Here is a 72,089-nt window from a genome sequence, read left to right as displayed (position 1 = left end):
AAGTCAATCTTTGGGAGATCTTCAAAAGGCTGCAGGGAGCTATTGGGAAATACCTGCTCCTAAGCAGAAGCCAAAGAACAAAGGCTATGAAGTTTAGAAAAGCCATCACAAATGTCAGGCCACCTTCCCCTAGGTCCGTACACAACTGCCAGCTCCATCCTTCCCCTCACAGCATTCATGAGGACTTCCCCAAAATGGTAATGGAGGCTTATCACCCTTCTCAGAGTTCAGTGGGTAGGACATAGAGGTGACCTGTCCGCCACCTTCTGAAGCTCCAGAGTACCCAGTACATGCAGTTACAGGGCAAGACATCAATGGTTGGAATTTATGATCTTAGAGTTCTTTTCCAACCTAGTTGGTTCTATGATTCTATGATTTTATGATCATTATTGGTCTCAACATTTGTTCATGGTCTGAGCACAAATCAGGACTTGGCTCCCTGCACCACAGCTCTCTGGAGGATACATTGAATGATTGCATCCCTTTAATGCAGATGCAGCATTTCACATGAAGACAGTAATAAGGCTTTTCCAATTGAAGGAATAAGATTTGGACACACACAGCTTCTCTTTGGCAGTGGGCAAACAATTGTTGAATGGGGCAAATGTCAAGAGCCATAAAGCAATACATTGTCTTACAAAAAAGAGTAGCAAAATGCCACAAACTTTAGACTATTCTCAATAATATTTTGCAGAATCTATGCAAGTATTATAAGCAGGTTACCAATCTCAAAAATTTAAAGAAATTCTAGAGAAAGTGCTTGTTGACTGCTCTTACTAAATTTGAGTGGTCAGTAGTGTAAGGGGTTTAATGTGGGGGATGTTTCTTTGCCAGGGCCTCTTGCAGTCCTGAGGAAGGACTGACCGAGGCAAGGCACATGCAGTAATAAAGTTCAGAATCAATTACTTCAAAGTGGCATTGTTTGAAGGCTAGCTTAGGTTAATAATTTTCTTGCATGCTTGTTTGTTCTGGATTGTGGAGGCAGTGGAGCTTTACTTTGGTGTCACTAAATCACAGAATCTGCCAGTTCAGCCTTTGGCAACTGTTCATGGCTAGTTTCAAAATATTAAAACACATGCTCTCCTTTTTGCCACATCTTCTGCATGCACACACTTCCCATCTTAATGACATTTTTACGTGAATTGTTTTCTTTTTTTTTTTTTTTTTTTTTGTTGGAGTCCAAAGATGACACGTGGTTGAGGGTGACAGGGGATAAACACATGAGACAGGAATCACACAGAAAATACACACAACACAGCACAGAATTACTGAGGAGCTGAGCTACATTTTTGGAGAAAACCCTAAACCAAATTTCCAGCTGAATTTCTGGAAGACAACAAAGAACAAACATACCACTCAGCTGTTGCCCTCTTAATTCTCCTGCTCAGCTAAAGGGAACTGAAGGAGACAGAAGTGCCAACAAGAATGGCCAGCAAGGACCAGAACCCTTGTGCTGCATTCACACAAACAGCTGTCCTAGCAAATACTGCATCTCTCCCCAATCCCAGATGCAGAGGAACAAAGAAAATAGGTATTTCTTTTTTAACTGCATCAACTAGCCAGAAAAGGAATGTATGAAAGAGGTTATCTCTCATGGTAGTTAGTAAAGTAGTTTGGTGTAAGAGAGAGGACTTGATGGACCATTTTGATTTAACAGACAGAAAGGTGGCAGCCCTGATGGGAACCAATCAGGGAGAGGCGGGAGCTGGTTGCCAGCACCATGTTGTCCCAGTTGCATTACAGTAGGCCTGCTGCACAAAAGCGTAGCTGGCTCCAGGGTTGCTGGCAATTAATTAAAGGAGCTCATGAAGTGGTGATCAAGCTCTACCTCCCTTGCCTGACACCCTTTCATCCAAGCCAATTCCCAAGGTATTAAAACTAGCTCTCAGATTACTATTTAAGGCTTTGTTCTTACTGAACCATCAGTAGTTTTCCAATGCCAAAGTACAATTTGGGGGATACTAACACCATTTCTACACTGTTTGTGTAATTGGCTTGGACAAAAGGGTGTCAGGCAAGGGAGGTAAGGGTCCTGACGCAAGAGGACACTTTATCTTTTTATAATGCAGCAGTATTTGCTGAAGTGAATTAAGAGTTGGTCTACACTGTTTGCTGAAAAGTGGCAGACTGGGGCTCATGGAACAGGTTTATCTCCAGCGCCTTGACCCATGGGCCCACAGGGGCTATGGCAGCATTGGCCACAAAGAGCCTCTGATGTGGATTTGCATCTCTGAGTGCTACTGTAATGAATGGACACCGAATCCTCTTTGGGCAAAGGATCTGTTGAAGTGAGAGAGAAAGTTCTGCAGTTATGAACGCAAAGCATATGCACTTCATTTCTTTCTGCCAGTGACTGAGAGCGCATGGAAGATATGGGTCATTTTTTGAGCATGATTTAACTGACTGCAGCTGTACATTTTCATTCAGATCCTTGCTCTTGCTTCAGTTGCAAACCAGCGACAAAACCCCATCTATAAATCTGCTGCAAACATATCTGACAGTAACAGCTCACAGGCATTTTGCACATAGCAAGGGTTTCAGCTGCATTGAGTCACGTCTCATGCAGCTCAATATCCAAAACAAATACATTTGAAATATACAGTCACCCATGTCCAGTCACAAAGGGGAAAGAAGAAAGAAGAAGGAAAGAAGACAAGGCAAGCCAAGGCAAGGCAAGAAAAAAAAAAAGGAACATTTGAATTACTACAATAGATGGCTGAAGTGGAGAGTTTTAAAGATTTTTTTCAAAGGAAAGCATAATCTTACTAAGCCTGTGTCATCCACATTAAAGCCAGCCATCACTGGGATCATACCTCGTATGGTCCGTGGCCAGGGGCACATTTGGGAAGGAGCAAATTATGCTTGTGCTGGGCCATCCAGGATGGCTGCATCATGCACTGTGCTGCGGGTAAGGGCTGGAGTCCTTGTGCCCATACAAAAATGTCAAAGAAAAAAGTTAACAGCCTCGAAATTTTGGCTGTTCAGGGGATGATTATTGGGAATCAAGAATGAAGGCTTCCTTTCAGAGTGGCACTCATCCACCCAGCAGCAGCTGAGGAACAGGGGCTGCTGTTTCATAGAAACATAGAATCACATAATAGTTTGGGTTGGAAGGAGCCTTAAGGATCAACCAGTTCCAACCCCTTGCCATGGGCAGGGACACCTTCCACTAGACCAGGTTGCTCCAAGCCCCATCCAACTGGCCTTCAACACTGACAGGGATGGGGCAGCCACAGCTTCTCTGGGAAACCTGTGCCAGGGCCTCAGCACCCTCACAGGGAAGAACTTCTGCCTAAGATCTCATCTCAATCTCCCCTCTGTCAGGTTAAAGCCATTCTCCCTTGTCCTGTCCCTACAGGCCCTTGTCCAAAGCCCCTCTCCAGGTTTCCTGTAGCCCCTTTAGGCACTGGAGCTGCTCTAAGGTCTCCCTGGATCCTTCTCTTCTCCAGGCTGAACCAGCCCAGCTCTCTCAGCCTGTCTCCAGAGCAGAGCTGCTTCAGCCCTCACCTCATCTCCATGGACTCCTCTAGACTCACTCCAACAGCTCCACGTCCCTCGCGTGTTGTTGCCCCGGAGCTGGACACAGGACTGCAGGGGGTTCTCCCCAGAGCACAGCAGAGGGGCAGAATCCCTTCCCTCAACCTGCTGCTCACACTCAGACAATGCAACCCAGCACTCAGAGGGGTTCTTGGCTCAAACTCACACTGAAGCTTGAGGTCATGGGGAGCATCTCATCACCCAACACTCCCAAGTCCTTCTCCTCAGGGCTGCTCCTAATCCAGTCTCCCTCAAACTGTAGCTGTGCTTGGACCCTGCACAGACCTGTTTGCATGGACTGTGTGTGACAAGTTGGCCATAGCTCTGCAGAGCTGGTATCTCCTGTTAGACAGTGCAAAGGGGACCAGCAGGGCACAAGTGACAATGGTTTATCTCAGACGAAGCCACTGTGGCAGAATGCTCTGGGCTTGGTGAGGAATCTCCATCTGGGACTGCTCAGGCTGTCAGTCCTTTGGGGAGGAAACTGGGCAACATCAAAGCTTCTCCCATTACTCTGTACATGGCTAGAAAGGATTTTTTGTCTTGCATTGCACATGTAAAAAGACTCAACCACACCACTGGGCTCATGTAAGTAGCAAGCCTGTACAGCTGTGTGCTACCCCTGGTGTTTTTTACCTCTTTTATTTTTTTTCCATTTCTCCCTCTTGTAGTTAATATTTGGTGATGCCACAGCTCCTCCTACACCTCCTGACTGGGGCTAGCCCAGGAATAAACTGCAGCTGCAAGGTCACAGTATGAAACTCTGCCAGTAAAAAAGTCTCTTCTGCTGCAGCAGCAAAGGTAGCACAGTGGGACTGCATTCCTGTGCAGGACTTTTGAATCCATGCTAGTGTAAGTTAGCACATATTACATTTTTAACTGTGGTTTCATTTCCTTAAACAAGAGTAGCTTTCACATACCCTGCTTTTTAGGATTTTTTCTTAAGAAAATCATTGTTATCCTGCCTGAGAGTGTTTGTTATTGATAGCTCAAGCAGGCATCATGTGTTCCCGGCATCCTTGGAAGCCCCACAGTTCTTCAGACTTTCAGCTTCCTTTTCCACCTATTTTTAAACTGGCTGGCTTACATTCAGAGGAAGAACTCAGCAGGAATTTCAACAAACATTTATCAACACAAAATATCTTCCCATCTGCCTGCACGCTGCTGTTGGGCTGTGCATGCCATGGTTGGTAGCATAGACACACCAAGGAGGGTCTGGTTTTCTCCCCTTCTGTGCTTTCTGGGGATACTTTGATCAGGACAAAGCAAGAGTGAAGTCTGACACTTTTCTCATGGAGATGCTATCTCCTTATTTAGCCATTGTTTTGGTCATACAAGCAGCTGATTTAGGATAAAAATACCTAGTTTTACCAGAGGACAGGGCTAATTACTTGACCTTTTCCAACCTGCAGCCCATAAACTGTACTAGCAAAACTAAACCACTGATATGGGGCAGAAACTACCAAAAGGAGTTCCTTTTGAAGAAGGAGACACTCTTTAATTCCATCTTGCTGCAGAAGGAAGTGTTCATCCACAGATGGGCAGAACACAGCAGCTGACTGATGTAGTCCTGCCTGCCCTCCCCGTGGACAGGTATGAATGATGTTACTGCTCCCATGCGTGCATCACAATTTGCATGGCAATGGATGGCCAGATATGTTGTGAATCATTTTCTGGCGAGAGTGGATCTACAACTGCAGAAGGTTCCAGTGCCACAATCACTGGGGTTACAAGGACAGCATGGGTTATTCTCAGGTGAACTGGGGATGGATGCTCTGCACCAAAACTGTGCTGCTGCAGCTTCCCTTGCAGATGCCCTTGCATTGCAGCACATGGTTGCACAGTCCCTCCCTGAAAAGAGGTATAAGCTACCTTGTAAATAATGACAGGCAGGAGAATGCTGTAAGCAATTTTTGGAGCAGCTTATTTGCTAGAACCCGCGACTTTCGTAATAGCAACCCACCACTGTGCCAGTATTCTCACTGAGCAGCAGGCAGCACAGCCTGCAGACATCTCTACACATGAAAGCTGCCTCAGGATACAGCAATGTTTAGAAATAAAGCTGAATAGCTGCATAAAATTGATGCCCAATTCCCTTCTCAGTCCCTTCTAAACAGCAACTGATGCTGCTTCCTGAAAAATGCATTCAGGCAGGCCATTTTATTTCACAAATCAGGAGCCTAGAAAACTCAGATGTTCTGAATTGCCATGCAAAACTCTTTTTGTGTGTGTGAAATAACTGAAGCTTCAGGCAGTGTCATGGTAAACTGGCAAGAACACTGCAATATAACAGTTCAGAAGATGGCCAGCAGACAGATGAACGGGATCTGCCTGCTAGCTGTTCAGGATTACATGAGGAGAAGGAAAATGAGAACTGGCCTCATAAAGCTGTGCTCTTCCCTGATGTCACACCAGCTGATTGAATGAGGCAGAGAAAAACTTAATTCACTGCTGAGAGCTGAGGCAGACATAAGCTGTAAACATGTGGATGCAACAGTGATTAGACTTGAAATTCAAGACAGTTTTGCTTTTGTCTGTCTGAGACCACAGCTCTCATCTCAACTTTATTTAAGCAGATTGCTAAACAATCTCCCCCTTTTAGCTACTTAAAATCTACAGCTTAATTGCAGTTCAGCTGTATCTGCCAACTCCACTGAGAAGCAGTGCAAAGTTTTGTCCACAAGAACTTCTTACATCGCTTCGCAGTAGCAAGTAGAAAAGACGTTTTTAATATCTAGACTGTGTGCTGATTGAGAGCAATCAGTCATCAAGAAGCCAGTATTTAAACACATGCCTCACAATGACATAATCACAGATAAGAAATCTGCCATTATAGAAAGACAGCATTCTTAGCACAGCTTCTCCCTGGTAAGAACACCATGTCCTGTGCTGCTGCACTTTCAGTTTAAAAGATGATGGGAATAGAGCTCACTGCAATTACTTCATGGACATAGCAAGCACAAATACAGGCTGAGAGAACAATAATAGCAGTTCTTTCAAGTTAGTATTTAATCATCTATCTATAATATCATTGATATTTCTATATCATATATCAATCTCTTAATCATATATCTATAATATCTATTGGGCTAAAGAGGAGCTCTTTCCACAGCCTCCCATAGTGACTGCTGGAGATGTGGCACACATTCGATGTATTAATAGATCCAAACAGCCTGAAAGCAGAAAACTAAAGTAAGGTGGGAGCAAACAGTCATAAGTAACAAGACTCCTCTGATCAGATAATCTTTGTTTGCGTAGGGACTCACTTTCACCAGAAAAAAATACCTCCTTTAGGAGCTACGAATTAATGCACTTTTGATTGTGAACCTGTCATTCAGAGGAGAAATGGACAAGTCATTTCAGCACTGCTTAGCAGATCTTGGCTAAACTCTGTAGAAATTTATTCACAGCCTGTTAACTAGTAAAGTCTGTGATTGCTACCTTCTGCTGTGACCTCACCTGGGGATTTAACTCAGTCTGAGTCATGACTTTGGACATTAACTAGCACCAAGTTCAAACTGCATCACATCTTACAGATTGGTTTTGTATAAATTTGGCAAACACCCACTGGAGTCTAAGGCACAGCAGCTCACACTCCCCGTCACCACCATCCTCATATGGCATGTTCAAAGCAGAAGGTGCACCTCTACCATTTCAAAGATTTAATAGATTAAGAAATGTATTTTCTAATTGAACTTAAAAGAAACACCCTGTTTTAAGTTGCTGTCAGATTTAGCATTGGTACCCACAGACCCACAGCAGTGCCAAGTGGGTTTGGGTAAATGCTAGGTCACATCCATGCACTCAACTCAGGTGCAGATGCCTAGAAAGAGAGGGAAGGGCAGACCACTGTGGCAGCAGTCACTAAAAATACAGTCCTGGTGAATGCCAGCATGTGGATGTGAGCAGGTATGCACTGTGCTCCTCCACAAGTGTGGGCACTTCCAGAGGAGCCATGAGGCAGGTATCTTTCTTCCACCTCTGCACCTCATCACTCCAGTTTTTTATTTGCTGCATTTACATTGCATCCTTGCAGTTGTGGCTAAATGACAGCAACCAGACAGCTCTTTGCAAGCCCTCGAAGCCTGTACTTTCTTGCCATAGCCTCGTGCTTTTTATCCTGTGATCAGACATGGTCAGCCCAGCCACAGACAGGTAACAAAACCCATCCTGCACCCTCAGTGGAGGCAGGCAGGGCTCAGAGCTGCTCAAAGCAGCAGAGCAGCTCTTGTGCCACAGGGTCTGGCTGCAGAAGAGGCACAAGGAGCCCAACACTGGAAAACAGAGGCTGCACAGTCAGTATTTGATGCTATGCCTGCTCCTCTGACAGTATTAGCTATGATCATTTAAGCTTAGGATAATAGGTTATGAATTCTACACTGAAGAAAAACCATGGCTCACTACTCTAACTGAAATTTAGTCTCTTTTCCTAATTTAACTGATTTTTACAAGGCTCTCAATAGGTTAGCCATGGTCACCTGACACATTTTTGATCACTCAGAGGCGGTAAATGGTCATAAAAATCTCCAAGTTAAAACACACTTTGAAATACGGTTTAGATATACTGTATCTAAGATAGATACACTGCAGACTGCCTACTTAAGTTGTAAGCAAATTCTTTGCTTCTGAATCCTTCTATTTGTGCATCTGTACATAAATGCAACTTCTGATTACATCTCCTTACTTTCACAACACAATAGTGTCTGCCATGTAGTGAAAAACCTGAAAAGGCATCATGGTCACAATTCCAGTTTACTGCTGCAAAGCATATTTATCTTGTCACAACAGCAACTGATTTCTACCATGCATCTACTTCTGTCCTTGTGTCATGAAATACAATTCTGGAGGCAGCAAAAAAATCAAAACCTGTGGCATTCCATAAATTGTTTCTGAAGGTCTTGTCACAAATCACTTAGCATTGACTGGGCTGGCTCTGAGAGTTATCTTGAACCAAATGACAAAAATAAGCACAAGACTCACAGGGGCATGATTAAGAAGCTTTTGGCTCTAGAAACAACTTTTTACTGGCCAAAACTCTCTGTAATCAAAGCAATTAATTGCAAAGATTTGTCCTTAGCCACAACTAAAATTATCTTTTAGTTTCTGGGCAGCCTTGGCTGATAATACTCAGTAACTACAGAGATGGGGAACATCATTGTGGTGTCATCGAGTTCAATGCAGATCAGAGAAAGAAAAGGAGCAGCTTAAGGCTGGAATTTGCAAAAAACCCTCAGAGTGCATGAGGAACAACTCATGTCCACATTTGTACAAACACAATTATTTAGGAAAACAGAATGATTTGTTTTTTAAGCTGCAGCATTTTACATAAGTACAGCATCTTGTTTGGCATATACAAATACTTGTATTCAAACCAGTGTTTATCTGTACTCAAGGGAAAAAGGCATCAGCACAGAAAAAATGTACAGTTCCCACTTGCAAAAACCAAACCAGTTTAAAATTACAGATTAATTTAGGTTGGAAGAGACCCTTGGAGGTCTTATGGTCCAACTTCCTGCTCCCAAGGCAAGCCCAGCTAAATCAGGGGTTTGTCCAGGCAATTTGCCCCACATGGGCAAAATCCCAGCATATTCTCCTGAACCTCTAAGGCCAGTCAACACAGCCTGCTACTGCTGCTGGCTTTGAACGCTGGGCTCACTGACAAGACATGCAGCTAGAATCAATGGATGTGGCTGCTACAGCCCCACTGCCAAAGCTCCTTGGGGAACCCAGACCAAAACATGCAAGAGCTCCTCAGAGAGACTTTTTTATATTCACTTTTACTTAAGCCAAGGTATGTTTCATAACTTTTACTTGGTTTTAGCAGACCATTTTAGGCTTAGACCAGGAACTGAACTCCACTCCTGCAATTATTTGAGCTACTTCAGGGAACAATAAGAGCAATAAGAATACAGCATGATGCATCTACAGCTGAGCCCGGTTTATTTTTTAGTATCTGAGGTCATCAGAAAAGTTTTTTCTGCATGTTTATGGTCCAAGCTGACCCCAAAGAAGACACAAATTGGTTTTTCCACTCTCTCAACATTTCCAAGTGAAATGTATCAAACTAATTGAAAGTCATTTGTTCATTTGTTAAAAATACCTATTTGCACTTCTTCCTGATGAATTTACAGGTCAAGATCCCCTCACACTGTGCTCAGCTATGCAAGCCCTTGCTTTCATTAGGCTATTACTTTGCTTCAAGGAAATAACTACCATTCTAAACCAAACCTTTCCATGCACCTGTCCTGACATGACATTTTTATCCTTTCACTATGGGCAACTAGTTTTGTTCAGGGCACTTTCCTGTTCCTATTGCTCCATTCACTTCACCTGCATGATATTTATAGCATTGCTCTCCAAAATTGTAATGGCTTCCAATTTACAGTATCATTATCACCAGATTTCATTATTTCACTCCTTTTTTTTTCTCTTTTTTTTTTCTTTGTTTTGTTTTGGGGTTTTTTTCTTGGGTTTTTTTTTTTTGGTGCCAAGATCATTTTGTGGCAAGATCATAGAATCATAGAATCATAGAATAGTTAGGGTTGGAAAGGACATTAAGATCATCTAGTTCCAAGCCCCCTGCCATGGGCAGGGACACCTCACACTAAATCATCTCACCCAAGGCCTTGTCCAACCTGGTCTTGAACACCGCCAGGGATGGAGCATTCACAACCTCCCTGGGCAACCCATTCCAGTGCCTCACCATCCTAATAGGAAAGAATTTCCTCCTTATATCCAATCTAAATTTCCCCTGCTTAAGATTTAACCTGTTACCCCTTGTCCTATCACTACAGTCTCTAATGAAGAGTCCCTCTCCAGCATCCCTATAGGCCCCCTTCAGATACTGGAAGGCTGCTATGAGGTCTCCACGCAGCCTTCTCTTCTCCAGGCTGAACAGCCCCAACTTCCTCAGCCTGTCTTCATACGGGAGGTGCTCCAGTCCCCTGATCATCCTCGTGGCCCTTCTCTGGACTTGTTCCAACAGTTCCATGTCCTCTTTATGTTGAGGACACCAGAACTGCACACAATACTCCAGGTGAGGCCTCACAAGAGCAGAGTAGAGGGGCAGGATCACCTCCTTCGACCTGCTGGTCACGCTCCTTTTGATGGAGCCCAGGATATGGCTGGCTTTCCAGGCTGCAAGCACACGCTGCCTGCGCATGTTCATTTTCTCATCAACCAACGCCCCCAAGTCCTCGTCCACAGGGCTGCTCTGAATCTCTTCTCTGCCCAGCCTGTAGCTGTGCCTGGGATTGCTCCCACCCAGGTGTAGGACCTTGCACTTGGCATGGTTAAACTTCATGAGGTTGGCATCAGCCCACCTCACGAGCGTGTCGAGATCATTAATGAAAGTATTACATAACAGCGCTTGCAAAACCAGTGTCAGTGGTAAGTCTTCAACTCGGTAGTTTCTTCCACACAAAGCATTGTCTTCTCTTTTGTGCCCTCTTCCTTTCCATTTTACAAGTTTACAGTTTGTTGTATATTTATTATGTCTGATTTTCAATGTATTATGATAGCCAGCATTTTATTCAAGCCAGAACAGGTTAAATCAACTGCACATCTTTTACTTAGAACAAAGCTGTCAAGATTGACACAGTCTGTCTTAGGGAACAAACATGCTGCTTGCGTAATTTTTCATTGAATTCCATGTCCTGCTACTTTATTTCCTAGGGTCTGGCACACTACCAGAACAGTGTGCCTGCAGTTGCTTGGAAAGAGGGACAGGCAGAAGTTTTTTTCCAGCCAAAAAGCATCACTTTTCGTTTCACATCTGTCTCAGCACTGTGGACTACTGGTCCTGCAGTTTCAAGCGCTGAAAGTCCTTCACAGTCCTGGAAGGCAGAGCAGCATGACTCCAGGGTTTTCTGATTCTGTAATCTTTGAGTTTAACTTTCAGCTTCAGTATGAAGATCTTTATATACCTTCTGGGTATGTGCAAGGTCACAAGCCTTACAATTCTAGAAACACCATTAGAAAGTGGCAGTTTCTGGGAATTTCAGCTTTTGTGGTTGAGATTTTCTTCTTTAGCACAAGTCCAAACTGTTTGATGGTCCTTTCCCTTCCTCATAAGCAGAAATACTATTTGATTCTTTTTTTATTATCTATCTATCTGTCTACCTATTTATTTAACCAGGCTTTACTAGCACTGCAAGACCAAGATCAGCTTGGTCTGCAGAAGACCCACATGAAATCACATTCTCACCTTTCCATCACCTTCACTCCCAGAGGAAGACAAAGAGGCATCAGCTTCAAAGCTTTTACCAGCATCACAAATAATTCATTCATGATAATACACTTTGGGCTCTAAAAATCTACAGAATGCAAAATAATTTCCTATCAAGTCAGCTAGGCCTGACATTAAAACAGTAAGAAATAAAACAGAGGGGTGGGAGACAGCAGGAATTTCTTCAGAAAGCTGAAAAAAACCCATGAGAGTATCCTGGCTGACAGGTCCCTGGGTTTATTAGACTATTGAAACATATGACAGAACAATTAATTAAAGAGCATGTTCAAGCTTGATGTAACTTTCCACATCTGTACTAGGTGTCCTTTTTTGGGAAACTAGACTCAGCTGAGAGTTTCATAAATTGTATTAAAATTAATATAGCTCTGTCATATGAAGAACCAACAAATACTGTAAAAGCATAATGAAATTCTTAGTTTGTGCACAGCCTGTAACTCAGCTGTAACAGACGTACAAAGCAGCTAATATTGGAATCCAGCTGTATGTGACTACTTGCTTGTCAGATCAATTTTCCCCCTGCAGACTGTATAAGCAAGGCAGACAATGGCAGATAAGAGTTTCTGTTACTAAAAAACCTTACTAATTCCTGCTGCAGTCTTGCCACCTGATACATAAACATGTTGTTCTACACACCCTACTTGCACAGGAAGGACATACAACTCTTTGAAACCTGCCAGATGTTACGGGTGGGAAGTTCTGCCACAAATAAGGGCACTCGAAGTCAAAGACGCTTGGGTTTCTGACAGGTGAGCATTTGCCTCATTTTGAATAATGAATTTGAGAAAGGCAGAAGGCACCTCATGCATTAAAGGAAATTACGTATTTTGAGCCCCCCTTTGCATGTTAAGCCTTAGAAATAAAAGGCTGGCTGACAGTGCCAAGTATGCAGGCACACACTGGCTCTGATGCCATGGTGATCAATTAATTTTTTCAGGTATATAAGACCAAAGGATGTGCTTATCATAGCCCAGACTCTTCAGCATCCTTGGTAACCAGTGGAAACCAGATGCTCTGTAAAGCAACATTTCAGTTTTACACAGCAAAAGGGCAAGCTGGGAAGAAGGAGAAGAAAAAGAAAAATCTTCAAAAGATAACCAGCTTTTTCATAATGCTTAGAAACTCTGCTCACCAACTGCAGACCTGTCAGTTGTCTTAGAAACAACAGGACAAGAGTTGAATCTGCAGAACACCCCCAGAGATGGTTGATAAAAGTTTGTTAGTTCAAAGGAAGACTTTCAGTTGCTGTTTTCATCTCAACCTTTCTTTCTAGCACATATTAAACCCTGATGCCTACTGGATTATTTGGACAAAACCAAGGAGAAAAAGCCAGATAGTTATTTTACCTTTGAAGACCTCCCATTCTCTGCAGTCCTCCAGGCAGATCTCTGACATTCCTCTCCCCTCCACCTCCAGGTACTTCAGCAATGGCAAACAGAACTAACACCAGCAACCTTCCTTCAGAGATTTTAGATGAAAAATAAACCTACAAGAAGTCTTAAAAAAAAAAAAAAAGTATACAACACAAAAAGAGGAGCACAAATCCACATGTTTTCAACATGTTCTTTCATAAGTGGCCTCAGGAGGACAAAACTAGGAGGACAGCAGCAACATGCCTGGAAAAAGAAATTTTGGCAGATTGGTAATCTGTATCTTGTCCACGCTGGGAGAAAGCTGCACCACAACAGAAAACATTGCCAGAAGCTGTCTCATGTCTCCCAGTGGAAACGGAGGCAGTGCTGGCGACCCTCCATAGTGCCAGGTTTTACCGCTGATATTATGAAGCTTCACCCCTTGCTCTTGCATGCCCCAGGGGTAAAGAATCTTGAGGTGCTTTTAAGCAGAACCACTCTCAGTCAGGCTGCAACATCACAAAGATACCACAGTTAGGGCTGCTGCCCATCCCAGGATGCCCTGTACTAAGCTTGCAAACCCTACATCTCTCATCCCATGTACACAGGGTTGCAAACCATACATTTCTCATTCTATGTACAACTGGGATTTACCATCTCAGCTGAGGGAACTGGGGGATTTAGTCTGGAGAAGAGAAGGCTCAGGGAGGACCTTATCTCTCCCTACAAATATAGGAAAGGTGGATGGAGCCAGGAGGTGGCTGGTCTCTTCTCCCAAGTAACAAGTGATAGGACAAGAGGCAATGGCCCCAAACCGCCCCAGGGAAGGTTTAGATTGGAAATTAGGCACAATTTCTTCCCTAAAAGGGTGACCAGGCATTGGATAGGCTGCCCGGGGCAGTGGTGTTGTCACTGTCCCTGAAAGTGTTCACAAACCATATAGACAAGACCCTTAGTGACCTGGTTTAGTGGTGGCCTTGACAGTGCTGTAATAAAGGTTGAATGTGATGATCTTGGAGTTCTGTTCCAACCTGATTGATTCTATGATTCTTTGACTGTCATCGTCTCCTCTATGATGATGCCCACAGCTTCCTTGGTTGTCCAAAATCGCATCTCCCCTGGCAGAAGAGAGCAATGAGGCCCCACAGAGGAGGGCAATGGTGACCGCAGCAAGAGACTCAGTCTCACTGCCTGCCTGGTCTATAGCCCAGGAAGAAGCAGAGCTAATGTTCTGGGAAAAGCTTAATTCCCCTGCTATCCCCCAAAGATAGTACCATATTGGTGGGACAGTGATGAGCTTCTGGTGTAACCTCAGCCCTTCTTCAGCCAACACAGGCAGTCTAATTCCAAAATCAACACCATAATAAGCAGAAAGTTTCAAATGCAAATTTTGGTAATGCAGGACAAACCTTCCCATGCAGCCAGCAATTTATGCTCCATTCTCATTTTCAATCCTTTCTTCGTGATGGATGACAACATATAAATCTGCTATCAAAAATACTTTGATATCAGAAACGTTGCAAAAACATTTGTTATGTTGTTTGCTATGTTTTTGTGGTCATGAGGCTGTAATCTCATGGGATGCTTACCAGACTCTGGACCATAAAACACACATAAAATGAATAAGCAAGCTTTAAAATTTAGCACTAGTCTTTATATTTGGGTTCTGCTAAGAAGCCAATGGATGCAAAAGATTAACAAACATTTTACCTTAAAACCTTCCAGGGTAATTCATGGACCTGCCTCACTTTGCCCACCTCTCCCCTCTGGCTCTGGGTGCATGGGAAGAGTGGACAGACTCCCCTGGCTTTGCTCTTACAGTCCACACGTTGCCATGCCTCTTCACAACATCTCTGTGTCTCTGCTTCGCTGTGGGGTTGAGCCACCTGCAGCTACTGAAGTGATGTAAATTACAGCCTATCATAAAGTCAATTAACATATTAGCCTGAAAAATACAGCAGTTCAACTGTTACTCTCTGCTGCTGTCAAACCAACCCTCCAGCAACCCAGTGGAAACTACTGAAGTTATCTTAAAGGAAGGTACCCCTGCCCCTGAATCAGAATCTTAAGAGTGTCAGGAAAAAAAAAAAACAACCCTAAAAAAGGTACTTGTATTTTGAAGTATTGGGGGAAAAAAAAAAAAAAAAGATAAAAGAAGCACCTTTATTTAGTTTCTTGTCTGAATACAGGAAATTTTGAAGATAAAAACACCACAGCACAGTTCTCCATGTAAGCTGCTCCAAGACAAATGACCACATGACAATGAATTGGATGAATTAAATATGAACCAAAAGAATGACTTTTCAATTAACCAAATGAGAATGTGTGAAGTTGAGTACTACGCACCGCCATGCTTTCCTATCTACTTCTAGCATACACACTGCCTCAAAGCCTTCACTTACAGTGCGCTGTAAAGTGCTGGTGTCATGGTTTAAGCTGGACCCAGGATAGATGCTAATTCACTGAGGTTTCTGGGGAGTTCCACCTCCACCACTGCATGGGTGCTGCAGTTCCACAGATAGGTCAGCAGGCTGAGTGCTGCATGGGACTCGTTAATCCTGGATCCTGGATGCTGTAAAATCTCAGGCTGGTATTTAGCAGTGATCAAATAGCATCCGTCTGCTATATTTTTTCAGCCACCAAGCCAGCACAATGAACTGACACCAGCTCAAGATTAGTCCCACTTTCCACTTGACACGATCAGCAGGAAGCCTGGCTTTGGTCTTTATGGTATGCTGTTCTGTTGGGTGATGGGATATATCCTAATAGCATAATTTGTCTGAAAAAAATCAAAAATTCACTTTTAATAGCTTATGTTGTATTTGGAAAGTGAACTAAATTCCTCTAACAACTTCTCCAAGTTTCAGCAGTACTGTGAAAAAATAAAATGGGGTGTAAATGAGTATAAACAAAAGGTTTGTTCATTTGCATAAAGTGTGAATTGTGGAATCATAGAATGGTTTGGGTTGGAAAGGACTTTAAGATCATCCAGTTCCAACCCTCACCCTGGAAACATGAGGCTCTGCCCAACCTGGCCTTGAACACTGCCAGGAATGAAGCACTTATGGATCACAGCCCTTTTTTAAAAAAAAAAAATAAATTGCTATTGTTTTCCCCTTCTCAGATACACATCATTATTGACAGATCCTGCTCCCATTCCATCACTTTCTCTCAGAGCTGCTCATCCATGCTTATACACAAGACTATGGAACGATAGCAAGCAATGTGCTCTTCCAACATGAAACAAGAAGTTTTGCACTTCTTGAAAGCTTTCAAAAAGAGATGTTAAGAATGCCAGCAGCAGGCAGAGCTCTCTGTGAATCTTTGCTTTGCTCTGCCTTGTCCCACTTTATCTCTTCACTAGGCTGGGGGAGGCAGGGTTTCCATGGCCATATCTATACCTTGTTTCCACCACAAAGGAGCATTTTCAGAGAAGCAACCCTGGCATGCTTCTCTGGGCTGCTCGAGGAATCCAGCTCACACACAGCCCACGAATGGCCCAGTCACACTTAGGTGTGTAAAGATCCTCACAAAAACTAATGTCAACAAAAACATCCTCTCAGCAAGCCCATCACCATTTTTCTTGCTGAAAGGAACAAAAATACAAATAATTCTGCTTAAGCTTATATTTAACAATGACTTTTTTCCCAGCATGCTGCTGTCCAGTTGTTTGCCAGTCTGCAATACAGCTGCTCCTTATCTCCCATACACATTGTGACACAAATTGGAGGATTTCTGAGGCATTTAAGAGCTGCTACATACACGGCAATCCAAACCTTCATGAGCAGCTGGAATAAATCACTCTACACACCACGTTTTAAAAAGATGATATGCAAAATGGCTTAAAGCAGCTTTAAAAAGCTAATCAAAACCTTAACATGGCAAGGAGGATCTCCAAATTCATATTTTACATTTCCAAATGAACACATAGCATGAGGGGTCAGAAGAACACAATGGAAATGTTTGCAAAAGCCCGGTACACCACTGAAAGTCTAACCAGCCAAGAAGTCAGTGTTTATTCTTTATTCTTCATTCTTCATTGTTCATTTATTCTTTATTCTTTTTGCTTTATTTTTTCCCCAATAAAAGCCTGAAATTCCAACCTTAGTTCTGTGTCTCAAAGTATTGCAGCATGAAGTATGTGGTATGTGAGACTGCCCACTATTTGAAGATGACTGAAATCTCCAGCCAAAACGAGTTAATCTTAACTCTCCTTTTCCTGGCTTTTATTGTCCTAGAATAACCCACTGAAGCTGTTTTAGCCAGTTTTCTGCGTATATTTTTTTTTTTTTTTTTTTAATTTTGATTTAAAAAATGCCGTCTAAACCAACATTGCTGGTGGATAAGCTACAATGTACTCTGTTTAGCCCTGAAATACAGGTTTCTTTTATGTGTAACTTTTCTATCCCCTAAAATACGTCAGTTAAACTTTATTTTTTCCATGCTACATGCTTTTCTAAATGCTACTAATTCCTCTAAATCTACGCTCAATTTGCTTATTTGTTCTGTGTGTACCAATATACACAATAGAGACCCCACTCCTTCCAACTATTATCCACACATTCACACAATTTTTTTATGTGCAAAGGAGATACAGCCTATACATACACCTTAGAAAAAGCATCTTGTAAATCAGTGGAGTATGTTATGGTACATGACATATGTGCACATGCACATAGATATGGTACATACAGACATTTGCCTTGGCATTTCAAAGTGATGGGAGAGAATGGCAGAGGAGAAATGCAGAGGCTTTTATTGAAGTTATGGGCAGTGGGAGCAACCATGCACCTTTTCCCCACACCCCTACAGCCCTCCTGTGACATGTGCCCCAGAGCCACTGCACTGTGGCTATAGATATTTAAACCTGCATCATTGTCACTGCTGGAAATACAACTTTGTTCCTGGGCTAGGGAGTCTTAGCACAATTTAACTGCAGAGCTGTCAGTATCCTGGAACAAGGGATGGAACAGAAACTGTCGCAGATTTGCAGCTGTCAATTCGGAAGGGTTTCCAGAATTAATAAAGAGTAATAATGCAACATCAGTATAGTATTATCACTTGGGAGACAGTCAGGATCCTCAGAAATCTATTCCTGTATGATTACATTGCTGGGTAATTTAAAAAGCAACTATTTTTTCTAGTATTAAAGGCAGATTTGCTTATTTCTAATTTCTAACAGTATTGAATTGCCAGTTAGACAATAAGGCTTCACCTTTATGCGTAATCAAAGCCACCTCAGACACCTTGATCTCTTGTCATCTAGCACAGAAAGAGATGTGTGGATGAAGTAAACCTACACCCCTGGACTGTATCCCACAATGCCATCCTGGATGAGAAAGCAGGTCTGGTAGTGGGGGAGCTGGCAGGGTAAAGAGTTAAAGAACTTATTTTCTAACCAGAGCTTACTTCATGGGTGATATATCAGCACATTTGAAAACTAATCTACTATCTTTCCTATAATAATTTAAAAAATTAACTTATTATATCTTGTATTTAGAGTGCAAGTGTGGGCTATGGTCCAGTACCAACTGGGACAGTCCTAGTTCAATAACCCCTCAGCACAGAGCTGCTAATACAATAGCCCACAGCTATCCCCAACGGCAAGCCATAAAAACTCTCCCATACCTCAAGCCAAGCCGTAATAATGTGACATGTTATTGGACCGGCTGCTGGGAAAACGTCCTTTGTCTGCCAGCTCTGACACAGATATTTGGGCAACTTCCCTTGTGAAGCTCTTTGCCTCCAGAGCCCCAGCCCATCCCCGCCAGCAATGCAGATGGAAGCACTGTTGTATTTTCTTCTGGCAGTCCAGTGGATTGAAACAACAGTGGCAAATGGTGTAGATTTCTCCCATGTGTGGGATGTAAGCTCTGAAGTCTAATCATGACTGTTTAGTTGGCTGTTTCACAGCTCAACTTTGTTCCAGAGCCATTATGCAATTGTGTGGGGCTGGACACATCTGACTAAATTGTGATGGCCCTTTTATTTCAAAAGGTACAAATACGTGTCCATGAATTTTAGTACAGGTTATAGGGAAAACAAAGAGGAAAGCTTAAAAATGGAGGTATTTGCTGCTCATCCCTGCACAGAGATTGGAGAATTCAGGATTCATGACGTATGGATGTCATGGGATGTGGTGGGCTTGTGTGCATGTGGGTTAGTTGGGCAGAGGAGGCTCTTCTTCTGCTCACAGCGAAGCAGCAGAGATGTGCTCCAGATCATACAAGGAGACCTGATATTCCCTGAAATGGGTGTGTATTAGAGATGTCTCATTTGTCAGGCCATTGCACTGTTCCATTCCACCTTTGCTACTTGATGTATTATTTGAATTTATTTAAGCCACCAAGAAATTAGTGCCTTAACTTTCAACCTACTATCTGCAACATCCTTAACTGCTCTGTAATTTGCTGTCAGAGTAACCTGTAATCTAGATGCCAAAATAAGAAGAAAGGTTTGGTCTAACACTCTGATGTTTTCACATTCAAAGGCTCAGATTACAAATAGTCATGCAGGAATTTCACTATAATATAGCTACTGCAAGCCCTGTTGAGTATGTTTGGAAGCTATTGCAGGTTTCCAAGGAACAACTATTTTGATTTCACTCAGCCATGGTTATGCACCAGATCCCAAAAGGAGAACTTTACAACTAAAATGTTCCTAATTGTACTTATGTTATTTCTGGCATTTACAAATAATGGCCATCTTTTTAATTAAACCTATATTTATACTTATTGTTATCATGAGATCTCAGTGTGTTGAATACTCTCTACTGCTAATGGAAGGAACATTTCATAACTCCAAAAGGATTTAGTTGTTAAAAATACTAATAAATAGGTGGCAGTTTAAAGAGTCTAAGCATCAGATGATTGAATTTTCTAGAGGAAGACCACTATCCTTACAAAAATTTTGCTGAGTTTTGCTGAATCACTCTCATGCTTCACCACTTCAGCCCTCTCCTGAAAGAATCTCTCTGTGATTAATCCTACAGAGCATAAGCCAAAAGAAAGACATTTCCTGCAGCTGCAAAACTCATGTCACACCAAAATACAGAAACCATCTGTAGCTATTGCAAGCAATCAAATGGAGGTGAGCTACCAAGAATCTGACTTTGTTGTCACCATAACCACATTCAGGTTGGTATTCCATGGAAGAGGTGTTTCCGGGGTTTGCCTAGAAAACTGGATGTTGATAGAGCCACAAAAATGATCAAAGGGATGGAGCACCTCTCTTATAAGTAATGGCTGAGAAAGCTGGGGTGGTTCAGCCTGGAGAAGACTCCCTGGACACCTTATTGTGGCCTTCCAGTTCTTAAAAGGGGCCTATAAGAAAGACAGGGAAAGACTTTTTAGCAGGGCTTGTTGCAACAGGACAAGTTTTAAACTCAAAAGAGGGGAGATTCAGACTGGACATGAGGAAGAAATCTTTTACAATGAGGGTGGTGAAATGCTGGCACAGGTTGCCCAGAGAGATGGTGGATGCACCATCCCTTGGAGACATTCAGGGCCAGGGTTTATGTGGTTCTGGGCAAAGTGATCAGGGACATCTTCAAAATTGAAGGAGTCCCTGATCATTGCAGGGGGTTGGACTAGATGAGCTTTGAAGGTCCTTTCCAACTTTTTCAAATCAATTGTATGATTCTATTATTCTATGACCCAGAGAGGCTCCTGCAGGTTGGTGCACTGGCAGGCTACTGAGTTTTATGGAACTCATGAATAGTTCAGTTGGGGTCACACCACAAGATCAGCAGCTACTGTTGGGTAAACAGCCATGGGAAGAAGTTCCTTTCAACACCAGCAGCTTTCCTGGGAGAGCCATGTACACAGTGAGCACAGTCCCATCCCGGCACAGGGTAGGAACCAGTCTGGCCTCCTTCTTGTGAGCTGCTCCCAGAATGTCTCTTATGCATCTTGCGGTCTCCACCCTACGCAAAGACCCTAGGAAAACCTTAAAGACAGCATTCCAAAGCAACGGTCATTCTTCTGTTACAGCCAGCCATCTGCCAGAATGCCTCAGACAACCTCTGAAACTAGTTGCAGCAAATGTTTTACAGGGGATCTTCCACAAGTGACCAGCTGAAAAGATAACCAGTGCCTACCAGCTCTGCGCCAAACGCATACTTCATGTCGTGTTGTAGCTATTGCTCTTACCTGCTTCTTTCTGTGGATGAGACTTATCCTCTACCTCAACTCAAGACATCTAAAGGCTGGTAAAAGGGCTGAATGTATTTTTCTGCTCCAGTTGTAAATTCAGCAGAATCACACAGCTTGGCAGGGCTCGGGGCAGGGGTCATTGCATCCTACCACCACAAAAAACAGTTCTCAGACACTGGCAAGAAGACATAGCACTCAGCAACGGGTGACCTCTCTCCACCAAAGTGTTTCAGAGCAGTCCAGGTAAGGACAAAGCCTGGTAGATGTGCATCCTGGCAGGTATCCTCCCATGGCAGACTTTCTAGGAGCTATATGGAAAGAAAGCTTTATCCAGGAAGGAAACTTTATTATAGGAAGATTGTGTAGTGCTAGGAGTAATATTATGCTACTTAGAGGTAAAAATAATATTATGCTACTTAGAGAGAAAAAAATTGCACTGAAAATCCCTAAACTTTAAAGAAAGAGTGTTTCTTGCATTTGAACCCCTGCCTTCTCTGAAGAATGAGCTGGAAGGAGATTTGTCACACTATCAGCTTGCAGGGGCAAGATGGCTGAGAAATCCATAAACACACTGGCAAGTCTGTCTGTTCCACACAGAAAAGCTTCAAATGGAGAAATCAGGCAATACGTGCCTGGAGGAGGCACCAAGAGTGGTGCGAGATCCCCTTGGGAATCAGGGCTTCCTGCAAGGGTTCCAGCAGAAATGCCAGGGAGGATTTGTGTCTCCTGCATGCCAGGTGTCCTTGAAAGGTGAGGACATTAATTTTGTCAGTGAAGTCTTTTGTCCAGAGAAAGAGCTACAGGCTCTTCTGTTTTAATACCAAGGAGCTAATTAGATCTGCTCCTAACAATGAAATCCTGAGCAAAGCCATTATGGGTTTTGATGACAGTAAGTGACTTAGAAAGATGTTATCAAGATGCCACAAGGACCTCCTGTGGACCAACCAATGCTGTAAGTCTTAGTCCACAAGTGTCCTGGAAATAGAAATCATGTATATGATGGCTCTTAAACAGGAGCGTGCAAGCTTGACATTTTTATTAAAGGCCCTTCCAAGGAAGTGGTCCAAGACAGTTCTGGGATAGTCAGACGGAGAGTTTGCCTCAGGATACTGAAGAAGGGCTAGTAGGTAGGATGAGTCAGTGGCAGCTGCTTATTAATTTTTCTACTCTCTTGATTTTGGCAACTCCCCAAAAACTGCTTTTTAGTTCCTACAGTACCGCACTGGCAGCATCCAGACGTAAGCTGCAGAATGGCCTAAAAGGGATGTTTTACATCTTATCAGAATAAGCTTGTGTGTTTTACCTTATTGGAATTATTTTCAAAATAAAACCTCAGGCCACTTGTAAATGTACGGATTCCCTCCTGTGAAACAGCCCTCCCCTGCCCCAGCGCACACACCACCGCTCAGGAACACACACAACACGCACCACTCGGGAATAGTATTATTGGCAGAAAGTCCCTTTCTGAAAGTTGTCCATTTCTTTATGATCATCTCACATTATCTGAAGAACTAATTACTAACTAATCCCACTGTGGGCTTCACAGCTGGTAGCTATCCATCAATGAAAATGGTCCCAGGAAACACAAGTCACACGTGAAAAGGTTTTCAGGATTAAGGATAAATTAATTATTGTTTGGCACAAGAATACAATTAGCCTTACTCTCCAGTTTAGCTTTGTAGTAAGGCAGATATATTATAGTCATTGTATTTTTACCTGCAAAGGTACGTAAATCAGAATTATGTGCCAAGAAATTATTTCCTTGCAAGTCACTGCCAGGAGCAGGAACAAAGCCCCACTCCTTTTGTTATTATATACTTGTACAACTCTAGCATCTACCAGCTCCTAGTCATAAAACAGTTTTCCTTTACAGTAGGTATCACTGAAAATCTCATCCCATATTTAGGATTTTGATTTTGTTTGCATTTGTCATGAAATTATACTGCCTTTGCTTCTGCTGCTGTCTGAGCCAGAAAGCCTTTTTTCAGTGGGTCAGGGGTGGAAGGAGAAAGAATGGGAGCTGTGTTTATTTCCTTTTCCATGCACAATGGCCCCTAGGGTGAAACCTGTGTCCCTGTGCAGTCAGCAGCAGCTTTCCCAACAGTTTGAGTGGGATCAGAATTTCAGCCCAAAAGCAAATGACAGTGGTTGGTATATGGCACCTTTTTCCTTCTTTTCTTGTTTTTGACTGAGGACATGTATTTACTTATTTTTGTTTATACAGTACATTGTAATCAACTGCCTAATGCAGTGGACCACATGGAGTACCTGCTTTTTCCACCAAAATTTATGTCTTCCTTTTGAATGTGTTATAGAGATTTAAAGACTGGAAACTAATATGGAAGGCAAATATTCCAAGTTGTACTTAAATGTCTGGCTGAACGAATAAGGTTTACAGAGCATGTGTAAACCAAAACCAACTGAACATAAATAAGCCGGTTTCAGCAGTCACAGCCTATGTCTAAAATTTAAACTTCCCTTCGACAAAGTAGAAAAACCTTCAAGCTTACAACTGAAAGACAAAAAAAAAAAAGGAAAAAGAAAAAAAAAGAAAAAAGCTAATTTAAAATACGAGAAAGAAAAAAACAACCAAACAAACCCACCAGACAACAAATGAACAAAAAAACAAACACATTTTAAACAGTGCAATGTAAAATAATAAGGGGTGGCTACCTAACAATTGCCAACAGTGAAGTTGGGATGCACAATTCTAGTTGACAAAATTACAGTGACTGTAGTATTTTGACAGAGCTGAAGACATCTGAATGGTGACTACGACTACTTCTAGCAAATAGGGTAAACAAATTTTGTTCCTACAGCAGTTAGGGCTATTTTGTAAAGAAATATTTGTAAAGAAATTTTGTAAAGAAATCCAGTGCTGCATGTCCCTATTTGGAGAGCTGTAACATCTGGGACTATTTTAGTTTTAAGAATGGTGCTGAGAAAGAGAAGAAAAAAACAAATGTCTTGCTGCGCACTAAGTTACACATAAATTACAGGTTGAATTACAGTCAGGAAAACATGTCTGTAATTGGTTTAATGATTCTCCAGCATAAGAGATGCATATAAGGCATGTATTATATTGCAAAGAGGCTGTATTTCTATTTAATAGAGTAAAATTACAATAAGGACTAAAACTACAATAAGGACTCAACCATATGCTTTAACAAGGAGCAAGCTCAGCAGCTGAACTCTTCCATAAGAAAGTACATCAAGGCTGGTACGTTTCTAACTATTCAAAAGTAGTGCTGAGTAAAAGAATCCTTCATAATTGTGTACATTTTATTCAAGCAATGAAACAAAAGACACTTGATACACAGTATGATAAAAAGTGATACAAAAAGAAACTTCAAGAAATCTGGAAGCTTTTACTGATTCTATAACCTCAAAATAAAGAGAAAAATATGGGAATCAGGTGTCATTCTCATAAAGACAATAAGTAGAACTTAAAGTTCACCATCACAGCCCTATTTTCTCCATTTTGGGAAACTTATGTAATTATAGCTTCTTCTCCTCTCTAAAAAAAAAAGCCAAAAAGCAAGGACAGAAAGCAAAAGTCATGTTTATTTCCTTCTAATAACATTTTCTTTGTACTTGGCTATTTACAGAAAGTACAATCACAAAAAGCTCATTCACGAGAGAAATCAAGAATATTACAGATTATTACTAATTTTTAAAGTGAATGGAAACCAAAGTTAAGGTCTGTCATTTCTGACAGCTTTTCATGACAAAACACAACTGCTTCTGATTTAATGACTATTTTTAAATCTGGAAATACTAGATAGGATCCAGAGACACTGGACTGACGATTTTAGCTCTACAAGTCAGGGGATGTAAAGAGGCTGTACGGTGAGCTCTTCTCCATCCACTGGGGCAATATGCAGAGGGTAAGCCCATGCCTCTGCAACGCATGTAGCTGTGTTGCTGAGTTTGAGGACAAGCTGACCCTATAAACCTGGCCCAGGCCAAGCAGAAGTATAGCCAAGAAAACACAAATACAGTATTTGCAGCATTCTTACTGCTCAGCCTGGAACAGTGCTATTCCAATGCTACCACTTCCATCTAATATTAAGCAACAATTTAGTTAAAAGCCTCTAGATAATTTCAGAGCACAGGCCAGTTTGTGTTAAGTAATTTGTATTGTTCATTTCTCCCCATGCAAATGCCAGGGTGCTGGCACCACCATATGGACACATGGCCAGCAGACACCGCGCAATGCTGGCATCGGCTCTGCGCTGGCTGCTGGACACCCGAGACCACTGTCTGACAGAAACAAAACACAGTTTTTATGCTTGGTTTCCAGATTTGATTTCACTCAAATCATCACAGTGATTTTATGTTTAGTTTTAGCATAGGCTTCCTAGGACTGGATGTAGTATTACCTGGAGGATGAAATCAGCTGAATTGGTGCAAACCTCTAGGACCAGTATATGCCAGTTTAAATTACATTTATTTCAATGGCAATTAATATACCAAATGCAATGAATTTTCTTTGCAAATGCACAAGGTTATTAAACCACAGAGTGTGGCATAGGAGTTCTTCTTCCTATTGCAGCTGTGCAGAAAGAGAACAACCTCCCAGCTGGCCATCTGCTCCCAAGTGATGCTCTAGACCTCCGAGTAAAAAAAAAAAAACATGCACAGAAGGCAAGGAGGGATGCAGAAGACTGACCTCCTTCTCTTTGAGAAACAGGGAAAAATTACCAAAGTCCAGGAAGGCATATTTTAAAAATTAATTCTCTGCAAAACTCATGCTCTCCAGAGAGGAACAAAGGAACAAAAGACAGCGCATTGCAACCCATGGCTAATAAGCCAGGTAGAATTAGGTGTGGTAAACCTGCCTGTTATCAGCTTCGGTTTCAGATGCTAGCCTGTTGATGCTGGTGTTACAGTTATGCACAGCCTTTCATGCCATACGAAGGTCCCTCTGTTCCATCAGGAGCAGGAGCTGAAAGAGGGGTTCAAACATGGGCTCCACATGGGGACAAGACACTCAGATGACAGTGTGAAGAGCAGGTGACTCCTGTGATGGCATCCAAACAGCTGCTGTGGCTTTGGACCATTTCTCTGACTATGAAGAAAATAACATGGGTATATCATTTCACCCACCAAAATCACCTCAACCGACAGGGGAACAAATGTCATGCCTTGATAATAGATCAATAAAATTATTCAGCTTTGCAAAGAAACAGCATGTTAACATTATAAACACAGGACTACTTAAACTAAATTCTCATGGCGGAGAGCAAGTACTCAATAGTGCTTCTGCTTTAGACATACGTGACTTTAGTTTACCTTTCATCCTGCAAACACTTGTGTGCATACTGAACTATGAGCAGATACTGTCTTTTGGAATATCATAGACTAAAATACACAAACTTATATAAAATGGAGCAACAACAAAACTTACAAAACTTTCTGTGAACTACTCTGTCATTCTATTCAAATCTTTCAAGCATTAGTAAAATCAAATCATAAATTCAAATCCTAGTTTCTTCCTGTCTCAGCCCAGTGTTACCCCTTCTATCTAATAAGCAATAATTTAGTTAAAAATTACTAGATGACTTCAGAGAAGCATAAAGACTCATCCTCATGCATCTGAAACTACACTTTGACGAAAGTAAAGCATTTGCTTTGAAATGCCAGATTGTCATGAAATGATTATGTTTGCGTATAATTGATTACAGAAATGGATAATGTCCTTTGGCCTGATGAATTACGGATTGGTTCTCCTGCTTCTTTGTTCCAGTCTTGGTTACCTTAGCAACTTCATGTTACCCAGGGGAATTTAAAAAGCACTGCATCGATCCAACTTGTGCTAAAACCAAGGCAGTGGTGTGCTGTGCTGTATGCAGTGGGTGCTCCCCAGCAGCGACCACACCTGCAAGGCATGTTGCAAGGTCACAGGCGAAGTCTTTGCCTTACAATTTTGTTTTTTTTTTCTTTAAGCAGGATAAAGAAAAAATTGTATTTCATGGCAGGAAAGTCAGTAATACCAACAGCACACACTGTGCAGGAATATGTTTCACAATTCTGCTGAATTTCAGCTGAAAAAGTAACAATGATGTTTAGATTTAAAATACCACAAAACATTTTTTCCTCTCATGTATTTTCAACAGCCTTTTCAAATCAGAAATCTTGCCTATGTTTTGATATATATGCCACAGAAATAAATGCCATATATATATATATATATATATATATACACACAAACACCCTTAGGCACAAGCTTTAGGACTGATGGGAAACAGCCATTAGCTTAAAACTGCATACAGATTAAATAATTCTTCTTTCTAAATGCTTCCTGATTTTTCCTGTGCCTCATACGGACAAGGGCCTAATATGAGCCTAAATAAGTTGTTTGGGCAACTTGAAAATGATACAACTCTCAGTTTCACACAGCCAGTGAATAGTAGCAAAAATAATCTACAAACCAGAAATTATGCAAGATCAAATCTGGCAGTATGCAGATGTAGAAGGCAGCTCTACCAAGGACTAGAACTGCAGAGGAATTGTGCATCTGACCCTATATGATACCTCTTGTGGGGTTCAAAAGAAGGGATGGAAGGTTTTACTTTTTGCCAGAGTGATGAACGATCCCATGTAGAACAGGGATCAGGAATTACAGTGATAGCTATAAAAAGAGAGACAAGACATAATTCTGTATCATTTGTATGATGGACAGTATTTCACTGAATTTTAAAGCAACATTTTGACATCCTTGGAACTAATTTACTATTGAAGACTACCAAAAACTAAGTACAACCATTTCTTAGGTACACTTGAAGATTTTGTTTCAACTCTCTATGGAAGCTTTTGTTAACATTTGTTAGAGAAAGTGCTAGCCATTAAGACCTTGAGGGGTCCTGCCTATTCAAGCTGTTCACATTTCAGTGGGTTCAATGCAGTACCACAATAACAGTAAGCAAGACTGAAGTCATCTGACCTTTGATTGCAGTACCAAGCATAAAAAATAGAAAACCCCCAAATTCCACAGGCTGGATCATGGCAGCCACCTGTGAGATCTGATCCTATTTAACAGGAGCAGGTGGATGTCCTGCCATTGACATTATTGAATGGAAGATCACATCAAAATCTTTTAGTTGCGAAAGTCCTTTGCAAGGTAGTTGCCTTCATCACGCACTTATCAGCCCACTCTGCATTATCAGTACTTCACACCCTTGTGGTAGCAGCACTTCAGGCGTGCTGAACTGCTGTGTGCTCACCAGCACAGTGCTCCAGAGAAACCCTTGCTAGAAACGAAGGGTTTCCAAAGCATCGCTATCTCCTTCCTCCCTTCCTGAACGCAGACCAAAGCAATGCTGATTTTCAGCAGTGGCGTCATAGGAATGATAGCCCCATTCCTATCACCTGCCAGCTAAACCTTGTGTGACAGTAGCATACAAGCCAACACACCATATGACTTAAAAAATTGTTGCTAAAGCTTGCTCTTTCATTTTGCGTGTGTGTGCACATAAATGCCCTACAGTGCTGAAAAACTGCAAAGCAATTTTGCTCATTTCAGTAGAGAAATAAATACAGGAGAAGCAGAGGAAGGAATGAAAATAGTCTGCTTTTATCTGTCATTTCCCTTTGGCTGTGGTATTTGCTACAAGGTTAATTGCACACCTCTGAATCACATCTGGGTTTTTACATATGCACCCCCTGTCTCCTTTTGCATACACTGCTCTGTCACACCTCAATAGCCAAGTGAGGAATGATGCTGTTGCCCAGCTACCAAGCTGCTTCTTTTACAGCTCCTTTTTTCAAGAAGCTCATCTAGGGCAAAGTAGATTATGGAAGAGAAAATAGTATACAAAACTAGCAGTATAGTCAGCTCCTTTCTTTCATACGCTCTCCTTTTCCACTTTAAACAACTAAAATCTCTCAAACCTTACATAGAGATAGTAGCCTCTGCTTTTACAAAGCAACTATCAGAAAGGAGCAATAGTTTAAGCTTTTTAAAATGAAATCAGATTCCTCAATTTGACACTTGCAGAATGCTGTTTGAAAAAAATCTGTAAGAAGATCCCGGAACTGCACAAATGTTAAAGCTCATTTGGAATTTGCATTTTAAACAACTGAAGAATAAAAAACAAACACAAAACAAAAAGCCTTCTTCCATATCGATCTATGTTCATGAAGAAATTATTTCACTTATCACTTGCCACTAAAGCAGTTAACTAAGTTCTTAACTTAGTTTTGCAAGGCAAGTTTAAATAATTTACTGTGAAAGAGACCTGTGTCAATTAGCCTGAACCTACTACTTACAAAGCTGCACCAGTTTAAGTAGCTCAGCATGCAATCACACCTTTAATTAAAACATGCAGTGGGATGCATGCCAGGTTTTCTTCTGGGGCTGTTTTCAGGGAGAGGGCCTACAAATGTGCTTTGAAAAACCACAGAGCTGTGGTATTGCCGTCAACCTGGCAAGCAGTCTACTGGGTTTTTTTGTGAGTCTCATATTGCATCCTTGTCCACTGTGATCCTGATAATAACAGGAGCTGGACCAGTTCCTAAATTAAGTGAATGACCAGAAATGTTTCATTTCCCACAAAACATTATTTACATTCTGCATGTTCTCACAAAGGAAAACTAGCAGCAGAAAGACAATCTGCAAGCCGGTGAACTGAGCACAAATTAAGCTGTGCTTTTGCCATTGCTGAAGGTGTTTATTTTTCCACTATAACCCTTTGGCTTGTTTTACTACAGCTCCTGGCTATGTGTCTCTTGGATGAGGTTGTCTCTCCTTTCTTAGGACTGTTGGTGGGGGAGAGGCTTTGCCACCTTCTTCCTGTCGTGATCTGTCAAACTTACTGGAGCGGAAAGGGGTGGCAAAGTCCCAAAATCAAAAGCACACCGCTCTATTCTGTTTGTCACACATGTGGTATCTGAAAATACAGAAAAAAATTACAATACACATCACACACTCCCAAAACAAGCAAATGAGAGCAAAGACCAAAAAACCCTCTCAAGGCCTGAGCAATGGTAGAATGTGTTTAGGGAAAAGAGGACATGGAAGAGAAATGCGCAGAGTTAATAAAGCATCAACTGTCTTCAAAGAGCTCACACAAACATTTTTCCTCCTACTTTCTTGTCTTTATTTTTGTACATATTTTGCATTACCACTTGTTGCATATATTATGACCTGGTGAAAATACCAAGACCTACACATTAAGGTATCTTGAAGAAGTCACTAATGTCTGCTCTCCATACCCTAATGGTCCCCGAGATGTTATATAAGAAAGCAGTCATGTTAAGAAAGATTCACATTCCAGAGAATCAGTCTTGCAAAGAAACAGGCAATCTTGATTGCAACAGAACACTGCATAGGCACACCTATGGGTATAATATTTATATGTCTTGCTTAAGCCCGCTCTAAATAAAAAATGACATAGTATGGATAGAATTATGCATATATATGGTCAAGAGACTTTTACCATGAGCTTCCAGTTGTTTTTTTTTAAATATTTTTGCTTAGCTTGGCCAAAAAAGTGAAGCTAAACAGGTATATATCAAGAAGTTACCTTAAGAAAGGGAGTCATACGATGGTGCATATGTATCTACGTGTACATATATACATATATGTATGCATAAATGAGGATGTGTGCATATATATAGGCACATGGAAAACAACAAGGTACTTGGTGACAGCCAGCATGGCTTCACTAAGGGGAAATCCTGCCTGACCAATTTGGTGGCCTTCTATGATGGGGCTACAGAACTGATGGACAGGGGTAGAGCGGTTGATGTCATCTACCTGGACTTGTGTAAAGTGTTCGACACTGTCCCACACGACATCCTTGTCTCTGAATTGGAGAGATATCAATTTGATAGATGGGCCATTCGGTAGATAAAGAACTGGCTGGATGGCTGCACGCAGAGTTGTGGTCAATGGCTCAATGTCCAGCTGGAGACCAGTAACGCGTGGTGTCCTTCAGGGATCGGTGTTGGCACCAGTCTTGCTCAACATCTTTGTTGCTGACATGGACAGTGGGATTGAGTGCGCCCTCAGCAAGTTTGCCAATGACACCAAGCTGTGTGGTTCAGTTGATACACTGGAGGGAAGGAATGCCATCCAGAGGGACCTCGACACGCTTCTGAGGTGGGCTGATGCCAACCTCATGAAGTTTAAGCATGACAAGTGCAAGGTCCTACACCTGAGTCAGAGCAGTCCCAGGCACAGCTACAGGTTGGGCAGAGAGGAGATTCAGAGTAGCCCTGTGGAGGAGGATTTGGGGTGTTGAATCAATGAGAAAATGAACATGAGCCGGCTTCAGTGTGGACTCCCAGCCCAGAAAGCCAACTGTATCCTGGGCTGCATCAAAAGGAGCATGACCAGCAAGTCAAAGGGGCTGATCCTGTCCCTCTACTCTGCTTTCGAGAGACCTTGCTTGGAGTATTGTGTGCAGTTCTGGTGTCCTCAACATAAAGAGGACATGGAACTGTTGGAACAAGTCCAGAGGAGGGCCACGAGGATGATCAGGGGACTGGAGCACCTCCCGTATGAAGACAGGCTGAGGAAGTTGGGTCTGTTCAGCCTGGAGAAGAGAAGGCTGTGTGGAGACCTCATAGCAGCCTTCCAGTATCTGAAGGGGGCCTATAGGGATGCTGGAGAGGGACTCTTCATTAGGAACTGTAGTGATACGACAAGGGGTAACGTGTTAAACAGGGGAAGTTTAGATTGGATACAAGGAAGAAGTTCTTTCCTATTGGGGTGGTGAGGCACTGGAATGGGTTGCCCAGGGAGGTTGTGAATGCTCCATCCCTGGCGGTGTTCAAGTCCAGGGTGGACAGCGCCTTGGGTGACATGGTTTAGTTGTCCCTGCCCACGGCAGGGGGGTTGAAACTAGATGATCTTAAGGTCCTTTCCAATCCTAAATATTCTATGGTTCTATGATTCTATATCAGAAAGATAATTTGGTTTAAGGCAGTATAAAAGAAAGAGCAACTATTATTGGAGGAAAAGAACGAAACTGGTGGAGATGAAAACCTAAACAGCATATTATAATCTGAGCATGTCAGCCAGGAGACCAGAGCAGGGCAGATATGGATGTAGTCTTAAAGGTAAAGACAGGAGTTTAATTTGTGACATGAAAAATGTACTTTGGAAGATAATAGTGAACACATTTTAAATAGTATACTTTTAAATGCCAACTCTGTGAAGACTGGACATGGGTTTTTTGGTGCTTGCTGACTGAAATGGATGGTAGAAAAGATGGCATAGTGGGAAAATGAAAATAAAACTATTTTAAAATGCATGTACTTTCCATGCATGTTAAGATTAAATGGCAACCTGCAGTCAGCAGGACTGTAATTTTGGTCAAGGGCTAAAGCAATCACTGTTTCATGCCAGCTCCTTCTACAGAGAACATGAGAGCCTTTGGATGCTGCTGGCTTGCCTCTTTTTAGGAAACTGTGGGGTGGGAAAGGAGGAAATCTCAGACTGATTTTGTTAAATAGATGAAATGAATGACCACATACCTTTGATCAGGTATTGGAACAGGCTGCCCAGGGACACACAGTCCCTGAAGTGTTCACAAACCATGTAGCCAAGGTCCTTAGTGACATGGTTTAGTGGTAGCCTTGGCAGTGCTGGGGGAGCAGTTGGACTTCATGATCTTAAAGATCTTTTCAACCTGGTTTATTCTGTGCTATCATTCTAAGTTACGTCCGGCCTACACTAGAAGGCTACATGTGTGCAGTGATATTAAACTGCTCCTTTTCCTGAGACAATAAAATGGGGCAATTTCCTACTGAAACACTCGATCCACACTACAAAACTGCTTCAAAACACCTAGTACTATGTCCAAAACAAAACAGTAATCAGCAATAGTGGTGCAGTGGGTGAAGCTGGCAACCTCTGAGGTACCATCATGGCTCCCTACAGGTAGCATGCCCAAAATACACACGACAGTTTTGTGATGTTTTGTAGAATCACAGAATTGACCAGGTTGGAAAAGACCTTTAAGATCAAGTCCAACCTTTACCCCAGCACTGCCAAGGTCATCATTAAACCATACCACTAAGACCCTTGTCTACACGGTTTGTGAACACTTCCAGGGATGGTGCCTTCACCATTGCCCTGGGCAGCTTGTTCCAATGCCTGAACATCCTTTTGGAGAAAAAAAAATTCCTTTCCAACCTAAATCTCCCATGGCACAGCTTGAGAGTGTTTCCCCCTGAACTTGTTACTTGGGAGACTGACCCCCACCTCACTACAGCCTTCATTCAGGCAGTTGTAGAGAGCCGTAAGACCCCCTGAGCTTTCTCTTCTTCAGATTAAACCCCCCAGTTCTCTCAGCCGCTCCTCATCTTGTGCTCCAGGCCCTTCACCATCTCCATTGCTCTTCTCTGGACCCACTCCAGCATCTCGACGTCCTTCTTGCAGTGAATGACCCAGAACCGGCTGACCTTCCCAAGGCCGGGTTAGCTTGTCCCGGGTCTCTGTCCTCCACCTCAAGACCCGGTGTGGAGGGCGCTGCTGCGTCCTCAGGGACCGGGCCGAGTCCTCACCCCTCACCCCACAGCCGACAGCAACCCCACCGCCGCCACCCTGTGGAACAACCGCCAGAACGAGCACCGCCGGCACCCCGACCACCACCTCCACCGCCGCCGTGGAACCTCCCCTCAGTGACGCCACGCGCCCGCCCCTTCCCTAGCCTTTATAAGGAGGCCACGCCCTGCCGGGCTAGTGCGCGGTACGCGGCTGCGCGCAGACGGTCCGGTAGCCCTGGGATGGGCAGTGAGCGCGGTAGTGGCAGCGGTCGGAGAAGTTGAGGGGCTCGTTAAAGATGGCGGAGCTGCGGGAGGGGGTGAAGTACACCATGTCCCGCGAGCAGAGGGCACCCCGTATCTCGGTGCTGCCCATCAGAATGACCGAATCCGCGATGCGAGCTCTGGAGGAGTACCGGAGCGGCAAGGTGAGGGGGTGTGTGCTTGGCTGGTTTGCACCACGGAGAGGGGTGTCGCTTCGGTGTTTCGAGGTGTGCATCCCCTGTCCTCCGAGGTCCCTCTCGCAGGACCCGCGGTGGTGCATGGGCAGGTGTTGTGCTCCCTTCTCTGGGCAGCGTTCGCTCGGTCCCCGCTCCTGCTCCGTGGGCTCCCCGGGGCGCAGCACCCCGGGGGACGGGTCCAAGGCGCTCGGTATAAGGCAGCGGGTGTTGCACTTTCCGTGGCACTTGACGAGCTTCCAGCCCCACTCTCCCGCGCCTCCCGGCCAAAACTAAGGACTCCATCGTCGTGCAGTCCTTGGTACAAGGGCCGCTGCGCTGTCGCAGCAGGTTGGTCGCACCTCTCCTGGGCTGCCACAAGCTCGAAGCCCGCGCCGCTTCCAAAAGTGACTCAGGTACTTGGTAGTTGCAGTCGCCGCCGCTTTCCTTGGTGCCGGCATGCCCCCCACTCACCGAAAGCTTTTAATTGAGGACGGGCGAGTTCCGTGGTCCGGAGAGGGGCTGCATGTACCTGGCGACGGGCGCTGAGCGCCTCTTCTTGGGTGTTCAGGCGCTCTGATGCGGAGAGGTGAATCCCGGGGGTCGCGTACACATTATAGGTGTCGCAGTTTGACACCGGGCGATTTTGTATGTTCAAGCACGCTGACTGTAAAAAAAAAAAAAAAAAAAAAAACTGCTTTCCTCACGGCAGGTAGATAAGCTTGGAAGATGTTTATTTCTGATTTATGAAAACAAAATTACTTTCCTGTGGTTTTGGTTTTTTTTTTGCTTTATCTAAACAAGGATGAATTTCTCACTTAAATGTAATTTTCCATGAAAAAAGCATAATGCAATGCCCAGTTATCTAGAAATTGCAAACTGGCTAACAAGCTCTTTGTCGTCATTCTGATCAAGAAATTAATTGAGATTCTTTTCCTTATTTCACTATTTTTTCTTCTCCCGAACTGTAAATGAGTCTCTCCACTCTTCCTGCCAGGCCTGCTTTCCCTCACCTACTCACAATGGAGTTTGAATGTGCCATGTGGAAGAATGTGGCAAGGTGGAAGAATAATAGAACACATAAACTTAGAGCTTTGTTATTTTAGCTTCCAGAATTTCTGGGTTTAGAAAGAGTCATCTTTAAAACTGTTTATCCAAATCATGCATTTCTGACTTTTGCACTGGCAGAAAATCCTTCTGTGGCGCTGCTCGGGAAGTGATTGCAGAGTTATCTTGTTGCAGATGCTTTGTGGCTTGTTTTATTAGTATTTGACAAGAATATCCATATCAGGAGGAAGAATCAGGGAGGGAGAGGAAACTGTTGTCTCAATTTTAAATAGGTCTTGTTGTGATGTGCTAGCTCACACATCTGCCTGGTGCGAGAGGAGGACAGGATTGATGGTCTGTAGCTGGTGGTACCTTCCTTCTGTCTAGCTTAATGCTCAGCTACGTTGCTGGCCCATTTCAGTTCTGACTGTGCAACTGAAAAATTTGCAATGAAGGGTAAAAATCAGCCTTGCTGAAAACTGAGGAATGTGATAAAGGGAATACGTGGAAGGTAGCAGACAGCTCTACTGCTGCCTCTGTCCTGGGCTGGAAGATCTTATTTGTATAATGCTGGTAATATCAAAAAAAGTTGTAGAGGGGAGAAATCAGGATAACCCTCCTATGACCTACTTATCACCATCACCTGTAGAATCTGGGCAGGTAATCAGTTTCTGCATACTTAATTGCTTAATGTTCAAATTTAAACAGTCTGCATAAAGAATGAAGCACTCCTTGTTACTGCTGCTCAGGATTTTCTTAGCTGGTATGACAGTTAAAGTTTGAAACACTCTTGAATTCTTACATTAAAAACATTAGCTTCACCTCCTTCTTTACAAATACAGAATAGAGGTTGTATCTCTTGGGCAGGCCTGATCTCTGCAGCATTCTGTAGGTGAGGAGAAATTCTGATGCCATACTTGCTTTATGCACTCCATCGTCTGGCCTGGGGCTGACTGGTTTCAGGGGATGGAGAGCATTCTTGCCTAGACTTCCTTTGACTGTATCGAGCAGCATGCTTAAAGATCCTTGCATATCATCTGTGGCAGTATTAATTTAAAGCATAGCTAATCTTTTTGTATTCTGTGTAGCAGGGAGCAATACTTTGGCTTTAGTTTGGTTAAGTGCTGTGTGTTGCCCTGAAGGATAGAGTTGCAGCCACACTTCTGGAGAGAACTGAGAGAAGTGTGGGATGGCTTGCCCTGCTTCAGTGTCTGTGTCCTGCAGGAAGGATGTCCTGTGGTCCTGCCCTAAAAGCAAGGCCAAGCAGCCCCTGCCCACCTTAGGAATGGGTAAGTGCTGGAGGGAATGGGTAAAGAAAGGAGCCAGACTTAACTCTTTCAGGCACCATGGGCTGTTAAGCTGTTGATGGCCATGCAACAAGAATACAGCTTTATTTTCCAGTTCAGCTAAGTAGTTCTACTTGTCAGCTTCCTTAGGAAGGGCAGTCCCATTTTCTAGCCAGCACGCCACCTCTTTCCCTCTTCCAAGGGGGATCCTGTCTGGTCCCAGAGCTGCAATATCAGTACTGTGGATCCAGGAGATGGGGTGCACAGATGGAGATGTGCCAGGGAGGCCCATTCTGCGCTGCGTGTGCATGCTGCTTCTGCTTATGTTGTTCCAGTGCTGTCAGTCTGGTTTTGGTGGTTGAGTGCTTCCTTTGGCAGGATCCCTTTGTAGGCTGCCACTGCTGTATGCTGGTCATGGCTACAGTGAAGGGAACCAGAAGCTACAGGTAAGCATATTGAGTGCCAAAAAGTCTCAGTGAAAATCTTAACTTTGTTTTTTTCACATCTGACACCCAAAACTACCAGGTAATACAGATTGTTATCATCTCTTACTGCTTGTAAAATGGTATTTAAACCTGCTCATGGTGAATAGGATAAATGAACTGGTTTCTGTGAGGTGCTGCTAAGGTCTTTTCAATGTTTTGGGTTTTCCTGCTTACTGAATACTGTGTGGGAGGCATTGCATATTTAAAAAAAGAAAAAAGCCACACACCAAAAATTAAAACAACCAACAAAACACTAACTCCAAAGCTCAAAAAATCAGAATGGAAACACCAAAGGAGGCTAAGTTCCTGTTGCATCTCCATATCCATGAAATGGCTCTGCTACCCAGAGCATGGTTTTTTTTTTTATGTATTACATGTTGGGAAGTCAGAGTTGGCTACCAGAACTTCAGTAAGTGCAGCTTGGCTGGTTGCTTTGGTACCTCACTGTCTTTCCAGCCAGTGAGAAGCATGATGTGATGGATGCACTTGCTGGAGTGTGTATGTAAGGAGGGATCCTCCATGGAAGCGGTACTATTCTTTGTAGTAATTTAATGGATTTTGTCAGTGCAGGTAGTCTTTCCATCCAAACGCTTTTTAGTTCTCCTTGCGAGACCTCTATAATAAATTGTGTGGATACTTGGGATACTCTGAACTGACTAATAACATTTTTTGGCTCACTGATTGGCTGAAACCCTGAAAGGGAAGAGAAGGTGCTTATAGGAAGATGAGGGAGAGTGGGGAAATCCTTAGGATGGCATTCCCAGGGAGTTCCAGTATCTTCTTCTAGCCTCCTCCTGCATAATACATAGCTGTTTAAAAATTATCAAAGCACATGAAGAATTTTATAATACATCAGAATCTTTAATGCGCTGATATGAAGGCATCTTCTGCTTCTCTGAGTCACCATGGCTGAAAAACAGTAAGTAAGTAGCTTCGTGTACAGGGGTGTTGACGTGTAAGTATCTGAGTTGTTTGCAGTGTGCCATGTGTATGCACAGAGACTTAAGCAAAACAGTGGACCTGGAGAAGCTCTTGAGTTTTTGGCCCCTGAATTAAGGAGAGATATACGACCTGACTGTCACACCTCTAGCTAATATTTTTAAGCAGGCCTGTGTAGGAGAACTTATTCCTTATCTAAATAAAGAGCAGTTGCGTAAGGGTGATGGAGAGAGTCACTGGTGTTCTGCAAAGCTCTTGGGTGCTCTGTCAACCCACGTTTTGAGTCACCTGTACAATCCTAGTTTGTGAGGGATGCAAGGAAAGACAGCTGTCCTTATCTTCCTCTCTTCAGCTGTAGCAGGAGAGACCATGAAGGCTGAGGTATGAAAGATATGGTACTGTGGCTCGGGGAATTGTAGGTAAGGTGATGGTAGAAAATGATATTGCCCACATCTTCAGCACTGGAGCAAGAGGGCAGCTGATGGAGCTGGCAGAAAAAAGTAAAGCAAGTGAGTCTGTTCACCTGTTGAATGGTGGACTTGTGCACCTTGCCATCATAGGAGGCTGGGAGTGGGCAGTATCAGAAGGTCTGAACAGGGACTCAACTAATTAGTGGACAGCAAGTGTATAAATGGATGCAGTACAGGGCTAATGAGGGTTGCAGCCTCTAAAACACCTAATGAGGGCAGATGGTGAGGAAGTATGAGGGGAATGAGCATGGGAAAGTGGTGGGACTTCTGGTCTCTGGCTTCTCCAAAACTTCATACTCTTTGCTGTGAGAAAAGAAATGCAGAAAACCTGGGTGATCTTGGGATCAGAGGGAATGGGGGTTTGGAGTAGTGCTTCCTGCATCTGTGCTGAAACCTGAGATCCGCCTCCTCAGGTCCACAACTTGTGGTGGTTGTCAGCTTGTCAGACCCAGAGGTGACAGAAGGTTTGGCTGCCCCTCTCCCTGCCACAGCAGCCTGCTGCTCCAGGCCATCTCTCAGCACATAGGTGGGACCTTTCTGCTTGATGCCCTGCTAAATTCAGAGTATTTTTAATGGCATTTTTTCTCACTGAAGCAGGGGAGGTGGCTGGTTACACCAGCACAGTTGCTCCAGCTCAAAACCCAGTTTGTGTCAAATTCTGTGAGTCACTGCTTCGGTGATGGCTGCTGCGTGGTCCTACGCTTATCATTGCATTGCGGGTCTGGCTCAGTGTTTTGTGAATTGCCTTCATAGGTTAAACTTCATTCTGGAAAATGTCAGACAAGGGTTAGGATTCACACCTGTTAGCCAGACTTTGTGTAACACTAATTTTTAAAATTAGCTTACTTGGGATGTGCTGGTTAAGCAGACAGGTACATTAGTAGTCTCAAACTCATCTCGTTTCTAAAACTTTCTGCCTGTAAGTTGGAAGGTTTGTGGAGACAAAGTTTTCAGCAAGCCATTTCAGTGTTTAAGGTTGTACTTATTGTTGGCTGCTGTGTATCTTGAGAAAATGTATAAGCCTCCAATTGTGGAAAAACAAGCATAGTCATTTCTAAAGACCCTACTGCCAATTCATGTGGGAGCTCCAGCCCTCCAGTGGTATTACTTCTTCCTGAGCCCCTCTCCAGGGTTTTGTGGCACTAGGTGATGCTCTTAGGCAGTGTTGAGACTTGGCTTAGTCGTACATTCCAGCACTCGCTGGTACCTATCTAAGCAGCACCAGCTCATTGCCAAGATCAGTGGGGTGGAGAGTTTCCTGCTGGGTGAGTGAGACAGATTTTATTGCAAAAGCGTGAGAGAAGTGCAAGTGAAGGAGGAGGAATCTGGCTGGAAGGAAGAGAGGGCAGGGTTCCATCTAAATCGACTTCCCAATCCTGCGTGCTTCTGAATGGCACCTAAACTCCAAATCCATAAACACTTGCTTTTGCTGGAATAAAGTCTTTATTCATTAGGATTTCATCCTTTGGTGCAACTTGTTTAGGTTAAGTGTTTGCAGTGGGCTGGCAAACTCCCTGCAACATGTTATGGACAAAGCCTAGCAAATTGAGCTTGTCAGCATAGCTGACCATGGTTTTGTGTCCAGCAGCATAATTTCAGGATTCAGTAGTGCTGAGCAAAGTCAGCATTGCTGCTAGAATGGGATATTCTTATCAGCAGGCTCCTGCTGGCACTGGTGGTGTTGCTGTTTTGTCTGTTTCGAGGAGCAGACCTGACCAGAAGCCAGCTTGTGACAGAGAAAAGACATTTCCAACTAGCAAGCTCCTTGATTATTTTTTTTGTTTGTTTTTCCTTTAACATTTGCACATCTTCACAGACAGTGGTGTCAGCACAGCAGTAGTAAAGAACTCTTCCATCCTTGCAGGTCAGGTGCAGGCTGAGAGACTTCATAGTGACAAGGTGCAAATGTCTCTTATTATTTTTGGCCATGTTGTGTATTTCGCTTGGCAGATAGGTACTGAAGAAGTGAGGATTGTTTGAGGGAGCTCAGGATTTTTTTGGGAGCCAGTTTGATTTTTAAGACACATGCTTGTTGAGGTTAATTAGTGAATTAAGAGTGTGAGGGAGAAGAGGCTACTCCTTGCCTTCCTGAGGACAGCTGGGCTGATTGCACTGCTGGGAGGCAGTAGGATGCTTGGTTTCTAGTGTTGCAAGTGCTCCTTGGCGTTGCTGGTCCACACCTGGGGATCTAAGCAAAGAGCAGGTAATCTTGACAGTGGGAAGTGACAGGGCCCTGTGTGTTGTCTTGACGAGGAAAGCTGTTGTTGTCAAGACCCTTTGAGTAGACAGGTTGCTTGTGTTCATCACGTAATCTAAGCTGATACCTAGAACTCAAGTACATGTGAAAATGTGTCATTGAATAGTCTCTTCCGAAACGAAGCCATCTCAGTCCATAAGCAACTGGGTCAGTAGGGCAGGGTTTGAGAGTGGGAAAGCACATAATTTTGGACTCCCACATTAGTGGTACTTCAGGCAGAGAAGGGATTGGTTTTCCCTTCAGTGCCAGCAGATACCATTGTACAGCATTTTCTAGGCTCCCTGTGGTACCCTGATGGTGATAAAGTATCAGTTCTTGTGCTCCTTGGCACCATATGGGGGAAGCCCTGCGTGCTGCGAGGAGCCTGGAGCCCCTGCTGGAGCCCTGGCCCCTGGGATCTGCATCATGGTAGGAGCATGAAGAGTTTGCTGTGGGCGCATCCACCTTCGCTCTCTGCAGACAAAGAACCCTCTGCTGGAGTGTGGAGTTTTGTCAGTTTACTTACATTCTACTTACTTTTCTTCTCGTAGGATTGTGTTTCTTCTCAGCCTTCAATTCAGTTTCAAGGATCCCAAGGGGTAAGTATTTTGTACTGATATTGGAAAATAGATGCAGTGTAGTTTAACCACTTTTGCTTTTTTTAAATAATCTATATTTGTAAAATCTGCTTAGTGCCAGATGTTTTGCATTGTATATTTTCTTAGTAATTATTAATTCAGTGTAGTTGAAAGTGAATCATGCTTTAGATATGCTTCTTTTTTATCTTGCTTTTCTCACTTTTTAGCCTAAATCTGAAAGCAATGGGAATACCTTGTAAGTCGTCAACTAAGGAGGGCAAATTTAATATTTTAAAATGGACTTTCAGTGGTTGGTTTCAAGGTGTAAAGCAGAATAGCAGTGCTGAGGGGTAGGGGTTTGTATACCACAGACTACTGATTGTTCTTGACCCTGTCCTGAAACTCTGACAGTATTTCAAGCCTGTTGAAAAGTTGAAAGAAAACATGAGGAAATGAGGCCTCCTAAAGGCCATAGGTCCTGTTAAACAATCAGTTTTGCAATGATGCAAATTGGAGAACTAAGGCTGAAGGTAAAATTAAATACAGACTGCTTTCCAAGTAGAATGATTTAAGATTTTGGGTTTAATATTTGAATTTTAAGGGATGGTCAAAGACTCATTTTTAAAGACTGCCCACAGATGTGGAACTACAGCCCTAGTCCAGCTCAGTCTGGCTGAAGGGTACTCAGATGTTGGGAGAATCGTGTCTATAACAAAGCTACTTCTGCAGACGAAAGTCTCTTAACATTGCACTTGTAAGATCCTTTCCCATTGTAGATTATTTGCAATTTAAACTATACTGTCAAATATTTATACTAGTAAAAGAATTTCTTTGCTAGAGTGGATAATCATCAGCCAAAATAGCAGCACCAGGAGAGAGTGGATGGGAACACAGATCTATCTGAATTTATGCTGCCATCAAGAGGAAAGTTGTGTTGTTTGTTAATTTGGCTGGGAAGTGGAATGGACTGTCCAGCTCCACTGATCAGCTTCCTGACCCGCTGTTTATGGCAGCAGGTGCCTGAGGGCTGCAAGGGATGGAGCAAGAGATGAATTCAAAATAAGCTCTCAGAGTAGAAATAATGAATCTATCTGGTGACATGATGTCCTGCAAGTGAAGGAAAAATTACCAGTATGCTTTATCTGCCCTGCACCCACTTATTCTGTGCCAAAGTTCATGTGCTGCTTTCTTCCATGTTCTCTGGTATCAGCTTCAAGGCAGTAGTACGTGAAGTTTGAGATGTTACTAGGCTGGGGGAGGCTTTGTTTCTCAGCTGTAAAAAATCTGGGGCTTTTATGAAAAAGTGTCAATCTTGGGGCCACAAGACTGCTGAGGAGCCAGCTGTTAACTTTCAGTGTTGTCACCCCTCTTTCCACTAACAAAATTTTCCACAACAAAAAACCAAAAAAGAACCCCACTAGCAAGCTTAATTTTTTTGTGTTGAATGGTAGAGTTGCTCTGAAGGAATCTGGAGCTTGATGGAAGTATATAGATGGCCTCTGAAGGCACAACAGCAAATCTGCTAATGCAGTAAGATGGTTTGCATTCTTTAGGATAGTAAATCATTTGTCCGTACTGCATAGATAGCCTCTAGATGCAGTTCAGCTCAAGAACCACTGAAACTGTCGTGGAACAGTTTGCGCAAAACATAGGTAAGAACCCTGTGATTTCTGAATTAATAAAAGAGCTGCTGACTGTTAAAATACTTTCACACGAGATCACAGGGTGGTCTTTGGGAAGGAGAACTTTTCTTATGTTTGGAAATATCTCACTCCCAGTCTGGATGGTAATGTCTGCTGCTGGCTGAAATACCTGAAGGACACAGAGGGACTGCAAGAAATGGATTATTACATCATAATTTTTAAGAAATACCTTGTAATTAAAAGTTTTGGAGTACATACACCTAAGCTGCCTGGAGGATGTAGCAGCTATGCTGTGCTAGATAAAATAGCCCTGAGGAATGTGACTATTGGCAATTAACTTTTAATGCAGTAGGGATACATTTAAATATATAAAAAATGAAGTTTGTTTATAGTCCAGTGTACTTCTGTAGTGATAATGTTTCAGACAACTGCTGTTTCCATGATGTGGCTTCTCTCCTTTATTTTTAACTTTCTCTGTTATGTCCTGCAACTTCCAACTAAATTTATTAGACAGAATTTACGAGGCATATGCTATACCTGTAGCTGGTGATGTCCTTGATCTCCTGCCATGATGCACATCCCTAAATTGGAGGGCTCTGCAAATATTTATTTTTACCTCCTTTAACCCCATATAGAGGCTTACAGTGTGAAGTGGGTGCTGGTGTGGGTATGGTTTGTGAGCTACCATATCTTACCCTTAAAAGGTGAGATGGTAAGGTTGAAATGATTCTGAGAAAAGACAAAGAAGAGAGAGACTGAGAGAGAGAGAGTACTTGAACATGTATGCTGAACAGAGGCACCTGAAAATACAGTGCTCATGTCAATCTGATAAGATGATGCTGTACTATAGACGAACAAGAAGAGAGAGTAGGTAGATATGTTTAGAAAGGGATTAGGTGACTCAACTGTGTTCTTGAGACCGGACTTGGAGCACTGTGTGCGGTTCTGGTGTCCTCAACGTAAGGACATGGAGCTGCTGGAGCAAATTCCATAGGAAGCCACTAGGGGGCAGACTGAGAAAGCTGGGTCTGTTCAGCCTGGAGAAGAGAAGGTTGTGTGGAGAGGTCATAGCAGCCTTCCAGTATCTGAAGGGGGCCTACAAGGATGCTGGAGAGGGACTCTTCATTAGGGACTGTAGTGATAGGAGAAGGGGTGGTGGGTTCAAATTTAAACAGGGGAAGTTCAGATTAGGTATAAGGAAGCAGTTCTTTACTGTGAGGGTGGTGAGGCACTGGAACAGGTTGCCCAAAGAACCGGTAAATGCCGCATCCCTGGCAGTGTTCAAGGGCAGGTTGGATGGGACCTTGGGCAGCAAGGTTTATTGTGAAGTGTCCCTGCCTGTGGCAAAGGGTTGGAACTGTATGATCTTAAGGTTCTTTCCAACCTGAACCATTCTGTGATTGTATCAGTCTTGGAAAGCAAAATACATCTGGCCTGAATTGAGGATACTGTAACAGCATACAGTACAAGCAGGAATGATGGAAAAGAGAAGGACAGAAGTACAAAAAGCTAAGAGCTGCAGAAACTGGAGTGATTCTGGACAGGAGGTTTTGGAGAAAATGATTAAAACTGCTCCTACATTAGAGAGTCAAATGAGGATGGTATGTCAGAGTAAGATAGGGTAATATGATAGATCCAGAAATCAATTATTAAGAGGAAGGGATTAAAGTCAAGAGTCTGAATTGTTCTAGTGGTTATTCTCTATTACTAAATCCATTAGATGGTAAGAAATTGCAACCAGTTTGAGTACATAGAATTTAAACTAGCATTTTAGAGTAGACAGCAGAGGGTCAAGTTGCTCGCTATTTGTTCTGAAGTGTTCCCACCTGGCCAGATGTGACACTGGGGGCCATTTAGGGCACAACATGCCACTCTCCATGCACATCAAACTGATAATGCTGAAGGGTCTGCAGCATTGAGTTTTGCCAGGAAAACTTCCCTGTCATGGGGTGAAAGGCATAAGGCAGGAATGGGGTACCTCTGTGTGTCACAAACAATGCTTTTGGTGATGCCCACTTCTGCCTTGCTTTCCCCAGGTTGTACAGACGCTTGATTGGAGCTTACCAGAGTTCATCTGTGTTTAAGTCTTGATTTCCTTTTTTTTTTTTTTTTTTGTGTGTGTGTGAGTCAGTTAAAAGGACACCATTCTGTGATTCTGAAATAGGCTTGGTAGCCTACTGTCCTGTGTCACTTATTTTCATTTGTGAAGGTTTAGAAGTGCTTCTCTGCATTCTTTTGTTTCCAAACAGCTTGAAGTAAGAAGACTTTACCATTTTGTCCTGAAGTCTCAAATTTCAAACCCATAAAAACTTTGAGACTTAACCTCTACAGAATGTCTGTTCTTTCACTTTTTGTTTCATGTATCCTATGTTTTTGTTTGTTTTTTTTTTTAATTAAAGAGAATGCCGTACCAACTTACTCCTTACTCCTGACTGGCTGGGTTTAGACCACGACACTTTCTTACAGGATTTCCTTTAGAAAAGGCCTGAGCAATGGTCTTCTAGTTCTTACAAAGTTTGAGCAAAATATATCATAAAAATTTGAGAATGAAAGTAAATTTCTAAACCCTTTCTTTGCTTCTGCAAAGACAGCTGTCACAGTGGTGGTAGTAGATGGCTCCCTCATCATCTTCAGCCTCTGTGTGTGAGGGAATCTTTAAAACATTCAGTGTTTCCATTTGAGTTTGCTCCTGGGAGGTCATTGTTGGTGATAAGCTTCATAGGCATCTGCCGGTAAGGAGGCAAACTTGTTTTTCTCATACTTTATCAATGTCTTTTTCTATATCTGGGAGAAGTAGGACCTCACTGATGACAGTGGAACAGCAACAAACATGTTTTTAAGTGTGCTTCAAGGCCGCTTCTGCCTTCTCGTTATTGCATCAAAACACACTGAGGCACTCTGAGCAACCCACAGCAACCTTCCAGAATTTGAGATATGAATATGAGGGTACAGAAATGCCTGATATATATGCACTATGTTTCTGTGCATGCCATTCTTCAGGCTGATCAATGAAAAATAAAGTTTTACTCAAAATAAGCTGTGAGAATGAGTCCCAGCATGCATAGCAACACTTACCTGCTTCTTCTGTTCAGCTGTATTTCTTGAGGGGCAGCCTTGGCTTGATCATAGTAGATAGCTGTTTTTCCAGAAAGTATACCAGGCTAAAAGACACTACCTCTGCTACAGTGGGTTGATTTCAAATTGTCAAATTCATGCATACATACCTGCAGTGTTTATAGTAAAACCACTATACTGAAACATTCAATCAGTGGTAGTAAATTTTGTCGAAAGTAGATGAATTTTAGCGTCATTTAGGCCCGGGTAGTCATCTCAGGTTTATAGTTGCTCTGTAGTAACTTTCATAATCATTAAAAGGTAAAGCTGCACATGTAATCCGAGATTGTGCGTTTGGTAACTCTCCCAATTTATTTCCATTCTTATATAAAATGCATGTATTGAACTTTTAAGAATACTAGTACTTCAAGCTTAAGTAAGAGAATATGGTGTTCAGGTGACTTGCCTTTCTCTTTCACGTCCAGTCACTGTCCCAAGCTGTTACAAGCTCTGCCAGTACTAATGATTAAAATATAAATGGTAATGGAATTGTGTTGTAGTAGGGCATTGTGCAAATTACATTGAAGTTTATAAAACCAGTCTCACAAGCAAAATATTGAAAGATTTCTAAAAGTCTGTTAAATACTGCTTTTTTATATCTTTGTCCATCTTATTTAATATTCCATTAAAAAATCAAGCAGATTTCAGGAGAACAGCTCTTTTTTTAGATTTATTGCCAGCTAGTTTTACCTTTAGAACGAAGTAGTTGGATGGCAGTAGGCTTTTTGTGCTTCAGTATTGTTTTATATGGCAGCAGATTAAAAAATGGGCTTATGCAAATTATCAGTTTAATGCCTCCTCATACTTAAATTTTTAACTTCCAGCGGAATGCAGCAAATTCTATACTAAGTCATTAGTTCAGCCAGGGAAATCCAATGTTACTACATCTGATTAAGCTTACAGAAATACTTATATTTTACATTTATGTAAACAATTTCATCTAGAGGTAAGTAGAAGAAAAATTTTAACTCCTATTGAAGTTGAAATTCATCCTTTATACTTTTAAGTAGTTTTACTCTTGTAATTTGGGTGTTGCTGGAGCTTTTTTCCCTTCTTGGAGCTAATTCCCATATCTGCTTCATTGGGACCAAATAAACCACGAAGCTGGGGCAGTGTTTGGTATGGTCTGTGAATTGCACTCATCTGTTCTGCCAGCTGAACTTCGGTCCATGTAATTGTACTTGGGTGCATGTGTTTAAAGTTAAGCATGTGTGTATTAATTCCACTAAATGGGAAAGGATGGCTTGCTACTTGGGCACTTTGCTGAGTTAAGAGGCTAATCGATGGCATTTTTTTGCAGTGCAGTTACTGCTGTGACAGACACATAACTAGTGCTGCTTCCAGAGGGAGAATTGTGCCAAAGCAGCCTTTTTAGGGATGTGATTGAAATCATAAGAAAACTTTTGAATCACAGTTTGTCATTTAAAATTATGATCCTAGTTAATCGCAAGTAAAAAAGTGTAGACTAAAGTTTTTACATAAACTTTTTTTTTCCTTTTAGCTTATTAAAATTCCCAAAGTTGATCAGTCAAATGAAATGAATACATTTAACTTCTTAGTGTCAAATATTGGCAAAGATAACTCTCAGGGAAGCTTTGACCTGTTCCAGCAAAAGGCCTCAGGGTAAGTTTTGCTTAATGTTTTCTTTCATTGCAAATTTAAGTAGATTCTGTGGCTTTGAACATACAGAGAAAACCTTTAACAGAAGCACTCTCTGCTGATGGGCTGCAGTAGAAAATTAATTCCTAGCAATAGCATGATTTCTTACTAATTATAAATACTTGCTTTTACATAGAATTCTTTTTGGTTTTGCTCTTTGAAAAGTAACTTTCTAACCTCCTGGTGCTGTTTTTGAAAGCATTTTGAGCTCAGCATCATCCAGGCTAGACCAGAGCCATTCTACAACCATATATAAATGTGATTATGGCTGGCAGCATGCTAGCATGCTGGCCATGATGGATGGTTGTCTTATTTTAAGAACCACATCAGTTAGTGGCCTTACCCATAACTGTATGACCATGGTGTTTCAGAACCCAAATGTAATACAGCAGTGCCTTGTCCTGGTGCTTTGAGTCAAATTGAACAGTGTTAACATCTATTAAAAAGAAAAGAAAATACTATTTGCCTCAGCTTCTAGAATACTATGTTTAGTCTAGTAACAGTGGCACTGAATAACTGTTCAATTTGATTGATTAGCACATTGCAGGGAGAGTTCATGCATCGATTTGCAAAGTGGATGAAAAGCAGGCATACCAGCACAGGTCTCCAAAATGTGCTGCTCAGGTTCTTGGTCACAGGAGAGCTTCTAGCCTCAATTTCAAAGCTGAGATTTGTATAGATAGCAGGCTTTAGGAGCAATAAAAAAAAAATGAGCTGATTTAATAAGCTCTTTGCCTCGCAGGAGATCTCTCAGCATCCTCATCCTCATTGTTTTTCCCCTTGCTTTAGGTCTTTTCTACTGCAGTACAGTCTTTCAATGAGCTCACTTAGATGATGGGATTGGCAAAAAGCCAGATGGTTTAGTGGCAGACTTGGGAGAGCTTGGGCAGTGTGGGTTTTTTTGGGATTTTCTTTTGGGTTTTCACTGTGTCTGAAAGGAGCCAGACAGCTGCCAAGGCAGCTGGTAGAAGTGCATGTCAGGCATGAGAGGTCCTGCACACTCTCCCAAGCATCTCTGAGGGCACCTGCTTCTTTGGGAAGGAGTACCTTCAGTTAAATTAAATTGTATTTTTTAAGATTAAATTTGAGCTGCTTTAGCTCTGAATAATTCTGAATAACATGTCTAGGTAGTTTTGTGGTTTGTCAAATGTTTTTTTTACTCTGGTAGTTTGTGGTAGTCAAATGTGGTTTGACTACAAGGTCCTTTGTAGCCAGCTCTCAGTTTGTGCGAAGTGACTGCAATGTTAATGCAAAACTTGAGTAGTGTTACATGCAGAGTCAGATTGTGTTTGGTTTTGTTTTTTTTTTAAGAAAAGATAAAACCAGAAACATCTTCTGCAGGGTGTCAAGTCTAATTTTGTGCTCGGGGCAGCTCTGCCTTCAACACTGGCTTGGAGGAGGATTGCACAGGCCAAGGAGGAGGATTGCATGTCACAGTCCATGCTCAGCAATTCAGGTTGTGAAAAAGAGTGTGAAGTCAGGGATGTTCAGGGAAGAGGGCAATGGCTAAAAGCTGTGCTTTCTATGGCAAGAAGGATCTTTCTGATTGTTGTTCGTGTGGTGATTTCAGAGCAAGGAATACATAGCTCTAGGCTATGGACAAAATTGTGGCTGAAATACTGGCCATTGGCTTAGTCCAGCTTTGTGACTTTCAGAAATTAACTAAGTTGAGAAATGAGATTCTTGACCCTTCTTGAAGCCTTGGTGGGGAGTTTAGGATGGTTGAAGTGTTTCAGGTTAGCTAAAGCTTGTGTCCTTTTCTTAGTCAGAGCTGTTCAGTGGTGGGTGCCACACAGCGTCCTTGTTACGAGCAATGGTAGTTAGGCCAGTTTAAAGAGAGCTCTGAGTGTGCACTTGGACTGATCATGGTGGTCTGTGCTCCTCCAGAAGCTCCTCCTGGAGCCTAGCACCTGCCCTGAAGCTGTCGAGGAGACATTGCCATCCTTTGCCTCATACAGGGTTTGCTGTCCGTGCCTCTTCTCAAATGTGAGTCCTCAGAGGAGCACAAGCACACTTAAGCACTGGAGTGACTCCCTGAGCTGTCCCCACCATTGTCATGGCAGCCATTACCAGCACAGCCCTGAGTCTGCCCAAGTACACTTACATGAGGAGATTGTAATTACGCTGACAGTTAAACAATTTGGGTGTGTAGAGACAATTCGAAATGTATTTACACCCTAGCTACCTGTCAGAACTGGAAAATGTTTTTCTTCACCTGTTAAGGCAGGTTTTGAAGTTCCTGATGCAACCACACTTCTAAATCTGAGCTAGTGCTTGGGCTAAACCTTTTTCAATGTGTTTGTAGTTCTGGACTCTCCCAACTCAGTTGCCTGGGAAGTATACAGAATAAAATTACAGTATGTGCAACAAGTGATTCCCATGTGAAGACCAGAGAGCGCATGGCCCAGGCGGAAGCGGAGGCACGCAGTCGAAGTGCAAAGTTTATTAAACCTGGTGGACCATTTTTAGGTATGGTTGTATTTCATTTTTTACTAGTTTATCTGTAAGTTTTCAAACTCAGTAATTCATCTTTTCAGTGTATCCTTGGGAAAGATGGTTTGTTTAGAGATCTCAAGTGTAGGTAACTTGCCCTTATGTTGCAGTGTCCTAGTGCTGTGTTTAGACATTGGCCTTTATTTTCCCTCAGAAAGCCTGCCAGGCCTTCCTTGCCCCCATATTTCTTGTCTGGTTGAAATTTTGACTACTGACGTGAGGGGTTTTCACTATCCAATGCACTTAAATTTGCTGCTTCAGTAGCCACTGTTTGGTTTTGGTTTTATTTTTTTGTAACAGCACTTGTGAGTACCTAAACATTGTGCTAAACCATTAAACTTAATTTGTAATCTAAAAAAAACAAAACAGAAAGCTCACAAACAAAATTCAGGAAGTCTCATACAAATTCAGAAGTTTAATATGAAAAACATTGTTTTTCACACTTTCTAATGCTGATTAAGTTTTATTTATTTTATGTCTTGGTGATTAACAAGTAACTGTTACCACAAGACCATGGCTTTGGTTGTTGTTTTGGTTTGTTTGTTTGTTTAGGTTTTTTGTTTATTTTTTTTGTTGTTGTTTAAAAAGTTAAAGTGAGGTAATGTTGCCATTGTCCCATGGATTTCATCGTTTTCCACAAAACATTTCCCTGAGGAGCTTGCAGATAGACACAAGGTAAGCATCTGTCTTAACAGGCACTCAGTGGTACAGGCAGCAGCGGTCCTGCCCACAGCAGCAAGCTGAACCACCCCCATCCGTCTTTGTTAAGTAACACAGGCTCTCCCTGGATGTGTCTGCAGTCCTCTGCCAGCACAGACATCAGTGATGAGTCGTGGTGCAATGCTTACTCTTCCTCACTGTACTCCAGAGTGTTTTTAACCAGAGTCGTCACAGCTTTTTGGAGATACAAAAATAGGTGTGTGTATCCTTGACACCCAGGGAGCTCAGCACAGGTTGATACCAGGATGTGGAGCTGGGACTGCTTCCACTGTGTTTCTGAACTGCTAGTTAATGGCAATGCAAGAGGTGCCACTTTCATGTACTTCAGAATGTCTCACTGGGGAAGCTCTATTTGACACTTGAATCATCTGCATGATTCTTGTCGGTGGCTTAAACAGATCTTAAGTGAATATTTAACATTAGATAAATTGGGTCTGAAGACTGGCAGTAGGACAGTTACAATATTTAGAGTACTTTTGTTTCAGACTGGCTTTGAGGTTCTCAGGTAGGAGAGGTCTAGTTGTTGTTAGGTCACAAGGATGACTGCAACATGCTTCATGCAGGACAAATTAGGAACTGGAACTGGGGTTGTTAATCATATTAATGTTTGGTTATGTTTTCAGGGTGGGTTTTCAGGGTGATTAAGTGAGTCAGAGACATGACTTTAAAGAGGTATTTTGTTTGAATGCTGCTTACACTATTGTCTGTGCCAGGGTTTTGTGTACCTACACTGAATTTAACTTGTCAAAACATTTGTAATGCATTCAGTAAACAACTAACAAGTTCATATTGTTCTAAAAAATGTAACCATGTGTGTTTGCATGATGAGGTTTGCTCCTGAAAACCAGAAGGGCAGAGTCCAGGGAGCATGCAGGGTGGAAAGGTTATAACGGTTTGGCCTCCACTGCAAAAATGGAACAAATTTTTGCTATTCCTAGGGACATGTACTAAGTACATAAGCACAGCTCAGTCTCTATGTTTGATAGAAAAGAGCAAGCTCTGGATTTTCTCACCAGTACTCAGCAAGTATCCCTCATGTTTGGTTTTGGAAAAATACCTGGTTTGTGTTACATCCTCTGTTGGATTAGAAACAATATTTACTACAAAGATTTTCTGTAGTATTCTGAGAAACCTTTTTTTGTCTGATAGCAAATGCTATTTAAAAACACAGGGTAGAGAAGTTTGTGTCTTTTTCTGGAAAACTGAAATTCAGGTTGGTGGATATTATTTTTAAATTCTGGATGCATCACTTGCAAGTACTTGAATTGTGCCTTCTCTTGTGAAACACATTTTTTTATTTTTTTATAGAGTTTGATCCAAAGCACTATGCAGGCCATGTTTTAAAACTTTGCTGGCCCTGGAGCCAGGAACTATTAAATTTTTGTTGTGTTGTTCCCAACAAACCTGATTTTATTTAATAATAAGGCAACATCTCAGTTTAAAATGTGGTGTAACTTACGGTAACTCAAGTGATTAACACTAAGCGTCATTAATTTCTTTAAGCAGTGATGCAATTAATTCTGTAGACATGGTCTCTCTAGACATTAATAGGAAATCTTTTTAATTATATGGAAGACCTTTGCATCATACTTTAGAGTACTCATCTAAAAAGAATGCCTTGTTTTGGGTGTTCAGAGTTTGAGCTTATGAACTGGAAAAATAATAAAAGCCCCACCCATATAATCAAGTTGTCTTCCTACAGGTACAAATCAATTGCTCATTTGCCAGCTTTTTTTAATATTGAATATTTCTTTGTTAATGCCTAGCTCAATGCATCTTTACTGCCTGTATTCTAATAGATATTGAAATGCTAACTAAATACAATTTTCAGAGTTTATGTGGTAAATATTAACTTCCTTGTCTTGTTTATGTTTGGGGGGGTTTGTGTGGGTTTTTTTTGTTGTTGTTGCTTTAGGAAGAAGACTACCAGTTAAAAGAGGACCAGAAGGCATTCCAGATTTTGTGCCTGTCAGGAAGAGATCAACTCCTATGAACCCTGCAAACATGATACGGAAAACTCGCACAGTAACTGCTGTTTCTCAGCGACCATACAGGGACAGGGTGATTCACTTACTGGCACTGAAGAATTACAAGAAACCAGAGTTACTTGCTCGCTTGCAGAAAGATGGTGTAAACCAAAAGGACAAGAATTCCCTCGGAATTATCCTGCAGCAGGTGAGACCATGGAGTTTGTGCCAGCAGTTTTTCCTTCCTGCTAGTCTTATAATTGTAATTTTGAGCTGTGTGACTCCAATGTTTAAATTAGAAAATAATAAACAATGTACATAATGCTCCTTGTTTTATACACATGCCCTAAACTGCATGTCCATGCAAGGAAAGGCAAAAAAGAATGAAAAGTTCTGGGGAGTGTTTTGATTTTGCTAGAATGGCAGGCAATAATTAACTGTTTCTAGCTTTGTTGCTCCTAATGTCTTATTTTGTTCTCTCCTTTACTTGCACTGCTTAGCTGCTTAACTGAGAGAAACTGACTACATTCTCTCAACTGTGTGAAATAATTTTTTATTCAGTTTCTCTCGGCTTAATAATGAGGCTTTTTGTATAAATCTAAAAGCAGCAGCCTGAACTTGCTAAGATCGAATATGCACAGGTTTCCTGCTTTTAGAATACACCTTCAGTTCTGTTTTTAAGAAGTGAATTATGGTTTCAGGGTATCTTTGTTACTTTTAATTATTTTTTAAGCTGGGGACAGGCAGATGTGAACATAGACATGAATTATTATTATTTATCATGTTTTGGAGGGAAAAAAATAAGCAAAGCCATGACAAGTGGTAGTGGTGGTGTATTGATATGTTATTCTGTGTTTTGTATGGGGCAGATTGATAGGATACTGTTTTTCTTTGATGTTTTCTTCAAAAGTCTGAACAGGTATTGGGTGTAGAAGTCTAAACCACCACTTTAGTTGTAAATGGTCTCAAGGTTTTACTAGTTCATTTTAACTTCTTGAGTTACTTTTTATTTGAAGATATAAACCCATTTCATTTTCAAAGGTAGCAAGGCATACACACGACCTTCTCATGGCCGTACTTTGCTGTAATCAACCCTGTGTCTCCAAAATAGAAAAGTTCATTTGGGCCTGTACACCCCTCCTTAAACATTTTAGCACTAAATCTCATTGTCAAAATGCAACTTGTTAGAGATGAGTGCAGTTACTTTTTCCCAGTCCGTAAAACTTTGATATGTCTTAAAACTGATGGGATAAATGAAGAAGCTTAGTGCTCGTTACCGCATAGAACTGTTCAGGAGAAAGCTATAGTTTCTTGTCACTCAGGCACTTGAGAAAGAGATGCAGTTTTGTATATTAAGACAAATGATGACATACTGTGGTCATTAATGGAATGATGGAAGACATGCATTGTTCCAGGTAGTCTGTGCTCTGCCATCATAGTATAGCAGTGTAGAGGGAACAGCAGGTGTCCTCCTGAAGTTGGAGAAATCTGAATTTGTATGTGAAGATAGTGTACTTCAGTTCTTAAAAAGGAAAAAAAAGAAAATAAAAACCTTGGCCTATTGATGTATTTCATGCAGTGAATATTTAAATTTTTGGCATAGTTTGCCTTGATTCTTAATTATATTTTAAAGATAAAAAGCCAGACACATGGTGCAGAGAGAGATTTTCATAGAGTATGTTTCATACATGCTTGCAGCAGTTTGGCATTTTCTGACATCCAAATTTTTACATACCAAATTGACCACATTTTTTAAAATTGGCACTCATTATCTGAAAGCTACTTTGATTGTCACATCTGAAAAAAACCCAAACTGGTGTGTGATTTGAGATTTGATCAAGTTTTGCAGTACCAATCTTATTTTCTGTAGCTTGCATTTAGGTATAATGAACTTTTATTTTCTTAAATGTCTGCCTGTAGGTAGCCAACCTGAACCCAAAGGATAATACTTTCTCTCTGAAGGGTTATTTATTTAAAGAAATTCAGAAAGATTGGCCTGGATACAGTGAAATAGATAAACAGTCATTGGAGTTAATACTTTCTAGGTAAGTTCAGTCTCTAAGGGAGGGAAAATAGCCATTTAAAAAAATGGGAAATGAATGTCTGTCCTCCCTGTAATGAAAGAACATAGATTTTTTTTTTTTTGCCTTATAACCTGAAATGTTGGGTTGTCATTGCAGAAAATTAAATCCATCTGAGAATGCCACCAGCACCAGCAATTCAGAGTCTTCTGTAACTTCTAACACATCTGCTCCATCAACTTCTCAGGTACTTTGTTTTGTTTTATTTTTTTAACATTATTTACAATGTATTAAGACATCACACTTTATAGTGGTGTAAAAACTGTGATGTGAAGCACTGATGCTGTTCTTAACACATGAAAAACTGGAACATTTATTTCTAATTGAATTACTATTTTTTTTAAGATAGTTGTACTGTCAAAGGCTGCAAAAAAGGTCACATAGCCTGAGCACTACTATATTTAATGTTCTCTGTTTCAGAATGCTTATTACCTTAAATGTTTATTTAGAAAAATAAACAATTCCTAGGTCTGCACGATATTTTGTAAACACACCTTGATCTCTGACACCAACTACCCCAGTGCTAATGTAGGCTACTATATCCTTATGCTACTATTTTAAGAAAGCCTAGTGAAAGGACAAATTACAGTAGTAATCCACTTGGAGGGATTTATTTTTTTTTTTCTCCCTCTAGGCATGATTTAAGCACCCATTTTTGATTCAGGGTTTCCCAGGTGTGAAAAGCCAGATCTGAATCAGCATGCACTACATCTGCCTTCCCCCAACTTTTTCAGACTTAAATGTGTATGTCCTGTTTTCCTGCCAATGCAACAGTACAGCGCAAACCCTTTCAGAAGAAGCTTGCAAAACTCTGCATAAAAGAAAGTATTACTTTAAGGAAAAGTTTGATGCCTTCTGTGATTAAAACTGTGTTTCAGTGCTTGCAGCGTACAGCCCTAAGTTGGGAAGTATGGAAAGTGTTTTACCACTGAGATGATACGTTTAAATAGAAAAAGGATGGCAGACCTCTTTTTAACCCTAACTTTCTTCCTGTCAGGGCATTAAATGGTGCAGGTCCCAACAACCTCTTTACACCTGCCTCTCTACAGATTCTGGATTTATTTCAACTGGCTGGCAGTCCTGGTCAAAGCTGCCCCTTGTACATCAACAGTGTGTACTTGCTAGAGAAAAACATGTTTCAGCTGGAGAACCAGCTGAATGACAGCTGTAGTAAAACTCAGGCTTTTACCTATTCTTACCAGATTTGCACTTCACACTCTCTGATAAGCACAATGCTGCTTGCTTCTTGGGGTTGATACAGGAAATAATATGGCTGTGTGACAGCAAAAGCTGACTCTCAACCTGGTATGTCCAAATGAAAATCAGTACCTAAACAAACAAACTGAGCCTCCTCATCTTGGTGAACCCTTTGATAGAACTGCAGAAAAGAGCATCTTTCTCCCAAAACCTTGTAGCTGTAGATTTGAAAAACAGCTTGCTAAGATTAGAAACTTAAGAATGAAATAAACAGTGTAATAAGGTGCAGTAATTCCTTGTTTGACAGCTACTTATAGATAAAAAAAAGATGTGTTTTCAACAACTGCTTGCTCAGAAATACTTCTTTTTCAGAATGGGAGCAAAACCTAATTCTGATAATGTTTTTAATATTTTTTTATATTATCACAGAAACCACTTTTGAGTTACAAATTTTTTGATCCTCTGATAAACGAGATGCAGAGGGTATCTCACCTGAACAGTCAAGTCCAGCCAGCATGCAGTGGCCACTTGCAGGCCTCCAGTGAGAAAGCCGCTACTGCCCATCCACTGCTTATAACCCCTGCAGCCACCACTCCTCCTCCTCCTCAGCCACTGCTTTCCACTTACAACCTTCCTCAGACCATCAGCTCCAGCTCCCCCAGCACCTCTGATGGTCGGGGGACAAACAACTTGCTGGTGGACAGCTTCAGCCAAAATTACAGTAGCATCTGTGAGAACCAGCAACAAAAATACACCTCTCAGACTCCTTTGGGTACCCAAGCACCAGCTGTGGTGCGGGTGAAGTCTCTCAAGTCTGCAAGAGAGAAGTATGCGATTTGGTACCAAAATCCTGAAAAAGTAAAAAAACAGAAGGACAAAAGCAAAATGCAGGACACTGGGAGTGTGAGCAAGAAGGAGAAAGACATTAGAAAAGAAGAAACTGTCAAGCTGGAAGAATCCTTCTGTTTGGATTCAGGTGAATAAACTGCTTTTCCTAACTACTATATGGGTAGCCCTGGTGAAAAGCACCAGTAAATCTAGGGACTGGAAAGACGAGTGGTCACTTTTTCACTTGCTTTGCCGTTATCCCAGCTTTATAGTCATGAAGATTCTTACTGAAAATTAAGGTAATTTTTAAGAATTCTCACAGCATAATACAAAAACCATTAAATCAAAGAAATCTTAAATGGATTGCTGTGGTGGGCAGAAACTTGTTAAAGGGAAGAGCTAGATACTAGAAAAACACTGATAGTTCACTGAAACTTACTCTTTTTCCATCAGCAGGTTTTAAAGTCTGCATGCTGAAAATAAAAACATGTCACACATTTACTGCATACTAGTTTACTGAAACACGTAGATCAGACATGATCTACCCCTGCCATGGCAGGGGGGTTGGAACTAGATGATCTTAAGGTCATTTCCAACCCTAACTATGATTCTGTGATTCTATGACATAAATATCTTTCACTGTGTATCATATTCATTAAACTCTGCCATTTCATGGGAAGTCTAAAACCTGCATAAACTGACATGTACTTTTAGCAGAGTTTTGCTTTGAACTGTGCTGTAAGCTCCTTTCCACCTTGGCTGCAGAATTTATTACTTCAAAAGATGTAGAAATGGTGCACACTTAAAATGGCATTGAAAAGTTAAACAGAAACACACAAAGAATACATGATTTCTTAACACATAAGCACACAGAAAATAGGGTGGAGTTCAGTTCCTTTGTTAAACGTGTGTTTAATTTCAGAGGTTTAGCTTACAAATCAGAAGGTTTAGCCCTTTCCTATCACAGGTAGGAGGCATCTGTAGAGTATGCAGGGTGCCTCTTCAAAGTGTTGTTGCACTCCTAGATAAAGGTACCTTAAGATGGCCTTTTCACATCAACCCTGGACATACTACACAGTGCCCACACGGCTTGAGGTTGCTTTGAAAATATTCATGCTTGAATTCATGAACATGTGAGCATCTTTCTCCAGAAGCTAGTAACAAAACTCTGAACAGCTAGGTAAGGAAAAGTTTGTACTATATTTCAAGTTGGTGCTTACAGCGAAGCTTTGAAATGCGCTTGAATTTTTTGAAATTAAATGCTCAGAGCAAAATTGTCTGCATAAGTTGTATTGTACATACTGTGACTATTAATATTATTGCTGGCATTTGCATCAAAATTTGTTCCCACTTTTACACTTCTTTTTATATTCCTGCTATACCATATAATTTTAATATTAAAGCAGAAGAATCAAGTGGAACATTCCATGATGCCTGTTTTTTTCTCCCAATGACTTAAAGCTCAGGTACCTTAGAGATTGGCAAGAGTGGTTGAGCTTTAGCAGAAACACTGTGTTTACAGAGTGTCAGTGCAAGTTAATCATGAGTACAAAGGATTATATGGTTTTTAAGCTTGCCAGAAAACCCCACATGTAAAGCAAAGAGATATTACCAAGATACTGAGTGTTCCTTCCTGTTCCTACTAACTTTTCATTACAGCAGCTATTTTTCTTATTTATCAAAAAGACAGGGTACTCCTGAAACACTTCTTTAAAAAGAGGGATTAGAGATTAAGTATATCATGCTTTCATAAGGACATTTAAAAGAGCAGAAGAGCAGTTTACAAGGGCAAATAACTTTGGAACATGTATTGCTGTAAATGAGGAGCAAGTCTTTATTGCAGGTTGTTGAAGCCTGAATGCCAGCAACCCGTATACAATGCTACTGACTTTCCTGCTTAGAAGAGTGTTGAAATTAAATGTAATTTTGGATATCTGTAATTGGCAGGGATGAAGGGATAAAAACATGGCATGAAAAGAACTTTAGCTTTCTACTGTATTTCTTGCTGGAACCTGGATGTTGAGATAGATAGATATATACGTATATATAAAAATACAGGCTGTTGTGGTTTAAGCCCAGCCAGTAACTCGGAACCAAGCAGCCACTTGCTTACACACTCCCATTCTTCTTCCTCCCCCGGCTCCCAGAGGTGTGGGGAGGAGAATCAAAAGAATGTAACTCCCACAGGTTGAGATAACTAAGGTGTAACACAAACCACTGCTGCTACCACCAATAATAATAATGATAAGGGAAATAACAAGGGAGGAGAATACAACTGCTCACCACCTGCCGACTGATACCCAGCCTGACCTGAGCAGCAGTCTATCCCTTCCAGGTAACTGCCCCCAGTTTATATAGTGGGCATGACATGCTGCGGTATGGAATACCTCTTTGGCTAGTTTGGATCAGGTGTCCTGTCTCTGCTTCCTCCTGGCTTCCCCTCCCTGGCAGAGCATGAGACTGAGGAACTCCTTGGTCGGAGTAAACATTACTGAGCAGCAACCAAAAACATTGGTGTTATTAGCGTTCCCAGGCTGAAAGTCAAAAACACAACACTGCACCAGCTGCTAAGAAGGAGAAAAACGGCTGCTATAGCTGAAGCCAGGACACATACATATTTACATATCATGCTGTTGTCTTGTGCGCAGCTACATCTGTTGCTACATAACTTGAATTGCTTTGCAGATGCTGCATGTCTTCAAATAAGAATAGCTGACCTCAGGTTAATATTGCAATAGCACAAAGCCTGTAGAACAAAGTAGCTGTGCCATTTTCTGAACTGTGGTACTGCCTACTGTGGAGAAGGTTGTATGGGCTCTATTATTAACATATAGAGCTTATTCCAAGTAATTCACTGTGAGAATAAAGCTGTAAAGGTTTTTTTCAGGCCCATCAGGTTGGTACTGTTTGGCAATATTAAAAATCTGCTTACCACAAGTGTCATATTCTGCTTTTCTGTAGGAGTTCAAGAAACTCTCACTGCCTCCACATATCCTCCTTTCCCGACAACTGAACAACCAGACTACTTAACGTGAGTAAAATCAATTAACTCTCTTGCCATTCATGGAAGCAGCTGAAAAGTCACCTATAAAAGCTCTCATTTAGCTACAAAATTGAAAAATTACCAAAATGTAATTTTAGAATAATAACAAGCTCCTTTAAGTCACCCTACTACTTTGCTTGAGTATCTGTGAGTTTTAAGCTCTGAGGTTGTCATCCCTTAATTACTGTGGGGGAATAGAAGTGCTGAAAAGAATTTTTAACATATTTTAGAAGACAAAACATATAATTTAATTCTTCTTCAAGAACACAATAAAAAGGAATATGAACCTGCACTGTTTTCTTTTAAGAAGTGAGGCAGTACAGAAGGAAAGCTGAATACTAAAATACTCAATACATAAATTTGAACATCTTTTTTGTGTTTTTACTGCTTAGTGTGCCTAAGCTGGAAAAGTTGGGAGGGAAGAAGGCAAACTTTAAAGTCCAACATGACAAAGCCTGTATATGATCTTAAGAGAGTTAACCATCAAAGGTTTTACTAAAGCTTTAATATAAAATGGCCACTGACTAACTTGAAGCTACAGCAAAATACCAGATTTCACCACAGAATTGCCGACCACAAAGCTAAAGAAAAATAAATTAAAAAAAACTCAATTCAGATTTTAAATTTAAGCTGCTTAATTTTTACTACAAAGCAAGGTAAAAATGCATTAAACTTGACTGTGAAATGTTATATATCTACAACGACTGGTACAATGCAGTCTATAAAGTTATGGAGGGACATTGCAGTAAGTTTAATTTTAGCTCCTTAACAAGTTGTCGCACATCATATTAGCATTCCCGAAAGTTAAAATTTACCTCCTATGTAAAAAAAAGATTTTTATTCATGACAAGTATTAAAGAACTTGCTTTAAATGAAATAGCTCTAATAACAGAATCATTTGATTGCCTAAACGCATTTTTAGAATGTTAAAACTTCTCTGTCAGGAGGATTCTTCTTTATTGTTGTAAAACAGAGAAATAGCTTTTGCAAATTCCCATGCAAATGTCTGAACTTTTCCCCTACTGTTTTATGGGTGACCATTTTTAAAAACATGAAAGTTGAAGAAAGCTGCAATGGAATAACTTGGTCAGTGGAACCTGAATTTCTATGAAATGCTTTTTGTTTTTTTTTTCTTTTTTTTGGAGGTGGGGAGGAGAGGGAGTTGGCACAGTGAGGGCCAATATAAAGCTCTTTTCTCCTTTGGAAGGCTTAGTTTGAATTTTTGACAGGCCTTCAATGCTCAGAGCTGAAATGAGCACCATGATAGGTAAAGCCAGGATAAGTCTGACACTTCCCAGTTGTGCAATTGCACAGAATGGGCCTAAGCAGGAGCATTGAATTCCCTTGTCATATTTACAGTACAGAGAAGGGCGGACAATTTTGTTGGTCTCCTAAAACACTCTGAATTGCCAGGTTCACCAGCTTCTCTCAGAGGCGTAACATCACATCAGCAAGGGAGGTGAGGCCTCTCTATAGAACTTGAACTTCGCTGCATTTTTTGTCTGCTTTAAGGTAGACAGCATGGTAGGAGACAGCATGGTAGCATCCTGTTTCATATTTAATACAGTTAGTGATGCTCCTTGGAAAGATTGAAAGAAAGTCTGGCACTGCAGAGAAGCAGTTTAGTACTTCATATTTTAGTCTGAGAACTCAAATTTAATTCTCAGCCTCTGCTGGGTGAAAGTGAACAGATTCAGCTTTTTGCTGTCTGTTTCTCAATCAGTGGAGGACAGTGATACTGAGGAGTAAGGGATATGGTTATTTGATATAATCTGATATTAAAGATGGATTGTAGAATCATAGAATAGTATGAGTTGAAAGGGAACTTAAAGACCATCCACTTCTAACTCCTCAGCCACGAGCAGGGACGGGCTCCACCAGAATGGAAGCCAATAGCCATTTCTAAAAGTAAAAAAAAAAAAAAAAAAAAACAAAAACAACAAACCAAAACCACCACCACCACCACCCCCCCCGCAAAAAAAAAACAACCCTACAAAAACCCAACCAACCAAAACAAAACAAAAAGAAAAAAGGGTTCATGCAAGATTTCATCAAGTTTTCATTCAGATTTCACTAAGTGCCTTAGTTAAATGGAAGCAGTGGAACTGGTGTTCAATAAAATAATCAGATTTTATCATTAGCTATGCTTTACTGTTACTTATAAGCACAAATGTAGCCAAAAATCTAAGTGCATCCAACTCCTTAAATCAAATCCCTTACAAAAATGAAAAATGTAATTAAATGAATTTTCAAAAGTAAATGTAACTTAATTAACCTTCATAGAAAGAGATTATAATCTAGCAGTTTCTTTTCTTTAACTGAAGCTGGTGCATTTATTAGTCATTCTATATTTGAATGACTGCTAATGTTTTGTAAATGTGCTACACTTTGTGTAGCTTCTGAATAAAGTAAAATATTAGCAAATGTCACAAAAATATGATAGATTTCTACAATTACCTAAATAAATTATCTTGGAGCATGTGTGCTTACACATAGAAGCAGTCAGTTAACTGACTTAAATCTTGGGTATCTAGACTTGATATTCACTACGTACTTGGGGGAAAATTTCATGTGTGCTTGTTTTTCCATTAGGAAATACACAGCTATCATCTCAAAAGAGCAATGCGAGAGTTACAAGGAAGACTTCTATGCAGAGTATGGTGAATACAGGATTTTGCATGCTTGGATAGAGAGTATCACTAAGAGATTCATGAGGTTTGATGAACAACAGAAACACCTTCCTCCAGGGTCCAAAAAATATCAGGTAAAGGAGGATAAAAGTGTTTCATCTCCCTCTTATCCCTTCCAAAAGTCCACATTTTCAACACAGGCAGATCCCTCATATCTATTAAATTTTACAGATGTAGTTTTAAAAGACTTGCCAGGTTCAGTGTCTGAGACTGGGTAACAGAGCTGGAACTACCAGACTGGCTCAGACTTTGCTGACCACCTCAGCATCCAGGCAAGGCGAGGGTGTGCTGTTGGACAGATGGGGAAGAAGACTGGAATAATCCATAATCCCAGAGCTTTCCTTGACCCTCTCTTCCCCATGATTTTAGAGATTTATCTAAATCTGTATCCACAACTTACCCATCTTACAGGTAGCTGGTCCTAGCTATGATTTTAGCAGAAAAGGAATTTAAAAATCTGATATTCTGGATCTCCAGCCTGGACTGCTCTGGTTTGGACATACAAATTCCACATGTTTAATATGAGAGTTCTTCAGTTTTGTGTGCACTGAGGATTTTGATTGGCTTTTATTTGTTGGCCAGATTGCGCATGCATTTTTGAGTATTTTAAAAACCCTTGTTCTGTGCAAACAGACAAAGGGAAAACTCGAAGAATTTGCATATGTGCTCTGACCCTGCGTGGATTAGCTCTAGGTTTTGACACTTGAGAAAACTCTGCGAAAAGCTGTTCAGCCCTCAAACTCCACCTGTTTGAGCTGTCTGTGAACACAGACAACTGTGTGAGCAACTTCTGAAAGGGCATCTTGAAACACATGCTCCTTTTGTTGCCTATTTACAGGTTTAATTTCAGATCTAGTGTGATACAGGGGGCTGTGGGTTTATTTTTTGCAATGCAGAAGAGTGGTGGTGAAACTGAGTATATTTTTAGTATTTTATGTAAATTTACATTTTCTGCTAGTAGTGAAATATTGTTAATTTTCTTTTTATTTGAAGGTACTTCATGAAGAAGTTATAGAAGAGTACCAGGCATTAGCACAGGTATGTGTAACAGCAGACTTGTGGGATGTGGTAGTCACTGAGACTGGCACAAGTCTATTTTTAAGCAAAGGACATGAAATACTGAACTCTTCTGCAGAAGTGTTTTTGTGTCCTAATTTTCATTTTATCTTTACAGTCTCATCCCAGCTACCATGAACAGAAGAGGAGATGCGAGTATCTCCACAGCAAGCTGTCTCATATTAAGAGACTGATTGTGGAATTTGATGAACTCAAGCCTAATGATGACAACTAGTCTTCTGCTTTGATCAGGACATGTGAATGAACCAAAGCTTATTTATGTAAAATCTAAGATTCTAAAAAATAGAATCAAACTTCTGCATTAAGCAAGTCTCACTAGTAGTTGTACCTATACGCGTATAATGAAGCTGCTTTTTCTGGTCCCTTCTTTTCTTCAAGATTTATGTTTGTTTATTTTAAATAATTTTATCAGTAGATGCTGGGGAACCAGTACCTCTACTATGAAGTTCTGCACATTATAAGAAAATATTGTAGCAAATTGAATTGTTTTGGGGCAAATGTAAGGCTGGGTTCTGACCTTGTTGTTAATGGAAACTCTTTGCCTTAAAGGGTAGAAGGTTTAGAAATTTGCACAAAATACTTTTAAAAAAGAAATCACATTGTTTTGGAGGGTTAAAGAAGCATGTGTATGTGCTGTATATGGCCCATTTTGTTACAACAGAAACTCACCCCTGCAACTTAAACCCACCTTTGCGGTGATTGCCTTAATGTATTTGATTGGGTATATTTAGTGTAGCTAAATTATTAGCTACATTGCTTTCCACTTTGTGGAAGCACTACATGGCCTATGTGTACAGTACTTGTGTCTGGAAGTGTATGCTTCTACTCTTGTGTGTGTGCAAGAATGTGTGAATGTGAGCATGTGTGATGAGAAAAAAAAAAAAAGCTGCTACTCTAAGTAGGCCAGACACTCAGGTTAAAACAACTGACAAGTGTTGCTATAGGTTTTTCCTGTAAGATTCCTACTTCTGTCATAGAAGATGAGAGCATTCCATTTCGATAGTTTATCAGCTTTAATACTATTGAGGAAGTTGATAATTTACAAAAATGAAAGAGATATATAGTTTTTGGGCAACATTATAAAATTAAACATGTAAGTTACCTATTTATATACTATTATTTGGGGATAATAATTATAACTGAATAATCATTATTATTCAAAAAAATATTTTTGAAGAGAGATATGCAAAGAAGCTATTGCTACATGAAATATATTTTAAAGATTTTTGTCCTGGATACCAGGAATATAACAAAGAATGGATGTATTTAACTATAAAATACTGTGATCACCAAACAGCACAGACTTACATTTCATGCAGTTTTTTTGGTTTATTTTGATGTAAAACCATTGCTTGATGTAAAACCATCGCTTACCTTATCATATTACTTCATGGGTTATTTGGTCACAATTGAGCAAAATCTTTTGTGTTTTACTGTGTTTGTCTTTTCAAAACACTGCCAATGGAAAAGCAAAGCATTACATGGGGAAATCTGATTTTGGACTTTTGTCAAATTGCAAGTATTGCTAGCAGACTTTATCTCCAGCATTAAAAAAAAAGAAAAAAGCTGTTATGTATCGCTGTAAACAAGAAAATGTTTTATTGCCAGAAAACATGTATTCAGGTAAATGAAAGCAATGGAATTTTTGCCTTAAATTGTGAGTTCAAAGATGTTGTGAGTAGCAAGCAAAGTGGCTTGCCAGTGGTTTATGTTACTTTCTTGAGACCGTGTTTACTTTAAGGACCCCTGTACTAGTATAGTTGTTTTCAACTTCACATTTCAAATAGCAAAATGAAGAGAAGACTTCTTGGTTCCTGTCTAGAGCTGCATCCACCTGGGTTTAACGGCTGGATGTTGTCCTGAGCATGTACACACAGTTGTGCCCAGGGACTGTTAAATTCATGGCAGTTATGCTGCAGCTCCACTGGGTGGTTTGCTTTCAACCTAGAAATGAAGTGGCTGTTGAGGTTAAAACAACGTGCTGTTCATGACACTGGGGCACATTTTGGCAGTTTGGTACTCCCGCGTGCCTGGATCTGATATTGGCTGTTACAGGACATGATGATACTGCTACAGCTGTTTCAATGTGTTGTAATCACTGCTACTACCGTCACTCTATAACTGGGATTCAGGGCGATTAATTGATTTTACTTCCCCCCTACCTTTTGCATAGACCAGCATTCACATGAACATTCTGATTTATAGGCTGCGTATGTGTTGCAGTTGGAGGTTAGTGCTGCTTCAGAGGTCTGGTACTGCATGTCATCACCAGATCTGGCAAGCTACTGCAAAGGTCTTAATTGAAGGTTTTGCTCATTTGCACTGGGCATTTCTGAAGCATTGCAAGTACATCCTGCACCATGTGTATTGCGAAATAGTGCTGTAAATCTGCCTAGCATTGAGTTGAGTGAATGCTGGGAGCCTACAAAAGCAGGGCCTCTGACTGAACAATTGCCTTTCCTGCAAAACTGGCCTGCTTACTCAGAAACAAACATTGCCTATTCTGGCATCTTGGTTGGGGTTACACTACCACAAACCTGAAGCAAATGATTAATATAGAGGAGAGTCAATTGTCCACATCTTCTGTGTGAAAACTATGAATTTCACTACATTTTATATAAAAATTGCATGGTCGAAAGGGAGTCAATAGCCCTTTCCTTTAGGCTGAAAAAAAACCACAGTTTAAGGAGGTTGGTTTCCAGTCTTGCTGGGACTTGAGGGAGAAGAACTGCACCAGAAGTCGTATTTTCTTTTAAGTTGTAGTTATGCTCTACACTGTCATTTGAAACAGCTCACTTGACCGCTTTTAACTCTGCACTCTACCTTGCCATTTATCAGACAAAAAAAAAAAAAAGTGATATTCAGGTAATTTGGAAGGGTAAAACATACAGGCAAGTGGTGGAGGCAACCTACTTCAATAGGTTTCAAACAGAAATTGGGTTAGTGTGTTGATATTGTAACTTTGCTTGTTTATTGTGTTTTTAAAAATAGTAATGCGACAAGCAGTTGTTCTAGATAGTAATTGTTGATTCATGCAAAGACCTATGGCTACTTTATAGTTCTCTTTATAATTTTACTGTCTTTTGTTTCTGTACCTGATGGGGGATGGATGTGGCTAGCAATTCCATGACCACCTTTTGGGCAGGGATATGAAATTGGTCAAGGGAGGACAATATTTGGGAACATGAAGGCTTAAAACAAGGCTGTGAGTCTCCATTTCTGACTTTGAGAATATTTTACAGCTTTTCAAATTGTTTCCATATAAACTGTATTAAGACTCTGTACGTGAAATATCTTGGGGTGTTTTGTTAATGAATACTTGAGCCATTGTTGCCTATTTGTTCCATATCAGTTGAAGTTCAGTAAAATGTTAACTTTGCAATCCTGAGACTTCACTATTTCATTATCTGGGAGGGGCTAGCGGGGCACCTCCAACAATGCAGCAGTGCCACAAGCACTACTATGGGGACTGCTGCTTTACCCTGGGAGCACCTGTGGTCTATCAACTTGCCCCTAAGATCCTGCTGCTAATTTACAAAGCACACAAGCTAGTGCTCTGGAGCGCAGGTAAAGAAATGAGAAAGTCTGGAGACTGGATGGAGCAGGCTTGAGGAGAAGGACTTGGTGTTGGGTGACGAGACACTCCGCGTGACCCAGCTTCAGTGCTCACTTGAGCCCAGATCTCCCCTGTGTGCTGGGCTGCATCCCCAGAGAATGAGCAGCAGGTCAAGGGGTAAGTTTTCTCGATAAAATGTTCTTTTCAGATTTCATACTAGAGTCATAGGGATTTTTTAGTTTTTTTATTTTTCCTGGTGATGCTTTGCAGAGCTTGAGAAGGTATTTCCTTTCCTATTTGCTTTTCGTCTGGAGACCCTAAGTTCTTTAAAAGATGAGATATACTTACCTGCATGTTGCATATAGTGAGTGTGAAATATAGAGCATTACACTGTTTTTTCAAGATCACTAAAGAAAGCTGAAAACATTAAAGAAAAAAATGAAAAGTAAGTTATAGGCATGGAACTCAAATGTGAAAAGGTAATTTGCTATCATTATAGTAGAAATTAAAAATTTTAACTCTACATTAACTGAGTATGTGCAAATAAAGCAGGTTTTTGAAGCATAAAGTCGTAAACAAAAATGAGCATACAGCTGAACTGCAGCTTGCCTGGACACCTGATGGCATCCTCGGTGGCAGCACATGCTTCTACCAGCTGCCAGCTGCATTGTCAATAGTATGGATTATTTGTCTGGCACCGACTTCTTGTACTGATACAAAATCTGCGTGAACATTTGTCTGCATTGCATGTAGTCCTAAATTTTTAACTCTTTGAAAGCTTTTCCAGGTTTTTTGCCACAAGTTATTCTGTTGCCAATAATTTACGTATAGATAACAAATAACGAAGTCATACTTTTAACTTCACATAAAGTTTCATAGGCATTTAAAAATAGAAATGGAAGTACAAATTAATGGAAATACAAACACTTTATAGTCAACCAAGAGAAGTATTTTGCTATTATGTATTTTAGTCAGTAATAACTATAGGTTTTATACAGAGAAGCCAGGTAGTGTAAAAATATTATTTATTTACAGATTAATGCGTGCTACTATATGGAAGAGTAACAATAAGAGCATCTCTTACTATTCAGACAATAAAACAGCTTACCATTTTACTGAGTATCCCCACAGTGCTGCCTGTTATCAGGTGCAGATGTGCTGTTCTGGCAGGCATAGACCATCTGAAAAATTTAAATTATTAGAAGACTTCTTATTATAAACTCTTGTTTTTATGCTGTAAGATGATTTTCCCTAGAAATTTGTTTATCTTAAATCTGTTTTTAAAATGGATACTTCAGCATTCAGAAATGTGACTGAAAGTAGATCCTGATGCTTTGATGCTGGTGAGTTGCTGTCAGTAAGGTTATTTTTTTAGCAGAGGCCTTAGAATCACAGAATTATTATTAGTTAGGGTTGGAAAGGACCTTAAGATCATGTAGTTCCAACCTCCCTGCCGTGGACAGGGACACCTCACACTAAACCACGGACTGTATCTGTCACAGATAGTCAGGAATTAGGCCAGTACTGAGTTTGGTATTTATGAATAACTTTACGTGGTATAAAGCAAAAAATGCTATGGTATTAAAAAAAAACCTAACACCTTTATACTCTGGTATAAAGTAAAAACCAGGAACCAGCTGGAAAAAAAAGTTATTTAAGCAAGTGGTTTTTAAGAAATTAAAATGTCTGAGGAAAAAGGCTTCCATTGGTGCCAGCATCTCCCACACTCTGAGGCCATTACTGAATTCTGGTGTCCCTAGGCAGGTCTTGGAGTGTTTAGGATTATAGTTCAGACTTCGGTTTAAGTGCAGTTTCGATGCCCAAGCATCGAACTAACATTGAGCTAACTCTCAAAATCCACTTTTAGAAGACAATTTTTGAATAGCAGATTGCACTGTACAATTTTCACTGCACCTATAGATGTGTGTGCTTGTCCCCACGCTAGCACTAAGCTTTGGAGAGACTAACATAGAAAGCTTTTGCACAGATAACATTTACCACATGACAGCTAAACAAAACTCTGCAATCGTCCTTTAGGTCTTGGTGTATTTGATCTGAAAAACCTGTTAGGAGGGAAGAAAAGCTATCTTATTAGGCATGTATTGAAACTCCTGAATGTTGTATTTTTGATATACCCTAGCTAAATGTACATGTTTCCAGATTGAGTATGTAAAATTTTGTTACAAAATAGAAACTTTTCTCTAGTCATGTGCTTATTTACCCGTGCACATTAGAATATTTGAGAATTACACTGGAAATGTATTTGTAGCTTATTAGAATCACAGAATATTTTTGGTTGGAAGGGGCCTTTGAAGGGCATCTCATCCAACCTGCTAGCCATGGGCAGGAGCACCTTCAACCAGACCAGGTGACTCGAGCCCCATCCAACCCAGCCTTGACTTTTCCAGGTGCAGGGCCAATACCACTTCTCTGGGCAACCTGTGCCAATGTTTCACCACCCTCAGTGTAAACAATTTCTTCTTTCTACCTGGTCTGAATCTCCCCTCTGCTAGTTTAGAACCAGTTCCCCTTGCCTAATTGCTACAGGCCCTACTAAAAATTCTGTCTCCAGCTTTCTTATAAGCACTCTTTAAGTGTTCAATAGTGCAATGAGGTCTCAAGGAACCTTCTCTTCCCCAGGCTGAACCAGCCCAGCTCTCTCAGCCTGTCTCCAGAGCAGAGCTGCTCCAGCCCTCACAGCATCTCTGTGGCCTCCTCTGAACTCACTCCAACAGCTCCACGTCCCTCTTGTGTTGTTGCCCCAGAGCTGGACACAGGACTGCAGGGGAGGTCCCCAGAGCACAGCAGAGGGGGAGAATCCCCTCCCTTGATCTGCTGCTCACACTCTGGGAGTGCAGCCCAGCACTTGGGGGAGTTCTGGGCTCAAGTACACACTGAAGCTGGCTCTTGGGGTGTGTCTCATCACACAACACCCACAAGGAGTTCTTCTCAGGGCAGCTCTCAAACTTTCCCCAACCTGTTTTGATACAGGAGGTTGTCTTGGCCCAGGTGTAGGACCCTGTACTTGCCCTTGTTGAGGTTGCCTTCAAGAGGTTGGCACTGGTCCATCTCTCAACTCTGTCCAGGTCCCTAAAGATCCTATCCCTTCTCTCACGTGTGTTGACAACAACACTCAGCTTGGTGTTCTCTCCAAACTTGCTGAAAGGGTGCTTGAAACCACGGTGCATATGAAGATGTTAAAAGAGTGCTCATCCCAATACAGGCCCCTGAAAGGCACCACTCATTGCTCATCCACCTGCCTATCAGATGCAACATGGAGAGAAAACTTGAGAATGCAGCCGTGTCTGTGCTGCCTGTGTGTAAACTGGCAGTAATATTGAGATAATGATATTTCTATGAATTAACAAACAGTGTTCTGTTTGATTTGACTTTCCAGAGGGAGCTGGGAGCAGGAGAGGGCACTGAAATACTCTGGCTGAGCAGTCTCCTTTGCCTCCTTCTCATGCACAAACCACTGAGGCCCAAAGTTCCCGAGCAGGGCTCTTGCCTGGAGCATAGTTTAGAAGCACGGCTAGAGGTCATGCAATACCTTCCTGGTCCAGCTCTCTGCTGCAGCCGTGTCCTACAAGATCCAACTGTCTATGGCTTGCACCAGCCTAAAACCACATTCATCACTACCAATAGGAGTTAAACCATCCATCCCATCCAGGTAACTACGAACAGGTAAAAGGAGTGACACAGAATCAAAGTGGTCAACAAATGCTGTAAGATGCTCATAGCAGCCCCTTGGTCCCCCTGTGCTTTCCCCTGGGTCACCCATGCCAGTGTGGCCTGACAGTATCCCTGACCACACAAGGGGGTGATGAATGGCTTGCCTAATCCTGGCAGGAACACAAGATTTATTGGTATTGCTCTTCATGCAGCAAATCTCAGTGATGGGGCCAGAAACCAAAGAGACATTTTTCCATCTTTTATCTACATTTTTATAAAATGGTAGGTGTTGTATTAGTAAGCACTAACACATACCAGCTACTAAATAGAAGATTCCTATCCTCAAGGGCTATCAATCAGCAGCTTGCATAAACAGATGCTTCAGACTGATTATCCGAAAAGATGCTTAATCTTTCACAGAATTTTAGATTCATGGAATTAAATAATTGTTCAGTATGGAAAAGACCCTCAAGACCATGCAGTTCAACCATTAACCTATCCGTGTCAAGGCCACCACTAAACCATGCTCCTTAGTGCCATGTCTACATATCTGTTAAATACCTCCAGGGCAGTGATTCCAACACTGCCCTGGGCAGTCTGTTGCGTGTTTGACAATCCTTTTGGTGAAAACTTTTTTCCTAGTGTCAGTTCTAAACCTCCCCTGGCGCAACTTGAGGCCATTTCCTCTTGTCCTATCACTTGTTACTTGGTGGGAGGATCCGACCCCCACCTCACTGCAACCTCCTCTCAGGTAGTTGAGAGCAACAATGTCCCCTGAGCCTTCTCGTCTCCAGGCTGAACAGCCTCAGTTCCCTCAGCCGTTCCTCATCACACTTGTGTTCCAGGCCCTTCACCAGCTCTGTCACCCTTCTCTGGAGCTGCTCCAGCCCTTCAATGTCTCTCTTGTCGAGAGAACTGACCACTGGATTTGAGGTGAGGCCTCACCAGCGCCCAGTACAGGGGGAACATCACTGCCCTGGCCCTGCTGGCCACGCTATTTCTGATACAGGTGAGGATGCTGTTTACCTTCTTGGCTACCTGGGCACAAGCTGGTTCAAGTTCAGCTCCATCAGTCAGTATCCCCAGGTC

The 72,089-nt window shown here is 41.5% G+C and overlaps 1 protein-coding gene across 1 annotated transcript; it reads left to right on the top strand.

Annotated features, from left to right (window-relative positions):
* Positions 1-34,015: 34,015 nt before the first annotated feature.
* ELL2 (elongation factor for RNA polymerase II 2) lies at positions 34,016-64,041 on the top strand. Its single transcript, XM_061445313.1, has 12 exons — positions 34,016-34,210; positions 41,234-41,281; positions 47,519-47,640; positions 49,982-50,145; positions 52,805-53,064; positions 54,777-54,901; positions 55,037-55,124; positions 56,564-57,110; positions 59,924-59,993; positions 62,598-62,769; positions 63,689-63,733; positions 63,870-64,041. Exons 1-12 carry the CDS (start codon positions 34,082-34,084, stop codon positions 63,984-63,986), a joined length of 1,887 nt encoding a protein of 628 aa, XP_061301297.1. The 5' UTR covers positions 34,016-34,081; the 3' UTR covers positions 63,987-64,041.
* The last annotated feature ends 8,048 nt before the right edge of the window (positions 64,042-72,089 follow it).

Source organism: Pezoporus flaviventris, unplaced genomic scaffold, assembly GCF_033815535.1.
Source record: "Pezoporus flaviventris isolate CSIRO_AGI_PZ_B2104156 unplaced genomic scaffold, CSIRO_AGI_Pfla_v1 ptg000004l, whole genome shotgun sequence".
Taxonomy (NCBI): Eukaryota; Metazoa; Chordata; class Aves; order Psittaciformes; family Psittacidae; genus Pezoporus; species Pezoporus flaviventris.
This window is presented reverse-complemented; position numbering and strand designations above follow the sequence as displayed.

Excerpts from the sequence above, each read along its gene's own strand:
- ELL2 (XM_061445313.1), top strand. The coding sequence starts at position 34,082 with ATGGCGGAGCTGCGGGAGGGGGTGAAGTACACCATGTCCCGCGAGCAG. Across the intron at positions 50,146-52,804 it reads ACCTGGTGGACCATTTTTAG|GAAGAAGACTACCAGTTAAA; the intron begins GTATGGTTGTAT and ends TTGTTGCTTTAG. Across the intron at positions 57,111-59,923 it reads ATCCTTCTGTTTGGATTCAG|GAGTTCAAGAAACTCTCACT; the intron begins GTGAATAAACTG and ends GCTTTTCTGTAG.